The sequence below is a fragment of the Euphorbia lathyris genome, chromosome 8 (assembly GCF_963576675.1).
Source record: "Euphorbia lathyris chromosome 8, ddEupLath1.1, whole genome shotgun sequence".
NCBI classification, from domain to species: Eukaryota; Viridiplantae; Streptophyta; class Magnoliopsida; order Malpighiales; family Euphorbiaceae; genus Euphorbia; species Euphorbia lathyris.
In genome coordinates, this window is record NC_088917.1 from 46,982,341 (window position 1) to 47,054,429 (window position 72,089).

The following is a 72,089-nucleotide window of genomic DNA, read 5'->3' on the forward strand; positions in this document are numbered from 1 at the left end:
TGGATACCATTCGTCACCTAAAGGACCCACGTCCACCCGGTAGACAGGGACACGCCATCCTAGGGTAGATCCGCCCATAAACGTCAGCAAACCGTATCGTAGAAAATGCTACCATTAATAGCATTAAATGGTTCCTTAAAAGCATTAACGGTCAGACATAAAGGATGTAGCATTAAACTACATTAAAAGGCATTAAATGAAGGATTACTCTGATGGTTAAAGAATCGAATATAAATACCCCCCACTACGAGGTATTTTAGGTACATTATTCTAAACCCTACTTCATGATTATAGTTTATTCTTTCTAAGAATATTACTGACTTTGGAATCATAGTGTCCCCAGCCGATCCCAACGACACCTCACAGGGACGTATTCCAGTGAAGGAAAATTTGCAAGATATCAAGAGTGAGTGCGCAGATTGTTTTATCAAAATGGTCTCATTCTCCTAGAGCCATAAGAAGTCAGGTTGATTCTGGCCTTTTACCTTTCAGCATTATATGGAGTATAATCCGATCCTTATGTTGAAACACAATTTCCATAGATGTTTTAATTCTGACAAAAATAACAATTACGAAATTAAATGCATAAAATATTTAATTACAAAATTAAATTAAGTTGTTTTATGCTAATATGTTTGTTAAATGTTATTATAACTTAAAGCATAAATTGAAGAACAACTAAAAAGGCCTCAAATAAATTAAAAGACCAAAATTTTGTAATTAGCCCAGAATCCGGAAGCCCGGAAGACAGAGCAATAGCCCATAAGGTGTCGACATCCTGTCAACATCAAGCCATTCCCAAAATGGCATAAAGGACAAATGCCAGAAGTCTTATCCCCCCAACATCTCTCTACTTGTTACTAGAAATGGAAAAATTGCAGAATGCAAGTCTACCACACCATAAGTCAAACGGATGCGCGATTCAAGAGACAGACGCCCATGCTGCATCAAAGGGTAATCTTTTGGCACAGAAGACTACGACTGATGGTGATAAAAGTAGTTTCCCTCCAAACGGCTAGTTTGAAATTCAAACGGATTCTTCTCTAAAAGCGTCATTATAAAAGCCAAGACTCTACTCATTTCATAACTGATCATCAACGCATATAAAGAAAATCCTCAAGTGAAAAATAGAGCAAAAAGCATTATACACATTCATATTCATATTTATGCAAATTCTTGGATAGATAATACTTCGTCTATGTTCTATATTAGAACCAATCTTCTATTGTAAGTTAGAAGCTCTTTTACTTGCTTCGATTATAAGCGAGTAGTTAGAGAGGATAGATAGCTGAATGTTATTTGTAAAGGAAGGTACTTTATAGAAGCTCTATCTATTGTACAGGTTTGTGTTGTACTGTTAAAGAGTTCATTAGCGGATTAACACTCAAAAGAATGTATTCTGAGGATTGGATGTAGGTAGGAGGCCGAACTAGTATAAATCTACTGTGTAAGTCTTTCTCTAAACTCTACCCTTATTTACTTCTGATATTGATTGCTCTAAAATACTAAGTTTCATATATAAGCTCTAAACTGTGTGCTTCTTAAAATTATCATCAACCTTAACGGGGCGTTTGGTATTCTATTGGGATAGGGATAGGGATAAGGTTGGGATAGGGATAATGATAAATGGTTGGGATAAGGATAAAAATATGATGGTCGAGAATTATTATTCAATGTTTGGTATGTGGGATAGGGATTGGGATAAAATAATACATTTTACTATTTTAACCTTATTTAAACTACATAACATTAATTTGAGGGATAAGATTGACTTTTCCATCCTATTAAAATCGCAGGAGCTTATCCTGCCTCCTTATACCACCCCCTTCCTGGGTATAGGATTTGAGGGATAAAAGACTTATCTCTCATCCGTCTCACTCTCTATCTCCCAAACAAACACGGGATAACTTATCTCGTATTTTTTATCCCTATCCCACCTCCTATATCCCTTCTAACAAACACCCCGTAAGTGTACACAAAAGCTCCACTAGCGAACTATCATTTGAGCGCACAAGTCAGAAGCTGAATCAAACTCCGTTAACTGATTATCTCTGTAAACAGAACTTGTCTCTCATTTTGAAGTTTGCCTCTGTGCTTGCTATTAAACTAATTGTGAGAAAATTATTAAAAGGTTAAAATTATACAATTGTTCCATTCACCCCCCTTTGGAACAAATCTAACCTCACAAGGACCAAGAAGTGGTATTAGAGCCTAAGCTCTATCTAAAAGATAAAACTAACTTGAGCCAAAGTTCCCGCAATGGCATCAAACACCACATGTTTCCTCCCTAAAGGATTGTCTATCACCAGACCCCTCTATTCTTTGGATCAAATTACACGTTCTGGAAGAATAGAATGAAAAATTTTCATCCAAGCGCAAAGCATGAGTGTCTGGTTAGCAATAATCAAAAGCCCTTCTGAACCTACTGAAATAGTAGGAGGGACTCAAGTTTTAAAAAGTGAGGATAAATGGACAGAAGGCGATTTAAAGAAGCTACAAATAAATGTTTCGGCTATCAACATGCTTCACTGTGCTCTAGATACTGCAAAGTACAATAAGATTTTAGGTTGTGAAACAACACAAGACATATGGAACAAGCTGGAAGTTACCTATGAGGGTACTAGGGAAATTAAGGAGTCAAAAGTCAATCAAAATATGAGACTTTATGAGCTGTTCGAGATGAAGGATGGTGAAGGCATATTTGACATGAAGGCCAGATTCACCAACATAATTAATGAGCTCAAGAGGTTGGGAAAAGCCTTCACTAAAGAGGAAAAGCTAAAAAAACCTCAAAAGCATTCCAAAGAGTTGGCAAGCCAAGAAGACGGCTATTGAGGAAGCTCAGAATCTGACAACATACAACGATGAGCTGATTGGATCCTTTCTGACTCATGAAATTTCAATTAAAATTTTTGAAACAAGAGAAAAGCCAGAAGATAAAAAAACAGAAGTCATTAGTGCTAAAAGCTGACTCTATAGAAGAAAGCACTACTAACAATGAAGAAATGGCGATGTTCACTTGAAAGATGAAATGAATGTTCAGGAAGAGTGGTCAATACAACAAGAAGCCATTCAAGAGGCCTGATAAACCCAGACGCGAACAAGGTGATAACAAGTTCTGAAAGGAACTTTCAAAGCCTATAACCTGTTTTGAATGTCATCAGCCAGGACACATCAAGTCAAACTTCCCTGCTGCGAAACAGGAGAAGAAACATGGCAAAAAGGCCATGGTAGCTATATGGAGTGACAACGATGAAACATCATCCTCAGAAAATGAAGCTACTAAGACATCCAACATATGCTTTATGGCTGTGGAGACAGAGGAGCCTCAAGATGCTGAGCCTTCTAATGCTCCTGAAGAGAATGATCATAACATTGAGGCAAGTTCTCTTCCTGTCTTCCTTGAGGAAATGATTAATTTCGTATGTAATATATATTCTGTAATGGAAAAATATAATAAGAAAATTAGGGTATTAAACAAAAGGTGTGATGAGATGGAAGAAATTAAACTTGGAGATATCTAATATCTTATTCAAGACAACAATCATCAAGATGAAAATCTTAAAGGTTGTCACTCAAGTCTACGAGGAGAATAAATCCCTTAGAAAGGTCACCACGTCAATTTAGAGTCACCTAGTGAGTCAAAAGAAGTATATCCACCATCAACATCCCTCTAAAAGCCATGCTACCAGCAGGAACGGATGGAAAACAAAACCAGAAGCTGGTTGTAGCTTTTGTGGAAAAAGAGGCCACATAACTAAGATGTGTTGGCACAAAATGGCTATTATGATCAATGCGATGAAGAACATGCCAGAACTAACGCAAGAGGACCCAAAAAGACTTGGGTACCTAATTACCTTACAGGTTAGCCTGAGATATGCTCAAGAGTAAAAAATATGGTACATTGACAGTGCATGCCCAAGGCGCATGATAGGTGATGAAATCCAATTCATCAGACTTGAACAAAAAAAGGTGGAAATGTTAGTTTGGAGATGACAAGAAAAGAAAGATAGTTGGTTCTTGATCCATCGGAACCAATCCAGCTATTGAAGAAGTCTCCCTAGTCAAAGGTTCGAAGTATAACCTTCTGAGCGTTGCTCAGCTCTGCGACAAAGGTAAAAAGGTCATCTTTGACACCTCTAGATGTCAAATCATAGATAGTAAGACAAACTCTATAATCCTTACTGCCCCTAGGATAGATAATGTTTTCATGCTAAATCTAGAAAACAATTATATTTAGTCTCTAAGGAAGAAAATTACTGGCTATGGCACAAAAGGCTTGGTCATGTAAGCATGGACCTTCTAGCCAAATTAGCAAAAAACGAACTTATTGAAGGACTACCAATACTGAAATTTGAAAAGGATCATTTATGCAAAGATTGTCAATTAAGAAAGCAAACCAGGAAATATTTTAAAAGTAAAAATCTAGTTTAAACTAAACGTCCTCTAGAACTACTACATATAGATCTCTTTGGCACTGTTTATCCTCTAAGATTGGGCGGAAAGAGATACACATTAGTTGTAGTAGATGACTATTCTCGATATACTTGGGTTATCTTGCTCAATAGCAAGGATGAAACATTTGAGACGTTCTCAGCCCTCTGTAATAGGATTGAGAATGAAAAGGACTAAAAAAATAGCTCATGTTAGAAGTGATAATGGTGGATAATTAAGAAATTCAGAAATGAACTGTGTTGATGAATTTTGTGAAACCAACGGCATTTCAAAGTATTTCTGGGGAGAAGTTATTAACACAACATACTACATTCTCAATAGGGCTCTAGTTAGACCCATTCTGAAAAAGACTCCATATGAACTATGGAAAGGACAAAAACCTAAGATAGGTTACTTCCGAGCCTTTGGTTGTAAATGCTTTTTATTAAATACTAAAGACAATCTTAGAAAGTTTGATTCAAAGGCTGGTGAGTCCATTTTCCTTAGTTATTCAACAAACAACAAAGCCTATAGGATTTATAATAAACAAACTCTTGTACTTGAAGAATTAGTACATGTTGAGTTCGATGAGACTAACCATGTAGAGAAGTCTAGCAAAGATTCAGAGAAAGAACCTGCCTCGGCAACTAGTGAAACCATTCAAGCTGTTGAACCAAGTTCAGTGGGACCTTCCGAAGGTACAACTGAATCTGAGATTATATTTGCTAAGGAACATCTACCTACAGGCATTGTTGAAACACCTATAGCAGAAAACATTGATCTTCTCAGAGGAAACTCTGAGGTAAACATTATTGATATTGTCCAGAACAATGTAATAACCAGAGGTCAATTAAGAAGACTTCTAAGAAATGTTGCCTTCGTCTCTATTCTAGAACCCAAGAATTTTCTTGAAGTAGAAAATGACGAATACTGGATGATCGTCATGCAAGAGGAGCTAGATCAATTTCGGTGAAATGATGTATGGGATTTGGTATCCAAACCCAAGGATAAGAAGATTGTCGGAACCAGACGGGTCTTCCAAAACAAGTTAGATGAAGGAGGAAACGTCATCAAAAACAAAGCAAGGATTGTACCCAAGGGTACGACATGTATTAACTACAGAGAAACATTGCTCTGTTAGCACGGTTAGAAGCTATATGAATCCTTTGTGCTTTTTTGCCAGTTATATGAATTTTAAATTATTTCAAATGGATGTCAAAAATGCATTCCTCAATGGGTTCACAAATGAAGAGGTTTATGTAAATCAACCTCAAGGATTTGAATACCCTAAGCTTACAAACCACGTTTATAAGCTTAAGAATGCTCTCTATGGTCTGAAACAAACACAATTTCCATAGATGTTTTGATTCTGACAAAAATAAAAATTATAGAATTAGATCCCTAAAATATTTAATTACAAAATTAAATTAAGTTGTTTTATGCTAATAAATTAAGTTAAAGCATAAATTGAAGAACAACTAAAAAGGCCTCAAATAAATTAAAGGCCCAAAGCCTTGTAATTGGTCTAGAATCTGGAAGCCCAGAAGACAAAGGCGTTGACATTAGGTCAACCTCAAGCCATTCCCAAAATGGCATAAAGGAAAGACGCTAGAAGTCTTGTCCCCCAATATCTCTCTACTTGTTACCAGAAATGGAAAGATTATAGAAGACTGCAAGTCTGCCACATCGAAAGTTAGAAGGACGTGCGACTAAAGATACATAAGCCCATGCTGCATCAAACGGTAACTTTTTGGCACCGAAGACTGAGGCTGATGGTGACAAAAGTCGTTTCTCTCCAAATGGTTAGTTTGAAATTCAAACAGATCCTTCTCCAAAATCTTCACTATAAAAGCCAAGACTTTGCTCATTTCACAGCTGATCATCAACGCACATAAAGAAAATCCTCAAGTGAAAATTAGAGCAAAAATCATTATACACATTCATATTCATATTTGTGTAAATTCATAGAGATATAGTACTTCATCTGTGTTTTATATTAGAACTAATCTTCTATTGTAAATCAGAAGCTCTTTACTTGCTTCGGTTATAAACGAGTAGTTAGAGAGGATAGATAGCTGAGTGTTGTTTGTAATGGAATGTACTTTATAGAAGCTCTATTTATTGTATGGGTTTGTGTTCTACCATTAAAGAGTTTGTTTGTGGATTAACACTCACAAGAAGGTATTCTGAGGTCTGGATATAGGCAAAAGGCCAAACCAGTATAAATAGACTGTGTAACTCTTTCTCTAAACTCTACCCTTATTTACTTTTGATATTGATTGCTCTAAAATATTATGTTTCATATATACGCTCTAAACTGTGTGCTTCATAAAATTATCATCAACCTTAAGTGTACACAGAAGCTCCTCTGAGCAAACTATCATTTGAGCGGACAAGTCAGAAGCTGAATCAAGCTCCGTTAACTGATCATCTCTGTAAATGGAACTTGCCTCTCATTCTGAAGTTTGCCTCGGTGCTTGCTATTGAACTACTTGTGAGAAAAATTATTAAAAGATTAAAATTAACCAATTGTTCCATTCACCCCCATTTGGAACAAATCTACCCTCACAAGGGACCAACACCTTCATCAACTATATCGTTTAATGAATCATAACTATGGAAACTATGAAATTATATACATAGAGACATTTGTTTTACTTGTCCATATAGAATTAACTCTGAATAAAGAAGTTAACCTTATCACATTGCAAGGATTTCAAAGTAATTCTCTACAAGAGGTCATTCCTCTATCGAGAGTGATGAATGCTCAATCTATCACTACTACTATGCAATTACTTCATGGGATACCTGATATAAATATGGAATTGTCATATTTTGTGTAGTAATTTTCAAGTTCATATCGTCGATTGATTGAAACTTACTATTCTCTAATGGATAAAAAGAAAATTAAATTGCTCAATGTTTGTTTTTAGGTTGTATTATAGAGAATCTTTGCTTAGGGACAGATAAAAGTTCAAGTGTGGGGATGTAATATGAACCTAAAAAGTTCATATTTTAAATACCTTAACATCGTCTTTTATTAAATAATCCAAGTATTCATTAATAAATTCAAGTATTATATCTTCATTACGTGTTTTATTTTACCTTTCAGGTACTTAAGATGGATTTAGGATAAAATTGCCCCGAAGAATGCAAAGGAGTCAAGCTTATGAAGAAAGCTGAAATCTAGATTGCGCGAGCCCGCAATTTCCAGATTTTTCATGGATGCTGCAACAAATATTTTCCTTTTCAGATTTAAAGATCGTAACATTCCAGAAACATTCTGGAAGACTTATCTTCTTCCAAAAGTTGCATCTTATCATCCCAAAAGACATGTCCTTCTAAAAAGGTGTCTTGAAAAGACATGTCCCAATGGAGGGATGCTTTCATTTCCTTATTTAAAGAAGCCAAATTCAGAATCAGACAGACAGAAACAGAGAGATTACATCTGAAAATTATTACAGAAGAAACAGAGAACAACTCATCAGTTACAATTGAATTTTGCAAACAGAGATATTAAGGAGAAAGAAGAAGACTACATGTAAAGCATAGAGAGATCATCCTTCCTTTTAACTTCATTCTTTCTTTCTTGAATCTCTAAATTTAAGTTTAGTGTTATGTTGATGTTTATGAATTACAATTTTTCAATCAAATCAATATTCAAATGTTCTTCATTACTACATAAATTCCATTACAGAGTTTCCTTATATGAATGTTTTCAATCTTTTCATATATTGATATTCTTAAGTTAGGAAACACATTGAGAGATTGATCCTAACTAAGATTATAAGGAATTGATCATTCGGTATTCGCTAGAGAGATCAGGTTTATTGAATGATTGCCGTATGTTAACTTGTATACTTGTAATTTCATATGACAGTGAAATTAATTCTCTATGTGAGAATTGAGAATTGATGCTTCATATGAACTTATAAAGGATTCTGATTTATGTCGAGAGAGTAAATTGAAAACTATAATTAACTTAGCCTGTAATGTCAGAATAAATATTTATAAAAACATACTTGATAACATCCGGATATTATCCTAGGGACCTAAATTGTAAATATCCATAAAAGGAAGGACCAAACAGTGTAAAGGACCTTCGCCACCAGTGAAGGTCCACCTAGACAGGCACGTGGCGTATGTTGGTACCCAAATACCAAGCGAGCCAAGGACTTCAAGGATAAGCCTCGGCGACTTTCCTAGTTATTTCAAGACCCGGGATACGCCCTAAAAAGAAGACACGCCTATGGTGTCACCAGACTGTTATCAAAGGAAACCGCCATCATTAATGAACACTAATGACTCCTTAAAGACACTAACGCGCGGCCAGACATAAAGAGGTTAGCATTAAGCTACATTTAAAGGCAATAAAGAGGGATTGTAACAGTTATTATAGAGTCCCATATAAATACCTCCATAATTTGGTGCTTGAGGTACACACATTATTCTAACCCTACTTTGTGACTACTGATTATTCTCTTAAGAATATTACTGACTTAGGCATCGGAGTGCCCCCGGCCGAACACAACGGCGCCTCACAGGGACATAATCCGGTGAAGGAAAATCAACAAGATATCAATTGGTGCGGTGAAGATGGAATTCTAAGATTAATAGAATTTGCACGACAAATATATAATGTCTTCAGAAGGGCTCAATCCTCCCATTGGAGGCACTTCAATTCCGGCAGTTCTTGGTGTAATCCCTATAGAACCGTCTATGGGTGGTGTGTCTGCTGGAAACAACAATGCTAATAACATCGTTAATACGGGGCATGCAGCCGTACCAGAGGATGGTGTGATTCATCCATCACACGAATGATCACTAGAGTCTTTTCTTGAACAAATGGTGGAGTCTGTCCATCGAGAATTAGGAAACGACTGAAAGAGCTCAGACCATATTGCAAGGGAATGATTTAGTTGATCGTGCTAGAAGAATATTTCAAAACCAACCAGTTCACAGCAATATGCCACTGGCGTAGTTCAACCCCCTGGACATGAGGGGCAGTCTCAGGCAACAGGCGCACCTCTGGGAGCGGATGTGGTGAGAGATCCAATTTTGGGCAGCTCAAAGTATCGTCGAGAACAATCCCGTTCCTGTTCAAGGCGATACACCCGTCGTGATAATAATAGAAGAAGGAATGAAGGGTCCCTCTCGCCACAGCGGTTCAATGCAACCATAAAAGCATGTTTTCAGGAAGAATTACGCAGGCAGAATAAAAAAGCGGAGCGGTATGCCCACCAGGTTAATAGGCATTCGCCTTTTACGGTGCGGATCCTAGCCTATCAGATGGATGGGCAATTCAAAGCGCCAAATTTACCATAATATAAGGGGGAAGATAATCCAGAGGCGCACACAAGAAAATATAGGGCGCTGATGGACATTTACGGTGCTAAGGAAGGAATCCTTTGTAGAATGTTCTCAACCACTCTAGGAGGATCAGCGTATGGTTGGTTTCAATCTCTTGCAACAGGAACCATATATAGTTGGGAACAGTTAAGCCAGGAGTTTTGTGCCAAATTCGCGGGTAGCATTCCACCCGTGGTGTCCAACAGAACATTATACGACCTCAAACATAAAGAAGGCAAATCTATAAGGGCGTATATTGATCAATTTAACAAGTTATGTATCAAGATCACTGATATTAATGTCAATACGGCGGTTGAAGCAATAATTAAAAACACCAGGTGCAAGCGATTGCATGAATAATTAGTTATGCATAAACCATGGACCCTAGTGGAATTAATGGAGCGGTGCAAAAGATTTATGGAGATTGATGACATAAATAGAATCACCAATTCCCTTGAACGAAAGGACCAAAGAGGATCTGGTAGAAGAGAGAACAAATGGGCAGACCAAAAAGGGAAACGAGGGTCAAAGAAACAGGTCTACCTACACGCCTCTGAACACCCCAAAAAATGAGATTCTCTTATGGTTGGAAAAAAGAAGATTCAGGTGGGACATTACATATCCCGAACCAAAAAGGGGGGAGCATGTACCAATGGGCAAAAATGCAAAGACGTATTGTCGGTTCCATAGGAGACAAGGCCATGACACTAATAAGTGTTTTGCGTTGGACAAAGAAATTGAAAGATTAATTGAAAGAGGCTCACTTGATAGGTTTGTCCAAAGCAATCAAGGTGAGAGTAAAGAAAAGGAAGACCCCAAGGTGAAGTCAAATGGGATTATTAATGTTATTGCAGGTGAGCCAGGATACCAGCCGTCTGCCAAAAAGGCGAGAACATCCACCATAGATAAATTTTCCCTTAGCAAACCCTTTATGGAAGTAGGTTCTATAAATGGCCCTCACACAGATGCTTTGGTGATCATGATGATCATTGAAGGATGGGAGATGAAGAGTCATGATTGACACGGGTAGCTCTTGCAATGTAATCACCAGAGGAGCATTTGCAAAATTGAAAATAGATCCTATGCAGGTGGAAGCAACCATCATAGACATTCTGGGGGGTAACTAGACATACTGTTTAGACCAAGGGCCAAGTAATGCTAGTATGTGGAATTACAGATGGAGACTAAACTTGGATGGGAGATCTAGAGTTCACTATCCTGAATGGGCGGTTGGCTTATAATGTTATTTTAGGAAGACCTTTCCTTTTGGAGGTGGCCGCCTTAATCTCTATCTTCCACTTAACTATGTATGTGCCAACCGCCAACCGCGGAGTCATGATTAGGGGAAGCTAAAAAACAGCGCAAGAAACATACACTACTTCCTTAACCATTCGTCCGCAGGCCAAAGATGAAGAAGAGGATGAGGAACCAAACACCACCGCTTTGGGCGACACAGAAATGTACCTCATCTCAGAAGGGAAAAATGTGAAAATTGCAAAAGGGCTCCGGCCAGATATCAAGGAAGATATCGTGAAAACATTAAAAGAATACCAAAACGTCTTCGCAGGAGATAACGAGGTATTGACAAGAGTGAGCCCAAATGTTATCACTCATAAACTAAATATTGTGAAGGATGATATACCCATCACCCAGAAGAGGCGGAATCATGGGCCCGAGAGGCAAAGGGCTATCGAGGAGGAGATTGCCAAGCTTAAAAAGGCGGACGCTATTGAAGAAGTGATATACATTGAATGGTTGGCGAATGTGGTCCTCGTTAAGAAAGCTGGCAGATCCTACTGGATGTGTATTGATTTTACAGATTTGAACAAGGCGTGCCCAAAAGCCAATTACCCACTACTGTGCATTGACATCTTGGTGGATGGGACAGCGGGGCATGAGGTTTATTCTTTCACAAACGTAAAAACCAGTTACAATCAGATCCTAATGGATCACAGGGACAGGATCAAAACGTCATTCATTACACACGAAGCCACCTATTGTTTCAAAGTGATGCCTTTTGGGCTAAAAAACGCAGGAGCAACGTACCAACGCATGTTGAACAAGATCTTTGAAGACATGAAGGGAGATAACTTCTCCATATATGTGGACGACATGATTATCAAAAGCACCACCATGGAGAAACATGCAGCTGATATCAAGGAGGTATTAGAGGTACTGAGTAAACATAACATCAAGCTCAATCGGAGAAATGTATGTTTGGAGCAACGTTTGGAAAATTCCTTGGCTATATCATTAACCGCCAAGGAGTTGCAGCCAATCCAGAGAAGGTAAGAGCTGTGTTAGAGATGAAGGCGCTCCAGAATATCAGGGAAGTACAACGCCTAAATGGGCGGATCATAGCCTTGGGAAGATTTATATCCTGTTCCGCTAGGCGGTGCCTCCCCTTCTACGAGGTAATAAAAAAACAAAAACTGTTCGAATGGGATGAGGATTGCCAACAAGCCTTCTAGGGAATTAAGAAATTCTTGACGAAACCGCCCCTGATGAGTAGACATGTCAAATGAGAGGACATATACTTGTATGTATCAGTCACAGAAGAGGCAATATGTACAGAGATTATCCGCGAAGGAGAAGGGCAACAATACCCTATCTATTATGTGAGCAAGGTATTGAAAGATGCAGAAACAAGATATTCAAAATTGGATAAAATGGCTCTTGCGGTTGTGACCACTTCCATCTGCCTAAGACCACATTTTCAAGCTCATGCCATCAGGCAAATTAATGGAGTGGTCCATACGCCTAGGAGAGTTTGATATCCGATACGAGGGGAGAATCGCCCTGAAAAGCTAGGTCCTAGCGGATTTCGTCAATGAATTCACAGAAGAGTTCATTGGTTCGTCAAAAATTCAATTGGAGGAGTGGACCATGTACACAGATGGGGCATCATCTGAGGAATGAGCATGAGCAAGAGTTGTGATCAAGGGCCCAGAGTACGTTAAAATACACTATGCGTCAAAACTAGACTTTCCAGTGACCAATAATGCGGCGGAGTATGAGGCCTTGATCATTGGATTACAATTGCTAAAAGAGATCGTTTCATAACGTGTGGTGATATACAATGATTCGAAATTGATGGTGAATCAAGTGATGAAGAATTTTAATGTAAAGGATGAGATCTTGGTGAAGTATGCGGAGGAGACAAAACGAATCCTACCTATTCTGGAAAGTAAGGAGGTAAAATGGGAGATAGTGCACATTCTGCGGGGATCAAACATGGAGGCTGATCATCTAGCCAAGCTGGCCTCAAGCAAAGATCAATGGGAGAACCTCACCTGTCCCTTCACATAAGGACGAGGCCAGCATTCATCCAGGAGATAGTAGCAGTTATTGGTCTTGCCCAAACTGATTGGCGAACCCCTCTGATTCAATATCTAGAAACAGGAATTTTGCCTGAAGACAAAGACCATGCAAAAAGGGTGGTGAAAAAGGCAGCTTATTATGCGGTTATGAATGACTAGTTATACAGGAAATCGTTTAGTCAGCCTTGGTTGAAGTGCGTCACCACATAGGAAGGACGAGACATCCTATGGAAGATACATGAGGGTATATGTGGAGCTCATGAAGCATCCGCCACTATCTACAAAAAAGCAAAGTTGACAGGTTATTACTGGCCCAATGCAGAACAAGATGTGCGGAAGTTGGGTGAACATGTCACAGTTGCCAAATTCATGCAAATGAAACGCATGTGCCTAAAGCCCTCCAAAGGCCAATTATAGAAGGGTGGCCATTCGCCACATGGGGAATTGACATAGTGGGACCCTTTCCACCCACCAAGAAGCAATGCAAGTTTATGGTGGTAGCTGTCGATCATTTTATGAAATGGGCGGAGGCGGAGGCCGTCTCAGCCATTACAGCAAGGCGGATGATTGATTTTGTCCATGATAATATCATTGGAAGGTTTGGGGTGCCTCACACAATCATTACGGATAATGGGACACAATTCAATTGTGAGGAGTTCAGAAAATATTGCCGGGATTGGGGGATTACCAACAAATTCTCATCTGTCTATTATCCTCAGTCCAATGACATGATCGAAGTTACAAAAAGAACACTTGTCAAAGGCATCAAGAAAAGGCTAGGTGAGAAGAAGAAGTGTTGGGCGGATGAGCTGATGCATGTCTTATGGGTCTATCGAACTACCCCTAAAGTGGGTACTGGAGAGACACCATTTTCCCTCACTTATGGGGTCGAGGCGGTTATCCCAATAGAAATAAAAAATCGAAGTAGCAGGGTGTCATTTTACTATGAACAACAAAATAGTGAAAGGCTCAGGGAAAGTTTGGATGATCTTGAACGAAGAAGAGATAGAGCTTATGCCCGAATAGCCACCTACAAGCAACAAATAGCTGCCTATCATAATCAAAACGCTAAACTGGTGGAACTGAACAAGGGAGACCTAGTTTTGCGGAAGACAGACAAAATTCAATCCGCGGATGGAAAAGGCAAATTGAGTGTAACTTGGACAGGACCATATCGCATAGCAGCTAAAATTGGAACAACCACTTTCAGGTTAGAGGAAATGGATGGGCAGGAAGTACGCGAACCTGGAACATCCAGAATCTCCATAAGTATTTTAAGAAGTAAATGTAAATCAAAGGGCCTTGAGCACTCTTTTTCCTTAAGTAGATTTTTTCCCCATGGGGTTTTCCCACTATAAGGTTTTAATGAGGCTCACGGAAAAGGTCAGTATCTATTGTAATAAAGGCAAAGAACTTTGCCTATTAATAAATTAATCTTTGTTATCAGTTTTATGTGCCATTTTCAGATCATTAGCATACATAAATGTCGTTCTACCAAAGAGGGGAGAACAATAGTGTAAAGTCCATCAAGGGCAGATTCTCTCTCCAGAAAAGAAATCTTAACAAAAGTCCCATCAAGGGCAGATTCTCTTTCCAGAAAAGAGATCTTAATGAAACTTCCATCAAGGGGGGATCCAAGATAAAAAAAAGTCCTATCAAGGACGGATTCACTTCCCAGAGAAAAATCCTAACGTCTTACCAAGGGCGGATTCCTCTTTCCTAAGGAAAGAAACCCTTAAGCTTATCGCAAGCTTCTTGGGGGATGGCTGGCCACCTACCTTAGTGATTTGGAGAAAATCTAAAGGTGAAAATTCCTAAAAACATAAAGCTCAATGTTGGGTAAGCGCGGCATCACAAACCCATACAAAGTTCCTAAAAACACAAAGCTCAAAGTTAAGCAAAAAGTGGAATCATAAATGTACGCACAATTCAAAAAATGGTTAACAGGGTTATAAAATTGTTAAAACTTTACATAGGCATAAAAGCCTTACTAAAGTAAAAAGATAAAATTAAGGAGCATGGGGAGAATCGCCACCCATGTCTTCCTCAACTTGATCAGCCTTGGTTTCACCAGCTGGATTAGCCTTGACCTCGCCGGCATGATCAGCCTTACCTTCCTCAGTAGGGCTTGAGGACTTAGTCGCCTCATTAGGTGCATTGTCCGCTGTGCCATCGTCTTTGGCTTCGGGAGCTCCCTCTCCCTCCTCCAAATCAATAACTTCGTCATTTTTCTCCACGACCTTGGTGGGAGGAGCTAGAACTTCCTGACGAATGACGGCCCTGACATTCTTCAAAGTGGCGCAATGAAAAGCCTCATTGACAGAAGGCACCTCTTGCTCAAGATCATCGATCTCTAAGTCCGGGATGTCTCTTTTAAGGGCCACCAAGATCCGCTCACCGTAATAATACACCTAAAGCCCACATGCCTCCTCAAGGTGCTTCTAATCTCTCTCCCGCTGGACTTGCTCAGCCTTAAGCTCACTAGATAGCTTCATGACTTCTGCCTTTTCCAGCTTAAGGTTAGCCTCCAATTGAAGGACTTTCTGGTTTAGACCTTCCGCCAGGGCACCGCTGCTAGAGCATTGGATTTCACTTTTGATATCTCTCCTTCTAGCTCCTTAACACGGGCCTCATTCGCGGCATCTAGGGCCAAGTCCGCTTCAACAGCATTGACATGGTCAATAATCTGGGAAAAAGAAAGACATTAAAAAGAGTTAAAGTGTTAAAGAGAAGTCATAAGAGGGAAATTGCTTACCGCCAAGGCCCTGCGTTTGACCATCTTTAGATGGGGGAAGACGTATACTTGGCCCTCGTGGGCAGGACGGTGGGGATTTTTCAGTTGCCTCCGCAATATCGTGCATCACAACATTTGATGCAAGAAGCAGCTCCGGACCATGTGTGGCAGCCCAGTAACCCCTAAGGTTTGGTTTTACAGGCTGAAGATAAAAAAAGGTGACCCAGATTAAATGCTTTATAATGGAAAAATAACAAACTCGAAACAGAAAGGAAAGAACCAAACCGGAGTATAAGTGGAACAAGATAGCAAGGAAACATTTGGCGTCTTAGCTGGGGCCGCCAGTTGATTTGATCCGCCAGTCTGAATGACCTTTCCGCCAAAGTACCATCAATCTTTGCCTTTTTCCTCTTCATCTTGTGATCCAAAAATAAATTTACCTTTTTGAACATCAATTATAGTCCTTTTAGTTGCAAAGAATGATCTAATTATAAGAGTTAAATTTATGCAAGGAATGTATAAGATAAAAATTACAATATGAGTTTGTATTGTATACATGTTAAGTTTAAAGAAGATTCACATAATAAAGTTATTTTTTTTAGTTTTACTTATAGATTTAAACTTTTAGGTCAAATGGTTTATGGAATACAAAAAAAAAAATAAAGAAAAAAGGATAAAAATTGTGCATTTGTTTTACATATTTTGGAATAAAGGTGGAGATTATCATGTTCGTCTTGTATTCTTGTCGTGCCAAATATCATGTTAGTGTTGAATGAGTCAACCTTAATCCAACTCAAAAACTTTTGTATCATAATTGTATTATCCCAAGGGTTAGTGTCGATTTGTATCGTGTTTGTGGGTCACATACACTTCTACTGTCTACCTATGCTAATGGGTGGCTTTTGAAAATATAGGAGGATATGATAATATTTCTAAATATTTTATGTCATTATTGGATTAACATGTTAACATTAACGATGCAAAAGTCTGCTAATATCATGTTTGGCTCGTGTAATGTGTTTACAAATCAAATGTGTTTTTACTATTTCTATTTAAGGATGACTTGCATGGATGGTTGAACTCGACCAAATAAATCAAGATGAAGTAGCTCAAATGGTCTGGTGATGGATTACATCTCCTTTAGTTATAAATGAATTTTTGGTTTGCTTGCTTTTTTACATGTGTCATATATATTATCTTTATTAAAATTGATTTTAGGCAAACCTCTTACTAATCCTTTTCTAGACAATTTAGAAATTAATTGCATGATTGCAGGTCTTAATCTTTTATCCCATAGTCAACTAACGTTTTTTTCGAAGCAAAACTGAATCAATTTATAAATGAAGGAACATTAAATCAAAAACAAACGAGCACTTAAAAATCATGCTTTGGATGCCAAATTATAGGCCTGGCCAAGGATCATGCTTCACTAGCTAATGAGTGAGCAATAAGGTTGGCTGACCTTCGATTAAAAATGATAGAAACATCAATACATTCAGTTAATAAACGTCGATATGACTCAATAATAACCTCAAACTCAATCAAATCCTTAGTTCGAGTCAACATTGCCTGTACTACCTCATCTGCATCCATCTTTATTATCATGTTAGACCATCTCTGATCTTGCACTATCCTCAGTACTTGTTGTAGTCCTAGAACTTCTACTATTAGAGGAGTAAAAAAACCTGGTTTCGAATGCACATATATGAAGACAAATGCTCCTAAAATGGTCCCACAACACACCACATAGTCCCATTTTATCCCAATCCAGTTGGCAAGCTGAATCAATATTTAATTTTGTACCTATAGGTGGAGACATTCAGAGCACCTTATTCTGAGTAGATGTAGAACCCGAACAGACCGTCCGAGTGGTATGAATTCCATTGACACTAAATTTACCATAGACCCATACACACTAGATGAAAGTCTTGCAAGCTTCGAGATTGTAGAAATCTCTCAAACCAATCTATGAAGAAGTCTGTGTTTGATATGTGATGATCAAGCCTCAACGCTTGCCAAAATGAACATGCGTATTGCCAATCAAGGAACAAATGAACAACGTGTTCACCCTCTTGCTTACACAACCCGCATAAATTATCTGTACCGACCCCTTCTGTCACACCGGACCCTAAACGACATCGGGTATGAAGAGACAACAATATAATTATCTACGAAGTTGACCCATGAATTCTTAACTTATAAAATTCTCAATTTAATTTTCTAATAGATAAAAATTTATGTGGACTACCTATGTATCTCGAACGTCTTTTAATATTTAAACCGGGAATCAAAGCCACGTAGTTCTACCTATTTTAGGTAGTTCTCTTAACTTTGGTAATTCTCTTAACTTATAAACTCGCTTTAACTTATTGACACGCTAATAATTGTATATAATTTATATATATAAATCGTTTTGAAATAACACCATTTTATCAAACTAACCCATGAACAAATAAACGTTTTATCAAACAAATTCGTAATCAAATAAACTCGTAATCAAATAAATTGCTTTAACAAACCAACTCGTAATCAATCAAACATAAAACAAAATTTGTGTATGTCCATTATCGAATTCCACCCGTGTAGTTTCTCATAACATCAATAATATCAATAATCGAGATATCTCATTCATATCTCGCCTTGCCTAACATTAAGACTACCAGTCGTGCACTCTGGCCATACCGCCATTAGGTATGGTCTTACAACTTACAACTCCTACCCCGGATAATCCTAGATGAACAAAACTATTTTATCTTTCTTTCAAAATATCACAACATAAAAATCATATTTGGACTTCAATCCAAATCACAAAAATAATAACAATAACAACCGCAATATCTTTCTCAATCCAAAAACAATTCGTATAAAATAGTCAAATTCATTTCTCGACCCAATTTTCATAATACCATGATAATAAATAACTATTCTTCAAATCATTAAAATCAAAAGTATATAAATATTTTAAACACTTTAATAAAATGTATTCAAAGCCACTTAAATAATTTAAAACTGAAACTTATTTTTATTTGTCACCGGAATAGCTATTTTAGACCGAATATAACGTTAGACTCGTTATATTGTCATAAGTCTGTTTGTACTAATTTTATATTTAAATTTTTGTACCAATTGTATATTCAATTATATATTTTACTTTATATCAATTCTAATGGGTAAATATCAATACCGACTCTAATTGGTAAATTTAACTTTTGCTTAAAGTATTTTATTCATAAGATTTAAAATAATCAAAATATTCTTATTGAATTATTTTCGATCATTGAGATAGAAATTTTAAACTAACGTAATTATTTTTGACCCATTATACGTTTAAACTCATGACGTTGCTTGATAACATCCACCATGAAACATGGAGGACTAAACTGGAGATATTCCCTCACTAAGAGGACTTGAAGGGAAAAAGGCAAGATCAAGACCCGCCTCCCAGGAGTATATGGCGTACAGATAAAAATACGGTGTCGTCTCATAAGTCCTCCTCACGATCCGCCATACAACGCATAATGGGAAATACGGTGTCGTGCCACGGGTTCTTACAAAGATCCGCTCGGCATGAAGAAGAAGGGATCCGCCTTATATGGCGATCCGCCTTTGGAAGAAACGAATGACTATACAGCGTAACTCACTAGCATTAAACTAGCATTAAAGACATCTCAAAACCTGCCAAAGCTTAGAGGTTAGAGGAGAGAGTTAGACTGCATTAAAGGAGCATTACTCTTCATTAAAAGGGCATTAAGAGAAGGTTATTACAGTTATCACTCAAACCTGTATAAATACCCTTGTAACATGACAAGAGAGATATGCCTTCCACTGCCTATATTATGGGATTCAAAACAGGTGGCCGCTACAAAACCTCCAACTTGCTGCAGTACAAAAAAGCAGAAAACCCTGAAGCACACGTAAGAAAATACAGGGAACTGATGGACCTAGGGGGAGCAAATGAAGGGATCCTTTGCAGAATGTTTTCTACAACACTGAGCGGATCAGCCTATGGATGGTTCGAATCCCTAGCGACTGGATCCATAAATAGCTGGGAAGAATTAAGCCGAGAATTTTGTGCAAAATTTGCAGGTAGTATTCCCTGCAAGGTGTCTAGCAGAACACTATATGATCTAAAGCATAAAGAGGGCGAACCGTTGAGAACCTATATCAATCGATTCAATGACTTGTGCACGGATATAACAAACGTTGATGTAAATACGGCGGTAGAGGCCATAATTAAAAACACAAGGTGTAAACGATTGCAGGAAAAATTGGTTATCCATAAACCAAAAACAATGGTGGAATTAGTTGAACGCTGCAAAAGATTCATGAAGATTGATGACATCAACAGAAACAATGAATCGTCAGGCCATAATTCACTAGAAAGAAGAGATCATGGCGGATCTAGCAGACGCGAAAACAGATGGGCGGATGTCAGACCCAGTAGACGGGATAACAGGTGGACTGATAGCAAATGGACGGATCAAAGGGGCAAACGTCCCTCCAAAGGCGGATCTCATTTCACGCCTCTTAACACTCCTAAAAATGAAGTCTTATTATGGCTAGAGAAGAGTAGATTCAAAAGAGATGTCACATACCCTGATTTCAAAAGAGAGCAGCACATCCCCATGGGAAAAAATGCAAAGGCATATTGCAGGTTCCATAGAAGGCAGGGCCATGACACTAATAGATGCCTTGCGCTCGATAAAGAGATTGAAAAATTAATTGAACATGGGGTGCTTGATATGTTCGTTCAAAACGAACAAAATGAAGGAAAGGAAAAGGAAGGTGGCAAAGGCAAGGGAGTGATCAACGTTATTGCAGGAGGACCAGGATATCAACCACTTGCTAAAAAGGCGAGGATGCAGGATTCTGACAAGGTGGCTCTCAATAAACCTTTCGCTGAAGTTGGATCCACCAATGGTCCCCACACCGATGCATTGGTAATCGTGATGAACATTGAAGGATGGGATATGAGGCGTGTCATGATCGACACCGGAAGTTCGTGTAATGTGATCACAAGGAACACATTCGCCAAGTTGAAAATAGATCCAATGCAGGTTGAAGCTACTATTGTGGACATCCTATGGGTAACTGGACACACCGTCCAAACCAAGGGACAGGTAATGCTGGAATGTGAGATCACGGACGGGAACCAGACCTGGAAGGGAGAACAAGAGTTTACCATCCTGGATGGCCAGCTGGCGTATAACGTTATTTTAGGAAGGCCTTTCCTCTTAGAAGCAGCCACCCTAATATCGGTACACCATTTAACCATGTACGTGCCAACTGAAAAAGGGGGGATAATGAATGGCTCAAGAAACCTATATGGCGTCCCTAACCATATGCCCCCAAGAAGATAACGACGAACAGGAGGAGGAGAATATGAACACAGCCGCCCTAGGAGAAACAGAGACATGCCTTATCTCCGAAGGAAAAAGAGTGAAAATTGCAAAGGGGCTGCACCCAGAGATCAAGGAGGCGATTATACAACGCTCATTGAGTGCTAGGAGGTTTTTGCCGGTGATAATGAAATACTAAGAGGGGTGAGCCCATATCTCATTACTCACAAACTCAATACAATGGATGAAGTTGTACCAGTCACACAAAAAAGAAGGAATCATGGGCCAGAAAGACAGAAGGCAATAGAGGAAGAGATTGCAAAGCTTAAGAAAGCGGATGCAATAGAGGAAGTAATTTATACTGAATGGCTGGCGAATGTGGTTCTAGTTAAAAAAGCTGGTGGAGCATACAGAATGTGTGTTGACTTCACGGATTTAAATAAGGCATGCCCGAAGGATAATTACCCTTTGCCATGTATTGACATTTTGGTGGATGGAACAGCGGGGCATGAAGTCTACTCTTTCACAGATGTGAAATCCAGCTATCATCAAATACCTATGCATCCTGAGGATAGAATCAAGACATCATTTATCACACATCAGGCCACGTATTGTTTTAAGGTGATGCCTTTTGGCTTAAAAAATGCAGGGGCCACATATCAACGCATGATGAACAAAATCTTTGAGGATAAGAAGGGCGATAACGTCTCCATATACATTGATGACATGATCCTCAAAAGCAAAACTATGAAGGAACATGCGGCGGATATTAAAGAGGTACTCGATGTATTAAAAATTCATAATAGTATGCTTAACCTGGAAAAATGTACGTTTGGTGCCACATCTGGCAAATTTCTGGGCTATATCATTAATCGCCAAGGAGTCACGGCCAACCCTGAAAAAGTAAAGGCGATATTAGAAATGAAACCGCCAAAGAACCTTCGAGAGGTGCAGTGCCTGAACGTGTGGATCATTGCTTTGGGAAGATTCATATCATGCTCCGCTAGACGATGCCTCCCCTTCTATGAAGTGATCAAAAAGCAAAAATTATTCGATTGGAATGATGATTGCCAACAAGCCTTCGAAGGATTTAAGGAGTTCTTGTCTAAACCGCCACTGATGAGTAGACCAACTAAAGGTGAGGATCTTTATTTATACGTCTCAGTTACAGAAAAAGCGATATGCACGGTCATAATCAGGGAGGAAGAAGGACAACAATATCATATATATTATGTAAGCAAGGTGTTGAAAGATGCTGAGACAAGATATTCAAAGCTAGACAAAATGTCATTAGCGGTAGTAGTCACTTCCATCCGCCTACGTCCGTATTTTCAAGCACACACTATCATAGTACGAACGAGTATACCGATGAGGAAGGTATTGCAGTGGCCAGAAACATCTGGTAGGTTGATGGATGGTCCATACGGCTAGGCGAGTTTGACATTCGGTACGAGGGAAGGGTAGCGTTGAAAAGCCAGGTTTTGGCGGATTTTGTTAACGATTTCACAGAGGAATTCACAAGCTCGCCAAAATTCAAAAAAGAGGAATGGACAATGCATACAAATGGAGCCTCTTCAGAAGAAGGAGCAGGAGCGGGAGTAGTAATAAAGGGGCCAGAATATGTTCGAGTCTGCTATGCAGCTAAATTAGATTTCTCCGTAACTAACAATGCGGCAGAATACGAAGCCATGATCCTTGGATGACAACTGCTAAAGGAAGTGGTGCCAAATCATGTAGTGATATACAACGATTCAAAGCTGATGGTGAACCAAATAATGAAGAATTTCCATGTCAAAGATGAAACTTTAGCAAAATATGTAGAAGAAGCAAAGCGAATCCTATCTATTTTGGAGGGCAAGGATGTGAAGTGGGAAATAATACATATCCCGCGAGAGTCAAATACGGAGGCGGATCATCTGGCCAAAGCAGCTTCCAGCAAGAGCCAATGGCAAGACCTCACATGTCCATTTGCCATCAAAATGAAACCATCATTTGAAAAAGAAGAAGTGGCGATCGTCCAATTGGCTCAGAATGATTGGAGAACCGCCATAGTAAAGTACCTGGAAGAAGGAATCCTGCCTGAAGACGGGAATCAACCCAAGAAGGTGGTCAAGAAAGCCGCCCACTATCCTATTATGGAAGATCAATTGTACAAAAATTCCTTTAGCCAGCCGTGGTTAAAATGTATAACTACGGAGGAAGGACAAGACGTCCTATGGGAATTACATGAAGGGATATGTGGAGCACATGAGGCACATGCTACGATCTTTAGAAAGACAAGGTTAGCAAGGTATTATTGGCCCACAGCGGAGAAAGATGCCAAGAAAATGGTGGAAGAATGTCACAATTGTCAAATTCACGCAAATGAAACACATGTACACAAGGCGCTTCAAAGGCCAATTGTGGAAGGCTGACCATTCTCCACCTGGGGCATTGATATAGTAGGACCCTTCCCGCCTACCAAGAGACAATACAAGTTCGTAATAGTGGCTGTAGATCATTTCACCAAATGGGCGGAGGCCGAACCTGTTTCAATTATTACTGCTAGGCGAATGATAGATTTCCTCCACGACAACATTATTGGAAGATTTGGCATACCTCATACAATTGTCAAAGATAATGGGACACGGTTTAATTGAGACGAATTCAAGAAATACTGCTCAGATTGGGGAATCACCAACAACTTCACCTCCGTTTATTATCAGCAATCAAACGGGATGACCGAGGTTACAAATCGTACGCTTGTCAATGGGATTAAAAAAAGATTGGGAGAAAAGAAGAAATGCTAGGCGGATGAGTTGATGTCAGTTTTATGGGCGTACCGTACAACCCCCAGGGTGGCGACTGGGGAAACTCCGTTCTCCCTCACTTATGGAGTCGAAGCAGTTCTCCCCATTGAAATCAAGTATCCAAGTGGGCGAGTTTCCTTTTATTGCAAGCAACAGAATGAAGAAAGGCTTAGACAAAGCCTGGATGATCTTGAAATGAAGAGGGAAAAAGCTTCTACCAGAATTGCCGCCTATAAACAGCGAGTCGCCTCCTATCACAACAAAAACGCTCGCCTAATGGAGCTAAATAAAGGGGATTTAATCTTGAAGAAGGCGGACAAAATCCAGTCGGCAGATGGAAAAGGCAAGTTAGGCGTAACCTGGACAGGACCATACCGTGTAGCGGTTAAAATTGGAGCCGCCACCTTCAAGCTTGAGGAGATGGATGGAACAGAGATACCAAGAACTTGGAACATCCAGAATCTCCGCAAATACTTTCAGAAGTAGAAGGAAAAGGGACTTGAGTACTCTTTTTCCTTAGAATAAGATTTTTTCCCAATGGGTTTTTTCTTGTTATAAGGTTTTAATGAGGCTCACAAGAGAGGCTACTCACCATTGTAATAAAGGCAAGCCATTTCTTGCTCAATGAATGAATTGTTATTGAAATTGATTTTTTGCTTGCATGTTTCTTTCTAGCATATAATACATAAATGTCTTCTAACCAAGAGGGAAGGCATAGATTCTCCATTTATGATCACCATTGCATCTCTTGTAAAGAGATTTTAGGCGAAGCCCCTCCATAGGACAAATTCTCCATTAATGTTCTCCATTGTTTCTCCCGTGGTGAGATTTTATACAAAGTCCCTCCACAATAGGGCAGATTCTCTTCCCCGTGAAGGAATCTTTTAAAAGTCCCTTCATAGGGCGGATCCAAATTATAAATGTCCCGCAACGGATAGACACTTCTTTGTAAAGTGGTCATTTAGATATCCTATTAATGGGCGGATACATCCTGCGCAAAGGAGATCCTTAAAAGCTTATCGCAAGCTTACCAGGGGACGGCTGGCCACCTACCCCGGAATATGGTGGAAAAGTTTAAACACTTGAAAGATTAATATGGTGGAAAAGTTTAAACACTTGAAAGATTAATATGGTGGATCAAAAAACATGTGATATGGTGGAACAAGTCTGAAATACTTAAAAGGGGCAGTTCAGAGAATAAGTTTAGACACTTATGTCTCTCCCAAAAAGCATATAACTAAGTGAATGCTTAAAATAAAAAGGCATGCATCCAAAGGCAAAAGCTTCTTGAGAAAAGTAAAGAAATATTAAGAAATGTGCAAAGTGATATTGTAGCATTTTTACATCAAAAAGACCTTAAACAGTAAGGTCATCAACGTTATCATCAAGAGGAGAGGCGCTTGGGTTAGCTTCAATGGGCTTCGGCGTGGACTCAGGAGCAAGGTCATGTTGGCTTTCTATCGGCCCATCCGCCTTGGCAAGATCCTCACTAGGCGCAGCATCGCCATCCCCCAAGGCGTCCTCCGTATCCTGAACAATGCCCTCCAAGTCAATGATCTCTCCACTCTTCTGTGGTATGGTAGGAGGGGCAAAAGCTTCCTTGAAAATAACCGCCCTGGCATCCTCTAAAGAAGCATAGTAAACTGCTTCATTCTCGGAGGGTACTTCCACTTGGGGATCGTCAATGCCAGACTTTGGGAAGTCTTTCAGGAGAGCCGTCAAGATACGTTCGCCATAGTAGTAGGCACAGAGTTCGCATGCCCCCTCCAGACGCTCCCAGTCCTTCTCCCACCTATCTTGCTCCGCCTTCAGCTCCTCAAACAACTTGGCAGCTTCTGTGTCTTCTCCTCTAACTTCTTCTCCAGATCAGCAAGCTTCTCCTTTAAACCATTTGCCAAAGCACTTGCCGCCTGTGCATTGGACCTAGCAAGGGAGGCTTCATCTTTTAGCTCCTTGAGACAGGCTTCATTCACTGCGTTTATAGCGATGTCCGCCTCCACAGCATTACAATGATCAATGGTCTGAAACAGATAGTAAAAGAAAGAGTAAGTTAGAGAAGGAAATTATGAAAGGTACCAGGATCAAGAATATCACATACCGCTAAGACCGCCGCTTGATCATCTTAAGGTGAGTTAGGGTCTTGTACTTGGCCCTCATCTCCAAAACAACAGGAAGCTTGCCGATAGCTTCCTCAATGTCATTCATTATATGATCCGAAGCTAGGACCAACTCAGGGCCATAGGTGGATAACCAATAACCCCCAAGATCAGGCTTTGAAGATTGAAAGTTCATACAAAGAGTGGACTAAGACAAAAGGTAGATCCTAACATTCTTTATAAAGAGCGTATCAAGAGGAAAAAGCATTACCTGGGAGAAGGAGGATGAAAATAATGAAACCTTGGAAGTCTTCGCTGGGATCATCAGTTGACCTGATCCTCCAGCTTGTGAAACTTGCTCCCGAGGAGAACCATCCGCCTTGGCCTTTTTGGAAAGAGGAGGGGATTGAGCATTGGAAGCCACCGGATGCTTCCCGTCCTTCTTGTTAAGCGCAACATTTGCCTTTTCCTAGGCAACCAAAGCGGCTTGAAGTTTCCGCCTCTCTGTAATAACATCCTTGGCGTTAATTCTCCCCCTGCAAGAAGGGGCGAAAGACAAAATAACTTAATAAGGCGAATCGTAAAGATGGAAAATACCTTCAAAAGCTTTGAAAGAATTGTAGCGGATCTCCCCATCCTATAACGTCACTAGGGGTTCGCTAGACTTCATGATAGCCAACGCTTAATCATACGCCCAATAGTCATGCTTAAGGGATCGAAGAATTCGTAGAGTATTCTTCTCCTCTTGGTTAAGGTAAAACTTTTGATTCGCCCTCTCTTTTGGTTTATAGTTCCACCCAACAGGAAAACCCAGAGGTACGTCTTCCGTTATCTTCACAAAGAAAAATCTTTGCTCCCAACGATGGACGTTCGACATCTTACTATGAAAGGGCGAATACCCTTTCAATTTAGAAAAGGTAATATGACTCTCCACTCCGCGCTTGGACATGGTGTGAAGAGTCCGAAAAATGCGAGGGCTTAGAATTAAGCCCAGGTTTGCCACCAAGTAAGTATCCAGTACTAAATCTAACCACCCATTTGGGTGTAATTGGCAAATAGGGATGTAGAAAAATTCAAGAATGTCCCCAATCATTTGGGGGACCGGGTAACTAAAGCCCCTCTCAACATAGCTCTGGTAAACTGCAAAATAACCTTTAGGAGGAGATGCAGGTCTTTGATAAGGGGTAGGAACCAAGCAAGAAGCTGCTCGGAGCTAGGGGTATAAGGATTGAAAGGTTATCAAGAGAGTGAAGTTAAAACTAGAAGAGGTTACCTCCATTTTAGGGGATTTTACCCCTTTCTTTTTAGGAGCAGAAGAACTTGCTTCTTCTGGGCCTTCATAGTCGCGATTGGAATACGAAACGAAGAAGGCACCGAAGAGGAATTTAAGTTCAAACTCGAGGTTCTCTCGGAAGAAGAAGTAGAAGACGAAAGAAGCATTAAATAAACAGAAATTCGAGAAAGAATGAAGAAATTACAACAGAAAGATGAACTTACATGAAAAATCGAGAAGTGAAAAGAGGGGTTAAGCTTCTACAGATAGTTGAGGATAACTATAGACATGAAGATGAAAGAAGTCGAAGAGAAACCTCTTTTACTTAATGAAATGATTAAATAAATTTTGAAATCCGTGGTAAGAACTGCCACCTATAGAAATGTCATTGGCATAAAAAAAAGGTGCCTGTCAGACGCAATAAATGCCATCGGCACGCGAGGAAGCTGAGAAGTCCTAAAGAACTTGAAAGACCATTTAGGGGGGGCTTCTGATAACATCCGCCATGAAACATGGAGGACTAAACTGGAGATATTCCCTCACAAAGAGGACTTAAAGGGAAAAAGGCAAGATCAAGACCCGCCTCCTAGGAGTATATGGCGTACAGATAAAAGTACGGTGTCGTCTCATAAGTCCTCCTCACGATCCGCCATATAGCGCATAATGGAAAATACGGTGTCGTGCCACGGGTTCTTACAAAGATCCGCCCGGTAGGAAGAAGAATGGATCCGCCTCATATGGCGATCCGCCTTTGGAAGAAACGAATGACTATACGGCGTAACTCACTAGCATTAAACTAGCATTAAAGATATCTCAAAACCTGCCAAAGCTTGGAGGTTAGAGGAGAGAGTTAAACTGCATTAAAGGAGCATTACTCTTCATTAAAAGGGCATTAAGAGAAGGTTATTATAGTTATCACTCAAACCTGTATAAATACCCTTGTAACATGACAACAGAGGTACACTTACACACTCTTCTTAGCTTTGCTTTGTCATTACAGTTTATTCACTTAAAGAAGTTTACTGACTTAAGGATTGGAGTGCCCTCGGCCGATCCCAACGGCGCTTCACAGGGATGCTTTACGGTGTTGCTAAATCTACACAATATCACTGCTAAAAGCCTATTAATACCGAATTAAATTTCACTCAATAAATCTAAAGGAAAACTGTCTAAATTTTATATTTTTGTATTTTTATTAGTAACCTATAAACAATAAATTATTAATCGTAAATTATTTTAACAAAACTATCGGAACCAAACTTTCTCAAAATCATACCTATGACATTTTAAAAATAATTTTGACCTAAAACCGAAATGTCGTCGTCGGTCACCGAGGATTCATGGATGTGATCCGTTGGCAGCTACTCTTCATCGTCGGTCACCGAAAATTTATCGTTGTGATCCGTTGACAACTACTTTCTATATCTGAGGCATAATTTTCTTCCTTTTCTTCTTCTTTTGTTTAAATATCGGTCTCTTTTTTTCTATCTCTCTTTTTAATCACTTTGAAATTCAAAGTTAAGTCTCTCCTCCCTCACATATGTTATTATGCAAATAAATAGGCTTTATATATATATATATATATATATATATATATATATATATAAAATGTTGTATTATTATTATTTTAAATCACCAAACCATGCGATCAAATGTTCAAGATGTCATTAAGTTTGATATAAATCTAACAAGTGTTATTCTTAATTTACCAAAACATCCACATCATATTAAAGGTGTCATTAACACAAAACAACTGATTTTCAACTTGACAAATCATATGTTAGTCATACACAAATAAAATGGTATATAATTATTTAGTTTTAAGTCATACACAAAATACCATATGTTAGTTTAAAGTGTGTTGATAAAAATTGCTAAGAATAGAATTCTATAAATATTTCTTTTGTTATATTTGACTAGGTTCAACATTGCATTTTTATTATATTTGGCACTAAAGTCAACATTGTATGTGTTTTTGTTTTGTTTGTTTTTTTAAATAATATATTTAAATTGTGTCTATTACTCTGATTTAAATTTCAATTATATCATTATAATACCTGATTAATTATGATTCCAATTATATATATACGGGGGAAAGTCCTCAATGGTTTCAACTCATCCCATGGAACCAAAAAAATATAGCCCCTCAATAAATGTAAATCATATTTCTCTCTCTTCAATTAATTCTTGGACTTTCTCTCTCCTTTACCTTTACAATTCGCCATTTTTAAAGAAAATGGGATGTAAGGTTTTCAGATTCCGGTGCTAGGTTCTAGATTCCGGCAACAAGTTTCCAGATTCCGGCCACCGCGATATAATTTTCCGGCCACTGCGAAAAAAATTCCGATATGTTTGGAAAATTTTATTTAATTTTTCGTTGAGGGCACTTTTCCGTTGATTCCAAAAACTCAATTTATGTATTCTGGGCAATCGTTTTTATCGTCTAGGGACAAGTTTTAATATAACCAAAGAAGAATACATTTCCATTAGACTATTAATTGGACTATAGAAAAATTTTCAAGGAAGAATGATATTGGCAATTTATTCGGTTTTTCGTTGAGGGACAGTTTTACGTTGAGACAAAAACCTCAATTACGTCTCCTGGGCAATCATTTTTATCGTTCAGGGACAAGTTTTAATGTAACCAAACAATAAGACGTTTCCATTTGACTATTAATTGGACTATAGAAAAATTTTCAAGGAAGAATGATATTGGCAATTTATTCGGTTTTTCAATGAGGGACAGTTTTCCGTTGAGACCAAAACCTCAATTACGTCTCCTGGGCAATAATTTTTATCGTTTACGAGCTTGTTTTAATGTAACCAAACAATAAGCCGTTTTCATATGACTATTAATTGGACTATAGCAAAGGACACGTTCAATTCATGTAATCAATCAATAGATTCTGCAGAAGACAGCTGGTTGCTGCATTTACCACAAAATCATTCATCCACAGAATTATATATAGTAGGCTTTTGGTACGGTGTAATGTAATGCAATGAAATGTAATAAATGTTGTAATGCAATCGTGACTCGTCAAGCGAACCGAATCGTAAAATGCAGTTAAACTTTATGATATTATAAAAAAATTATAGATTCGGATCGAAATAAAGCTGAATTGAATCCAATAGTAATATTCAAATCTAGAACCAAAAGATTATAATTTTAGTGGTTATTGTTCATACACAAACCGGATAATGAAGTAAAAAGTTAAAAAGTAACATGAGAATTTTCTTAAATATACTTCTATTCATAAATTATTTCCCTAATTCGATCAAGTTCGGCATAAACCATGTTGTACCTTTCTTTGATTTCAGTTTTCTTTCGATCGTATATTGTCCATCGGTCTGTACTTCCTTGTTCTAATCCTCCTATCAAATTAGATAAGTGTCTCTTCCTCCCCTTTAATTCAGCATAATTGTAGTCCATAATCTCAACTTTTTTTTCCCAACTGAGAAAGTTCAGACATCTTAGTGCAGCCTTTTCCATTGCCACACTTTCAGAAACACAACTTTTACCGGTGTATGTAAACTGAAATGGGGCTTCATTTAAGAAGAGAACTGTGTTACATATGAACTTCTGTGGGAAATCTTCATCCTCTGTATCCTCGTGAGTGAATTCGTGTATTGGCTCTTAGAAAGACAGTTGTTGAACTGCCTCCTTCAATATATCAGAATTTTTGAATGTAATGGTATTCATCTAAGAAATCGGTTATAAAACCAAAAAAAAGGTCGAATATTAATATAAGAAATAAGGTAAATATAAGGAGAACAAAAAAATATGATTTATATAGTAAACACATACATCAAACAACAACTTACTATATTGTCAGAAAAAATAAGGAAAAGGGGAAAACGCCCTAGTACATATCTATTCATGTGAATCCATTAAAGCAATGTGGATTCGGTCTACTAGACCAAAGACATTTTTGTTTCCCTTAAGTACAACCCTATTTAATTTTTTATCCACTTCCTAATCTCGCCTGTCTTTAGACACTTGCATTGCAAAAACAGCATCACCATAGGATTTAATCTTCTCTATTTCTTTGTGGCTGTAGTCTTCAAAGATCAATTGGTGTTTGCCCTTAAGAAAGTGCATTGCTTTCTTTCAAGCATCCCATCGAGCTTCAGGTTCAGATGCTGATGGCTCACTGACGACAGTATGATAGCATGCAAGCTCATTTTCTATTCTTTTGTACATGAAAGAGACAGTCACTATGAAATTTTGGTTTTCGATTGAGGTTCTTGAAACGAAATCTGGTAATTGAAGTGTATCTAGGGTTTGCGTTAAAAATCTGTCAAGAGGAACTCTAACAGTAGACATGGCTGGAGATTTATTTTGGGGTTCAAACATAACATTGTATGAGGATTCAGTAGTAAATATATAATTTGCAAAGAGTAAAAACACAAAATAAAAAACAATTGGATAAGGAATGATTACCATGAACGCTTTTGGATCGATTTTCCACGCGCGTCCTACAATGGGTATACAAATTTCAGCCACACTTATGAACTTAAGTAGAAATCTTATGAAAAACAATACGAATCATTCAAATTCATTAAGAAATCATGTGAAGGATATGCATCTTGGGCAAGAGTAAGCCAGAGTGAACTGTGAATTTGAAACTGTGAAAGGTATTCATCTTCGGCAAGAGTAATCCAGACTTCATTTGTTAGCAAGACTACTATGAAAAAAGTAAAAACTATAAAGTAATTTGCCATAAATTAATTTGAAATTGTTCAAACACAAACCGGAGAATGAAGTTAAAAGTTAAAAACTAACATGAGAATTTGTTTAACTGTACTTCTACTCATACAATATTTCCCTAATTCGATCAAGTTCGGTAAAAGCCCTACTAAAACATGCTCTGATTTCAGTTTTCTTTGCATTGCATACTGCCATATGGTCCGTACTTGATCCTTCTAATCCTCTTTTCAAATGAGCTAAGTTACTCTTCTTATGCTCATATTCAGTATAATTGTAGTCCATAATCTCAACTCCCTTATGAAAACGAAGATATTTCAGACATTCTATAGCAGCCTTCTCTATTGCTACGCTCTGCGAAATACAGCTTTCACTGGTGAATCTAAGCTGAGTTGGGTATACATCGAAGAAGAGGGTTGTTCCACATATGTGCTTATGTGGAAAATCAAAATCCTCAGTATTCACGATAGCGTGATCGTTTACTGGCTCTCTCAAAGATAGTTGCTGAACTGCCTCCTTTAATATATCCGATTTACTGAATCTAACAATGGTATTCATCTAAAAAAATGGTTATAAAACAAACCAAAAGGTCAAATATTAATCTAAGGAATAAAGTGAACATAAAGAGAACAAGAAAAGGAGATGATTTATATTAATGGTAAAAATGGTAAACACATACACCAAACAACCTATTAGTAAATAGAAAAAACAAGGAAAAGGGCAAAACGACCCAGTACATATCTATTCAATTAAATCCTTTGAAGCACTGTGGATTTGGTCGACCAGACTAAGGACAGCTTTGTTTTTCCTAATTACAAACTTTGATAAAAAAAAATTTGCTTCCAAATCAATCCTTTCTTCATACATTTGCATTGCAAAGAATGGATCATTAACGCTATCCAACCTCTCCAATTCAATGTGGATGTAGTCTTCAAAGATCAATTGGTACTCTAACTTAAGAAAGTCCATTGCTTTCTTACAAGCATCAAAAGAGGGCTTCAGGTTCGGATGCTGAAAAGATCACTTACAACGATATGATAGCATGCAAGATCAGTGTCTACTAGTCTCATGTACATGAAATTGACAGCCTTTATGAAATTTCCATTTCTGACAGTAGAACGTGAAAGTAAATTTGGTAACTCAAGTGTTTCTAGTGTTTGAGTTAAAAATCTGTCAAGCGGAACCCTAACATCAGTCATGGCAGGAGATCTATTTTGGGGGTTGAAACATAACATTTCATGGGGATTCAGTATAAAATATATTGCAAAGAGTAAAAACACAAATTAAAAAATATATGGATAAGGAATTATTACTAGGAATGCTTTGGGATGAAAAACTTTTTCTACTTCGTTTGAAACATAGAGAACGTATTCGAACAGAGAGTGATTTTGTGGATTGTGAAGGACATTCAGTGATGTGCTCTAAATTTATAATGGAGGACTCTAGTTACAAGAAACCTTTCGAATATCAAAGGTCCATTAACAAAATTCGTAATGACTCCCTCAAGATCTTCTAAATCCACTAGAATCAATGAAAGAACAGATAGGGGTATTTTCGATGTACAGTCATAATTTCGTTCGTTTTTCAACGCGAGTCCTACATGTTAGAGGGGTCAATCAATGGATTTACACAATCCACTGCATTTATGTCCACCTAATATGATAACTTAAAATTAAACGGGAAAATAAAACGTTTTGTTATGCCATTTAGGTACCTCAAGGATTACAAGGGGATTACTTGTAGACTAATGGAGGATTAGTCCTAAACTAATCGGGGATTAGTCGGAGACTAATCGGGGTTTAAAGAATCGAGGCATCTCTGTCCACTAATATAAATAAATTAAAATTAAACTGGAAAATGAAACGTGTTCTTATCGCATATATATGTTTCTAAATTAAAAAAAACGTATTTTCTATTTATGTACCTCAAGCCACGGTCGTAAAAAATGATAGGCGCTAGTCAGGCGGACGGGGCCCTCAAGGATTAATTGGGGATTAGTCGCTGATTAATCGGGGATTAGTCGCTGATTAATAGGGGATTAGTCGGTGACTGGTCGAGGTTTAATCGGACACTGATCGGGGTTTAATCGGATTTGTATTTTTGTATTTTTTGTTTATTAATCAACAAATTATTAAATAAATTCAATTAAAATAGGGTAAGTAATTTATTAGTCCGCTAGTTTTTTACCTAACACACTTTATAGTCCTCCTATATTGACAAAAGTTAGGGACCTTAAAATGTGTTTTTCAAAATAGGAGGACAAAATCAACAGATATGGGTAACCTATATCTTTGAAATTGTGCAAACATCAACACTCATCAACAACATTATCTTTGAAATGAAGTATTAGTGAATTAAAGCAAAAGAAAAAAAATAGGGTAAGTAAAAAAAATAAGCTAGTGATTAGAAGATGTTAGGCTGAGACAAGACTACCCGTGTAGGACTTGTAATAGGATTATTATAAGGTATCTAATTTAAAGTCACTAATCCAAATTACTTCAACTTTGCTAAAACCATAATAATTTAGTATATAAGATTTAAGAGCAATAGTATGTGTTATCTTAATAATGAATAGAACCAAGTATATATACATAAGAGTGGAACCGAAAAAACCCCTTTGCTTGGCTAACCCATGTCTAACTGTAGGACTCGTAAATGATGCATATTGTAACTATACGATTGTCAATTTGTTTGACGAATCAAGTTACCAAGCGCACAGGCAACCATGCATTGTCTATACATTCTGCGATCCCGTGAAATTGCACTTTCTCTAAAGTGATTCTCTTGAATGAACGCAGCAACGTCATCAGCAATCACAAGTGCCTTCAGGTATCTTACAAAAGGTCCGTATGTATCTGCGAATTTTCGTGTTACATCAGTTGATTAATTACATTTTGGTTGTATACTGAAGATTATTACAAATCTAATTGACATAAACTTCCTAGGAAATTGTCATTTGGTTCCTTTCCCGTATATGTCTGTGGAAATAGGAAATTGTATTCATGCACATTGATTCAGAAAGAAAAATTTAAATCATCAACAATCCCAGTTAACTGTACTATGATGGATAACTTACAGAATTCAGGAATGCTTTATAGGGACTATCATCAATTAACATCATATTTGAGGCATTATATTCTGGATATTCTGCCCAAACAGCTCGCAAGTCCTTAAACATTATTGGTTTTTTTGAGTATGGGTTAGTGTTGACATTCGTTACTATGCATTTCGTCTGATCCTGCAAAGTAAAAAACATTTTATGCAACGGTTGTGAAAAGAAATGATCCTGAAAATAAACGATAATAATTAGAATGAATGATGTCTAACCCAAATAAACTTGAGTTTTATGTGGATATCTCCGACTGGTTTGAAAGCTCCGAGTACTTTATCGATATTGTGCCTTGAAAAAACGTTGAACAAACAAAAAATCAGATGAATGAATGGATACTATGCATAAAAAAGATAAAATGCATAGAGCAATCCGATCATCACACCTCATTTTTGACGACCAAATTGCCACGTCAAAATGTTCAAAGCATAATTTTAAAAATGGTATGGAGTGTGGCCGCAGAAGATGGATTGTAGAACCGAAAAGCAGTCCATTCAAATCCATTATAAGCAGTTTCTTGATTGAATGAGTGGATGAAGGCGACTCCTCACATACTCTACATTCCTCAACCACCTGCTCTAACCGGGTCTCTTTCTCTACTTGGTCATTCTCACAAGGCAATTCCTTTTCCACATCGTGTTGATAATTATGACCATCATCTGATGGCTGGTCAGATCCTCCAACGTCACCAACACCATCATCTGATGGCTGGTCAGATCCTCCAACGTCACCAACACCATCATCAACATCAGATCCAACAAAATGATCATCCATATCCTCATCTCTCCCATCATATTCCTCATTTTCTACATCATTTAACAATGTGTTTTTGTCACAAAGCACTACATCAGTTCCTACATTGATAAATTTCAACAAAATCCATCCTCTCCTTTCGATCAAGTTAGCTAAACGTAGCCAGTATCTTGCATTGATAGTATGCATGCTCTGGGACACTTTGTCGTTCACTGTCATAGGAACTTTGAAGTGCTTAAAAATCAGTTAGCAAATTACCATGCGGGAGACGGACATCTTTCTTTCGTTCTTTTTTTCCTGCCCTATGCCCATTCAAGATGTTGTAAATTATTTGTTGTGCAAAATTCATAGGCTCCTTGTTGAACAAATGCCACATAACTATCCTCTCAGCAATGCTACAGTTATACCGGCTACTATGTTTAGGCAACAAGTTTTTTTTAATTACTATATGCTTAAATTTGGCAGAAGATGTCAAATTTCCCCTACAAAACCGTTTAGCATCTTTCTCTAAAATACTTGCTTTGAAAGAGCTATCATCGTACCCATCCCACTCAATAGCCTTGTCAGACGTGTTTTTTACACAAAAAGCATTGGCATCATCTTTCAAACCAAACAATGTTCCTAGCAATGTACAATCAACTTTAATTTTCACATCCCTAACACTTGAATGCAACTCAGTAGAATTCTTATTTCGTCTTATGTTCTTATAAAACTCCCTAACCAATTTATCATAAGTAGGTTCTTTGACAGTCAATAACTTCCTCAGTTGCAATGCATCAATCCAGTCAGAAACATCAAAATTAATCTTCTTTAGAGACTCCAAATCAACATACATACCTTTTAGAGTTGGCATGCTATCAAGTTTAGCCGTATTAAACTTTAGATACCCAGCTTTCACATCGCGTTTAACTTTCATCTTCTTATTGCGTCGTGTTCCACTGTTACGTCATGGTCTCTTGCTCACCATTTGTAAGATTAACGAGTTGTACTGTAAATTCGTTGAAGGAGAATAATGAGGGAGAACTAACAGGAAGGAAAGAAGGACAGAATGATCGAATCGAAGGCTGAAATTTGCACAAATTTTGAAGAGTTTAGGGTTTGTAGCGGGAAAACAAACGTTCTGAAAGGGGGGAATGTTCTCGAGTCCTTGAATGTCTAAACGCAAAATAGATACGCGTTTAGACATTCAATCCCTGTATTTTATTTATTTCACACATTGGCACACAATTGAATATATATTTTAAAAGATAAGAACAATATGCATAAGAAAACAAATTCGAATGCAAAAACTTCAAATTGTAATATAAGTTAAGATTTAAAAAAGTACAAACGATCCCAAAAAAAAATAAAAGTACAAACGATCTAAAGGAAAATGCGTAATCTATCAGCAGGGGATGTTATGTTACTTCATCATCAATTCCTTCACTTACTTGATTGCAATCCCTGCATGAGCTTATCCCACTCTTCCTCATCACCCAAAATTATATTTTCATCATTGTTTAACTTGCCCAACTGATCATCATCAACCACCTTCTTATTCCCATCCTCTAGCATTTTTTCACGATCTTCCAATTTGGTTTTCTGGGCGTTAAAGTAGTTTACCATTGAAATTTGCATCAGATATACTGATTGAGCAAGAGCACGCATTGTGTTCACAATGCTCTTCGTATCATCACCATTGTGTAGCATTTTCTCCGCTATTCTAACGGTTGCATGATACTTAGAACCAGAATATCGCTTATACGCTTCAGAATCCCCATAGTTGTCGAAAAAAGCTTCTTCGATGGACAATCGAAATTATCTTCACTGAAATCGTCCACCTTTCTCTTTCCCAGATGAGTTCCTGCTACTTCATTATCCTTCTTATCCGTCTTTAGCTTCGTTTCCGGTGACGTAACCTCTTCATCTTTGAAAAGAAATGGAGAAAAACTATCGCTGTCTATGGATTTCTCGATTGTAGTTTGATCATTTGAAGAGGTTATGTTAATGATTCTCATCTTTATCGTTAGGGAGAAAAAAATACAGTTGCATTTTGAACAATGAATACTATTTATAGAAAAATAAAGTGGTCTTTATGACCCGGACCAGGTTCGATTCGCGGGAGCAACATATTTTTAAATATATAAGTTTTCCCGTTACGATCTACTTTTATATTTTATTATTCGATTTTGAATTCAAAACTGTGCATTAAACGTTTTTATATTTGGAAATTCGAATTATTTTTTTTCTTTTTTTAATGTTTTGTGTTGTAATTTATTACCTCAAAGATACATAGGACTTTTATGGAAATCAGTCACATTGATTCAGAAGGAATCATTACTGTCCGGATCTTTGGGAGCTACGATTCTTAGTTGGAATAAAACGATGTCCGGGTGAATGCTTCATGTATCAAAGTTGAGTTGCTTCGTACACAAGCAATGTCTTGTGTTGAAATTTATTACCTCAAAGATACGTAGGACTTTTATGGAAATAGGTCACATTGATTCAGAAGGAATCCTTACTGACCGGATCTTTGGGAGATACGATTCTTAGTTGGAATAAAACGATGTCCGGGTGAATGTTTCATGTATCAAAGTTGAGTTGCTTCGTACACAAGCAATCTCTTGTGTTGTAATTTATTACCTCAAAGATACGTAGGACTTTTATGGAAATAGGTCACATTGATTCAGAAGGAATCCTTACTGTTCGGATCTTTGGGAGCTACGATTCTTAGCTGGAATAAAACGATGTCCGGGTGAATGCTTCATGTATCAAAGTTGAGTTGCTTCGTACACAAGCAATGTCTTGTTTTGTAATTTATTACCTCAAAGATACGCAGGACTTTTATGGAAATAGGTCACATTGATTCAGAAGGAATCCTTACTATCCGGATCTTTGAGAGCTACGATTCTTAGCTGGAATAAAACGATGTCTGGGTGAATGCTTCATGTATCAAAGTTGAGTTGCTTCGTACACAAGCAATGTCTTGTGTTGTAATTTATTACCTCAAATATACGTAGGACTTTTATGGAAATATGTCACATTGATTCAGAAGGAATCCTTACTGTCCGGATCTTTGGGAGCTACGATTGTTAGCTGGAATAAAACGATGTCCGGGTGAATGCTTCATGTATCAAAGTTGAGTTGCTTCGTACACAAGAAATGTCTTGTGTTGTAATTTATTACCTCAAAGATACGTAGGACTTTTATGGAAATAGGTCACATTGATTCAGAAGGAATCCTTACTGTCCGGATCTTTGGGAGCTACGATTCTTAGTTGGAATAAAACGATGTCCGGGTGAATGCTTCATGTATCATAGTTGAGTTGCTTCGTACACAAGAAATGTCTTGTGTTGTAATTTATTACCTCAAAGATACGTAGGACTTTTATGGAAATAGGTCACATTGATTCAGAAGGAATCCTTATTATCCGGATCTTTAGGAGTTACGATTCTTAGCTGGAATAAAACGATGTCTGGGTGAATGCTTCATGTATCAAAGTTGAGTTGCTTCGTACACAAGCAATGTCTTGTTTTATAATTTATTACCTCAAAGATACGTAGGACTTTTATGGAAATAGGTCACATTGATTCAGAAGGAATCCTTACTGTCCGGTTTTTTGGGAGCTACGATAACAATGGGAACTGAACAATCGACAATAGAATTTTTTGGCATGTGTAATTTATATCCTTCCTATGTCTTAATTTTCCAAATAACAAATGAACCACATACATCTTATAAAATGAAAAATATTAGAATGCTTCATACGCTTAGCATTATTTGAAATAAAACCTCACTATGTTTTTATATTTTGACTATTTATTTATAGCTAAAAATAGAATACTAGTATGCTTTTGTTAAAACATGATTTAGTAGTGATGTAAGAATATAATTATCAATAAAATAGATTTTTTTTAATCCTCGAAAAAAAAACAAAATAGATTTTTTTTCATTTTAAAAAAAAATCACACAAATGGTAATTTGGATGGAAAAATTATTTTCATTCCTTTTGAAAAGCTTTAGGACAATTGTAGATCCCAACATACATCAAATTTTATGAAAAATGAATAAAAGAAGTAATTTATTAGGTGCAATAAATGCATGTGTTGGGGAAAAAAAAGCAAGAAAAAAGGAGAATGAGAAAGATACAAATTGGATTGTGGAGGGGCAATCCGCACTCTATGTGTGGAAAGGAAGTATTTCGTTGCTCTCTTAAAATATACGATTGAGAGGAACAACAGGTAGACCTGGCAATTATCGTGTTCGAGTCGTGTTCGTGTCGTGTCATTTCGGGTTCGTGTCAAAAAGAGTAAATCCAAACCCAACCCAAAAACTTTCGTGTCAAAGTCGTGTTAACCTATTCGGGTTAGTGTCGATTTCGTGTCGTGTTTTCGGGTTACATGTAATTTTGTTATGCATATATATTAATAATAACTCTTAAAAATATAAGAAGATATGGTACTGTTTTTAAACATTTTATATCATTTTTAGATTAGTATGTTAACAATAATTATCGAAAAGTTCGATAATATCATGTTAGAGGGTCATGTAATGTGTTTATAACAATTTAAGAAATTCAAATCAATATTTGCAATTAATAATTATAATTTTATTATCTTTATTAATAAAGTGACATAAAAAACACGAGAGAATATAACAATAATTTTCAATATCCGTGTCATTTCGTGTCGTTTTCGGGTTCACATATCAACACTAACCCAACCCAAAAATTAGCGTGTCAGTTTCGTGTCAACCCAAAAATGACCCATTACCTATTAAGCTCAACACTAACACTAAAAATTCGTGTCGTGTAATCGGGTCGTGTGTCATTTTGCCACCTCTAACAACAGGAGATGGTTGTAGTTTAGTGGTAAGGTACGGAGTGGTCTTTATGACTTGGACCAGGTTCGATCCGTGGGAGCTACATATTTTTAGATATATAATTTTTCCCATTATATCGAAACGATCTACTTTTATATTTTATTATTCAATTTTGAATTCAAAACTGTGCATTAAACGTTTTTATATTTGGAAATTCGAATTATTTTTTTTCTTTTTTTAATGTCTTGTGTTGTAATTTATTACCTCAAAGATACGTAGGACTTTTATGGAAATCGGTCACATTGATTCAGAAGGAATCCTTACTGTCCGGATTTTTTGGGAGCTACGATAACAATGGGAATAAAACGATGTCCGGGTGAATGCTTCATGTATCAAAGGGTAATTTGGGTAGTTTACTTTTTTTAGTATAATTTGACCATTTACTTAAAGAGTTGATAAAAACAAAAAACGATGGACTATATAATCATTTCTAAAAAGACAGGGACTAACTAGTGTATTACGTAAAAACACAAGGACTTTATAATTATTTACCCTAATTTAAATGGAATAAAAATTTAAAAAATGCCAGTAGAAAAACGATTTATTCATTGAAAAGATAAATAGAAACTCAAGAGTCACTTCCAATACCACTAGTACTTAGGAAATTGTAAACCGTTTGTTCGTGTATTTTTTGGGATTCAAGGCATTAATTGTGGTGCCTTTGAATTCATTACTGTGAAGTAAACGTTTTGTATTCCCCATTTCTTTTTTGACTTCTTACTAATCCCAACTGTAAAACTTGAGCAATAAATTTATTATTTTACAGCCTTTATTTTTTATATTTTTTTCAAATTACAGTAACGGTAATATTATGTACAATCTCTATATATATCACTCACACCATGTATCTATGATCTTGTATGAACCCTAAATTGTCATCAGTCTCCCCCATACCTCTTATTCTGCGTTATCGAGGATTTTGTTGTTATCTCTGCACAAAATCAAATTGTTGATTGACACGTGGACGTAAGAAAATGTTACTGCGGTGAGAAGGCAATAATAAAAGCTTCATGGAGTAGGCCCAACCCAGGGAGAAGATTCTATGGTTGTGTTAAGTACGAGGTAAGTTATTGTTGAGGGTAATGCAAATTGAAGTTCATGTTATGTAGTATGCAATATAAAATTCTTCTCACAAGATTTGTATTTTATTTTCAGGGGAATGAGATAGAGTGTGGATATTTTGACTAGTTTGATGGCGAGTTGAGTGATCATTATCGCAATGTTATTTGGGGGGTACTGAACAAGAAGAACAAGAGATGTGATGTCTGTTATGTGGATGACAAAGCTAATGTTGCAATGAGGAAGGAAAGCTACTCATGGAAGAAATACACTGTTATTTTCTTGTTTGGGTTAATTTGTGGGATTTTCTGATGTAGGATTGTTTATAGTTGTATTGTCATTTATTTGTAGTGGCTTAATTGGAATGAAATAAATTTGTGTTAGTTGGTGGAATATTCTTCGTGATGTGTATGGTTCATTAAATACAGTCAAGCAATAATTAAATTGTAATTGACTAAAACACTCCAAATGCAATGAGTAGATGAAAGGGTGTGATTAAATTGAAGAAGACTACAGCTATAAATACTAGTAGTCCTTAAGACGATCCATTCATTCTCTCACAATTCCCCTACATTAAGATAAAAAAAGATCATTCTCTCACAATAATCATGGCCGGCAACCTAATGGTAGATTCTGAAGATGAACACCAGAAACCTGTTCGACTTCGAGCATTGGCTGATGGAAGAGGTTTTTTCTAGTTTAATTCTTTGTAACTAATTAAAATGTTATCATTCAATTGCTAACATATTTTCTTCTTCGTTGAAGTTTTTCAAAAAACTAAACGCGTGCAACTATCCCGGTTCCAACCTCGTCCTTGTCATCCAACATTCGAGAAAGAGCTTCTGAACCAGGATTGGAAGTACAAGCTCGTAAGTTTAGCTCATCCTATATTTTGGCTATAAACCACCATTATAATTCATTCAAACAAGAAGGATAATCTTATTATGTTTATGCAGACGATTCCTATTGTATTTGTGAATGAATGCCTCCAGCATGTGAGAAGTAAGAGGGTACCATTCTGACATGCGTGTTTGAGAAACGTAAACCTTTAGACACCATGGATTACGTTCCTCGAATAAAGAAGTCATCAGGAAAGATAGACATGGTACGGTTCGAGAAATATTGGCTGGATTGTGTCAATAGACGCAATCTTCGCAAGGGTATGAAGTTGGTGATAAGATTGACTCACACAGACGATGAAAATGAACGCCTGTATTTTCACATAGATATAATCAGTTTCTTTGATCCCTCATATCATTCAATAGGAGTATTCAGTTTCCCTTTATTTCCTTGTTTTGGAGATGTAGTCCTTTTTTTCTTTTTTGTTAGTTTTAACACAGTGTAGTCCTTTTTTTCATTATTAATTACAAGAAATTATGCCAATTGATTCAATGTTGTCCTGCAAACTATAACTTATAAAATAATACCATATTATCCAGTTGTAAAAGGGATAAACAATTTAACAGTTGAACCAAGATACCATCATAAAAAAAAAATTATAATAACAACAGCGAATATGAAAACATTTATTTCGCGTCCATAGGGAAAAAAGAAAACCAACAGTCACTCTAAAAGATTATACTTAGGAAATTGTGCATATGAAAACGGATAACTATTTGCAACTTAAATAAATACCAGTCATTTACCACAACCACTCCACTTCTACTTCCTTCCTTTCTGTTTCATCTTTATTCATATAATATTGTCAAATCCAATATGGATGGGTTTTCACATGTTCTTATGCTGAATGAAAGAGAAATGAATTTGTTGAGGAAACAGGTACAGGACTTGCAAAACGACCTTCGTAACATAAGAAACAATGAAGCAGCTATGAATGAGTTGAATACAAAAGCATTGATATTGGCTATGAACTTCGTAATAACAACACAAAAATTGAAGAAGAAGTTAAACAGTTGAGATTACAAGTACAATTACAAAACTTACAGATCGAACTTCTTAGCAAAAGAAAAGTTAACGACCATGTGGAAGAGTTTCAGCAACAATTAAAGGACTTGAAGACCGAGCTTCAAAACAAAGTAAGCATTGAAGAGGTGAACGAGTTGAAGAAACAATTAAACATCTTGGAGATTGAGCTTCATAACAGAAGAGGCATTGGAGTAGAAGTGAAAGGCTTGAAGAAACAGAAACAAGAATTGTCGCATGTGAAGGAGGGGAAAATTACTTTTAAATCAGCCAAAATACAGAATCAAACTCTGGAATTTCGTGGAACAGCATCACATACATCAGTTACTTCTACAAAACAAGTCTTCGAAGATGAAAAAGGACAGCTTTCTACAAAAAGTAATGTTAAAGTCCCGTTGTTTGGAGATTTTAAACTTGTAAAACATATTACACCTCTTGATAAAGCAGTTCTAAAGTACATTTTCTCGGGTGCTAATCAAAGGTATCTTTTGTTTTCTAAGCTTACATTTCTTTTCCAGATAGTTATTTTTTACATGCGATTTGAACTCCCTTCTTTTTTCCCTCCAGTGAAGTTTTATTTGATAATGGTTTTACTTATCTAACATGGTCCGACTTCCGTTATCTTGGACCTAAAGAGTGGTTGGAAACCCAGGTAATTAGTTAAATCTCCTAAAAATACCTGGAAAATTCCATACAAAAATACCATGTTCATCCTTTTTTTCCATCCATGCAGTTTGTTACAGTGGTTTCCACATTATTGACTGCCAATGAGAGGTCAGATAAAGGAAACAATAGTAAAATTAATTGGTATTTTCCTGCTAGACTATTGGTGAGTTTTTATACATATATTTTTTTTGTAACACTTCGTATGTCATAGTCAGTACATGTCATTTAAAAAAAATGAAAAAAACGCAGAAAGATCAAATGCCTTCACATCCTGAAAATTTAGGACAAGTGTGGAAAAAAAGCAACTACTATGATGAATATATGGGCGAACTCGACAAATGCAATGAGGTGTGTATTTAGTTTTAGTTAAGCTGAAATTTTTTCAAATATGTATTATATTTAATCTAACGTCCATTACAACTTCAGATTTTTATTCCTGTTCTGGAAAACAAACACTACATTTTGTGCCGGGTTAGGATAACAAATAAAACCGTACAAGTTTGGGATTCAAATGCTAAAAATGATGATCCAATCATGTATAAAAATAAGATTATCGATATAGTAAGTTTTACTATATATTTTATTACGTTAGTTGTTTCAAATTATTTTTATTTGATTTTTAAAATTTTAATGCCCCAAAACATGACTTAAATGTAGTTGCGCGCTCTATACTTTGTATTGGACGACCAAATCAAATCGACAAAAAGCTTTGGTTCATTCAACATTATGCGTGCGGGGAATGTTCCAAGACAGCCAAACACGTTCGACTGCGGAATCTTCGTAATATTATTTATGATGAGTGCTTGTGATGAGAACAAATGGATTGATGTTATGGTAAATAGTTATGTATAACATTTTAGCTTTAGTTGTACAACAAAACATTTTTTATTTATTTGTATTTTTCTTTGTTATTGTAGTTTAATTTTGACGATGAAAGGTGCACCATAGCCTTGTGGATTGTCAAATCTAAACATAGCAGCAAAAGTTCAGAACTAATTAGTGCAATAAAGCCACATTGATCCCGATTTCATTACTATGTTTTTTTAATTATTTATTTATTAATAATTTTCTATTAAAGAGTGTCTCTCATTATTTATACTACTAGTCTAGAAGTCTCTTGGAGATGCTCTAATTTTAGAGATTTTTCACACAAATTAAGAAATACAATTAATGTAGAGACAAATTAATGAATTTACATTTGTTAACTTTTGGGGTAATACACAATTTATAGGTTATGTTTTACAATTGGACAAGTTTAAGGGGTAACTTATTACATTTGAAAGTTGGAGGGGGCAGTTGCAACATTTGAACAAGTTGAGGGGGTTGTTTGTGTATTAGGCCATAATAATATGAAGCAAACTGGAAGTTGGTCTTGCCCAAGACTAAGTGATCTCAGAACATCTGATTCATGAGGATGTGCACATCCGTCTCATTTGACTGGTAAAACGAAAAAAATGTGTGGAAGGATCCGAACCACTGTAGCATTTGTGGTCGGACTGGTCATGCTTCCAGGAATTGTCCTCAAGAGAAGAATAATATTGCACAAAATGTAAAATATTAACAATTAGTATTGGTTCATAATGTTTTGATATTGTTCCTTTTTATAAACTACTATTGTTATTTCTGATGTTTCTTATCATTTCAATCGTGCATTAAAAATTCTTATAATCACAACATACTCTGAAAAAGCCTATTAGAAGCCCAAAATGCAAAACCAATCCACATTTAACGCATCGATTGTCTTAAGCCCAATCCCAAAACACTGTGTTTTTTCTCACCAGTTTGCACTTCTACTTAAATAAAAAAGACTTCTAATAAACTTTCTAGACATTATAGATCGTTAAAACAATACAAAGAAGAAAACGATGTCTTCTGATTTATGTGAAATAATAATGTGAAACAATCTTTTTTCGATTTCAGAACAACATTCAAACACGTTGAATGAATCTTCAGGAGGTTGATTTCAATCCTCTTAAATTTCTTATTAAAAATCAATAACACTTTACAATCTATCAATATATACAAATCACAACTAACTCAATGGAAGCTTTAACACTTGCTGATAATGGATGTTGAAACTCCAACAGTACCACAGTTAATTAAAACTTAACAAATAGATCCATTATGAAGTAAAGAGGAACACAAACATCAATTCAGAATTTAACTGAGTAATATTAGAAAAATCGAAACCAAGATGTTAGTCGAAATCAGCAAGAAAATTCGATTAACGATGATGAATTTTCCAGCCACCGCGATTTTATTCCGGCCGTCATGATGATATTTCCGATGAATAATCCGATGTGTTCTCTTACTATTCGTATTGAAGATGAATGCTAATGAAGAAGAAGGAGTAATTACAAAGAGAGAGAAAAATGCAATTTACAAGGTAAGTCATTTATTATGATATTAATACATTAAATTATCACACCATTGGATCAAAATCAATGGCTGAGATTTTGCATCCATTTAGGGGTCTGGATGGTTACTGATACCATTAAGAACACACCTATATATATATATATATATATATATATCGGGTACAAAAATTGAAACTTTTGGACACAGACGTGACATCTTCCCCCATCAATGCATCCTTTAGCGGTAGAAAATTGTTAGTAAACCCGCCAAATAAACATATTAAACCGTGGGGGATAAGATATGACTAAACCCGAGACCATAGATGCCTCGTAGGTGTTGAAACACCTTTCCACATGATTTTGATTTGACAAAATTATTTAAGTAAAATTAAATATATTCTAAACACACTAAGTTTAAATGCTTTGATTTATTACACTAATGTGTTTGTTCAATGTTGAGTTAAATTGTTTATAAGACATAAAGACTAAAAGGCTTAAAGCCCATACGGAAGTCAAAGCCCAAGTCAAACAGATCAAGACCACTCAGCCCGCGTGTGCAAAACGCTGTCGTTATGAACAAAACGCAGCTCAGCGAAGAGAAGGATCTAGAAGACCTTCGCTGAACAACTTCGGAATGAAGCTGCTGAGTTGAATCGACAAAGAGTACAAGACAGCAGCTGAGCAAGAACAACTTCCAGACAAAGTGTTTCCACTTTGGGTAAAGTTCAGAAGACACAGGACGTTGTCTAGTTGACCTTACCATAAATGGAGAGACATTCTACCGAACTGACTAAAAGCTGACCGAGGACAGAAGATACTCAAATCTGATTGGCCGAGAGCTCTGAGCAAGACTGAGTGACAACGACAGGAAGCTGTTTCCCTCCAACGGTTATTTCGAAATTCGAAATGACTGATGGCTCAGACGTCTCTATGAATAGAGCCCTTCAGTTGCTTCATTTTTATATACAGAACTTGATCAAGCCATTACGCTGACCAAAAATCTACTCAAAGTTCTGTGAAGAAAAGCAAAGCAAATTCTTACACCAAATTATATATCTTTCGTGTAAAAATCTAGAGTGATTATTCAATCATCTAAGGTGTCTTAGCAATTGTTGGTTAGGACAAATCTTTATCATTTCTAGAGATTAAAAAGGAGAGGCTGAGTACTCGGTTATAGTACTCAGTGAGAGATTAGGAGTGAGTAGAGGTATAGAGGAAGGTACTCTTGTTATACTCAGCTTCTAAGTTGTAAAAGGTTTGATACTCTACCGTTAAAGAGCTCAATAGAGAATTCGAAAGCTCAGAACGTGTTCCGGGGACAGGACGTAGGCTTAGAGGCCGAACCTGGATAAATCTGCTGAGTAACATCTTTCTAACCTTAAACTCCTTAATATATATATTGCTTGCTTAAACAAAACTGACCAAGTAAAGAGGTCACGCTGAGTTGTGTTGAATTGAGTATCTGAGTTCAGGAATAGACTTAAGTGCTATCTCCTAACTCAAAGAAAGAAGCTGACTTAGTCACCAGTTGACTAATCTAGTGTCTTAATTTACTCAGCGCGCTGTGTAATCCTTTTTCAAAGAAAAAGAAGTCAGCCTTAACGTATTAAAATTTAAAGTAGTTCTTATCCCCCCCTTGGAACTAACTTGTTACGTTATAAGGGACCAACAAGTGGTATCAGAGCTTAAAAGCTCACTGTTAAAGGTTTAACTACCTTGAGCTGATCCGCACTATGGCTGAAAACAGCACTCGGTTTCTCCCAGGAAACCAGACAACTCAGATCTTACCTGAGGGGCTGTCCATTACTCGGCCTCCCCTATTCTTCGGGTCTAACTACACCTTCTGGAAGAATAGGATGAAAAACTTTATTCAGGCAACAAACATGAGTGCATGGCTTTCAATAGTCCAAGGCCCGTTTGTTCTTGTTGAAGTTGTGGCTGGCCAAACAGTTGTCAAAGCTGAGGCCAAATGGACAGAGGATGATCTCAAGAAGCTACAAAATCACGCTTCAACTATAAATATGCTTCACTGTGCGCTTGATGCTGCAGAGTATAATAAGATATCAGGTTGTGAGTCAGCGTAAGAGATCTGGAAGAAGCTGGAGGTCACCTACGAAGGAACCAACAAAGTAAAGGAGTCCAAGGTGAACCAGCAGATGAGACTATACGAGCTGTTCGAGATGAACGATGATGAGGGAATCTCTGACATGAATGCAAGGTTTACAAACATCATCAACGAGCTCAAGAGACTTGGAAAGATCTTCACTGAGGAAGAACAAGTCAAGAAGATTCACAGGAGCCTTCCTAAAAACTGGCAAGCAAAGAAGACTGCTGTTGAGGAAGCTCAAGACTTAACCACCTACAAATATGATGAACTCATCGGCTCACTGCTGACCCATGAGATCTCAATGAAGAATTTCGAGGTGAAGGAAAAGTCTGAAGACAAGAAGCAAAAATCTCTTGTCATGAAAGCTGACTCCACTGATGGGAGCTCAACAGATGATGAGGAGATGGCTATGTTCACCAGGAAGATGAAAAGGCTGTTCAGAAAGAATGACAAATATTCTAAGAAGCCTTACATAAAGTTTGATAAGTATAAAGCTGAGTCCAGCGACAGCAAATACAAGAAGGACAACTCAAAGCCCATTACATGCTTTGAATGTCATCAAACTGGCCATATCAAGTCAAGCTGCCCCACGCTGAGGAAAGAAAGGAAGAACGGCAAAAAGGCAATGGTGGCAACATGGAGCGACAGTGATGAGTCTTCATCATTAGAAGCTGATGCCACTGAGTCAGCAAAGATCTGTTTTATGGCTGACGAACTTGCTGAGCCGTGCATCTCTGAGCATGTTGACCCCTCCATCGCATCTGATGACGAGGAGCAATCAAATGAGGTAATATCACTACCCCAGCTCAGAAATGAAATGGTTAATGCCCTGAGTGATCTCTACACACTTGTCAAAAAGTGTAACAAGAAAGTTAGAGCACTCAGCATGCGCTGTGACGAGGTTGAAGAGGTCAAGCTGAGTGACCTCAGATTCCTTCTTCAGGACAACTCAACTTTGCATGATAACATGGAGATCATACATAAGTCTGTCTCTGAAATCCAATCAGTTTCTAAGAAACTGAGAAAGGACGTCACAACTATCCAGAACCAACTAAAGGTTCCAAACAAAAGAAATATTCCTCTGAATACTCAGTACCGAGGTACTGGTCAGCAGAGATGGAATCCTCAGCGGAAAGTCCGGTGTGACTTCTGTGGGAAGAAAGGACACACCACAAAGGTGTGCTGGCACGCTCAGCACTAGGGTGCTGACCAGTCAGTGAGAAATCCTAAACGGAAAGTCAGCTGTGACTTCTGTGGAAAGAATGGCCATACTGTTCAAGTATGTCGCCATAAAATAAAATATGATGCTTTACCTGTTGAAGCTAACAAGCAAGGACCCAAAAAGAATTGGGTACCTAAGAGTAACTAGTTACATTGCAGGTAAGCCTGAGATGTGCTGAGAAGTCAAAGATGTGGTATATTGACAGCGCATGCTCGAGGCATATGACGGGTGATGAAACTCAGTTCATCACATTTGAGCGTAAACGAGGAGGAAGCGTAAGTTTTGGAGACAACAAAAAGGGTAAGATAGTAGGGTCAGGAACCGTTGGAGGTAATCCTACTATTGAGTCAGTCTCCCTAGTCAGCAGACTCAAATATAACTTACTCAGCGTAGCTCAGCTATGTGACAATGGGAGAAAAGTTATATTTGATGACACTGGATGTAAAATATACGAGGGTAAAACTAATGAGTTAATTTTAACTACCCCTCGCATTGATAATGTCTTCATGCTGAACTTGGAGAAAAAGTTTTCAAAAACTGTATGCTTAGTTTCAAAGGAAGAAAATTCCTGGCTATGGCACAAGAGACTTGGTCATGTAAGCATGGACCTCCTGGCCAAATTAGCAAGAAAGAAATTGGTTGAGGGACTGCCAGAACTTAAATTTGAAAAAGATCAACTATGCCACGCTTGCCAAGCGGGAAAACAAACCAAATAATCTTTTCATAGTAAAAATATTGTCTCAACTAAGCGTCCGTTAGAGTTACTACACTTGGATCTCTTCGGTCCAGTCCAGCCGCTGAGTCTGGGTGGAAGAAGATTTTCCTTGGTCATTGTAGATGACTTCTCTCGGTACACGTGGATCATCTTGCTGATTAGCAAGGATGAAACCTTTAAGACATTTTCAAATTTGGTTAGAAAACTTGAAAACGATAAAGACCTAAAACTGGCTCACATCCGAAGTGATAATGGTGGAGAATTCAAAAACCAACAGTTTGTTGAATTCTGTGAAGCCAGCGGCATTAACCATAATTTTTCTGCTCCTAGGACGCCTCAACAAAATGGGGTTGTAGAAAGGAAGAACAGAACCTTGGTTGAAATAGCCAGGACAATACTGAGTGAGCATAGGCTTCCAAAGTATTTTTGGGGAGAAGCTGTTAACACAGCGTGCTATATTCTTAATAGGGCTCTTGTTAGACCTATACTAAAGAAGACCCCCTACGAACTTTGGAAATGACGAAAGCCCAATATTGGATACTTTCGTGCCTTTGGCTGTAGATGTTTTATTTTAAACACCAAAGATAGCCTAGCTAAGTTTGACTCAAAAGCTGATGAAGCTATCTTTTTAGGCTACTCAACAAACAGCAAAGCATACAGAGTTTTCAATAAACGAACTCAAGTTTTAGAAGAGTCAGTACATGTTAAGTTCGACGAAACTAACCCTGCAGGAAGATATCAGCCGCTGACCGAGGATGATCCACACTCAGTATCCGCTGATCAAGATACAGCCGCTGAGTCATTCCCTCAAGGGCTGACCCAAGGTAAAAGTGAACCTCAAATTGTTTTCACTGACCAGTCTACACCTGCAGAGATTGTTGAAACACAAACAGCACAAGACATCAATCTACCAAAGGAGATAAGGATACCAAGAGGACACTCAGAGAGTGTTATTCTTGATGCCGCTGAGAATACCCTGATGACAAGAAACCAACTCAGGAGATACCTCAGCAACGTAGCCTTCGTCTCAGTTCAGGAACCAAAGAACTTCGCTGATGCTGAGGAAGATGAATTCTGGATGAGCGCAATGCAAGAGGAACTTGACCAATTCAGAAGAAACGATGTATGGGAGTTAGTGCCACATCCAAGGAGTCAGAAGACCATTGGAACAAGATGGGTCTTCCGCAACAAGCTGGATGAGTAAGGAAATGTAGTCAGGAACAAAGCAAGGCTTGTAGCTCAGGGCTACAGTCAGTAAGAAGGTATTGACTACGGTGAGACCTTTGCCCCAGTGGCAAGGCTAGAGGCTATTAGAATTTTGTGCGCTTATGCAAGTTATATGAACTTTAAACTGTTTCAAATGGATGTTAAAAGTGCATTCCTTAATGGAGTTATAAACGAGGAAGTTTATGTTAATCAACCTCCAGGGTTTGAGGATCCTAAATTCCCAAACCACGTTTATAAACTCAAAAAGGCTTTGTACGGCCTCAAGCAAGCACCACGTGCTTGGTATGAGAGGCTGACCAGTTTCCTGCTGACTAGAAACTATGTCAGGGGCAAAGCTGATACAACCTTATTCATTAAGAGAAAGGGTAAAGATACCCTGCTGGCTCAAATATATGTGGATGATATTATTTTCGGTGCTACTAATGAGTCAATGTGCAAGGAATTTAGCAAGCAAATGCAGACTGAGTTTGAAATGTCAATGATGGGAGAACTCAATTTCTTCCTTGGACTTCAAATCAAACAAGGGAAAAATGGCATCTTCATCAGTCAAGCTAAATATGCCAAGGAGATATTGAAGAAATATGATCTTGAAAATTGCAAGCCAATATCTACTCCTATGGGCACTGACACTGTCCTCTGCGCTGACGAGAATGGTAAGTCGGTAGACAGCAAATTGTATCGAGGTATGATAGGCTCTCTACTTTACTTAACAGCAAGTAGACCGGACATTCAGTTCTTAGTATGCTACTGTGCTAGATATCAATCTAACCCTAAGGAATCTCATTACATAGCTGTAAAAAGAATCCTTAGATATTTGCAAAGCTCAGTGAATGCAGGTTTATGGTATCCCAACACTCATGGTTTTACACTCGTTGGATACACTGACGCTGACTATGGACGAGACAAGCTAGAATGGAAAAGCACCTCTAGAGGATGTCATTTCTTAGGAAGCTGTCTTGTATCCTGGTTCAGCAAGAAGCAGGCGTCAGTAGCCTTATCTACCACTGAAGCTGAGTACATTGCTGCTGGACACTGTGTTGCTCAAGTCCTATGGATTAAGCAACAACTTGAAGACTATGGTGTTCAAACAAAGACAATTGAGGTCAAATGTGACAACAAAAATGCAATTGATCTATCCAAGAACCCAATTCAACACAGCAGGATGAAGCATGTCAGCAAAGACATCACTTCATTAGAGACCATGTACTCAAGGGTGAGATAAAGCTGACTTACGTCCCAATGGATGAGCAGCTTGCGGATATCTTCACAAAGCCACTGGCTCGTGAGCAGTTCAGCATACTGAGAGAAGCCATTGGTATGTTTAATCCTCTTCAGTAAATTCCAGCTCTTAATATATATTCATGCTGAGTGAATTAACATGCTGAGTGATCTATTATTTGCTGAGTGAATAGATGTATGCTGAGTGATTAATGCTGAATGAATGAATATCACATACTGAGCAAACATTGGCACCGAGTAGTTATTTCAAACTAAGAAATCATCTGTTTGCATAAAACTGACCACTCAGAATATAAAACGCTTAGTATTCGAAACGCTGAGTATAAGATTCGTTGCATTTAATGCTAGAGCACGCGAATAGCCACCTAGGATGACGTATGCGCTGAATGTGTCATAAAATCCAGGATCATTGTCGGTTGACAATCCCAAGGCAAAACTGACACATGGATTCGATAAGATCCACTTTTCACCGCTATAAATAATGGGCAAATACCCATTGTTATCTCTTTACACTTACCAAATCCTCTGGCATAAGCATTCTCTCTCTAAAAACTCTCAAATCTCCCTAATCTCTCTCTGAAGCTATGACTAAGGTTTCCGTGAACATCTCCGGTGCCGGTCACCCTAAGACCAGTTCCGATGAACCATCCAGGCAAACCACTCTGCCTGAAACAACTAAGGTCACCACAACGAGCAAAGGCAAAGCTGGCCAAGCCACTTCCTCCAAAGGAAAGATGACCAAAGTAAGAACCTATACTAAGGTTTTCGAGGACGTCAGAGAGTGGAAGATAGACTTCTCAAGATGGTTCTCTGAGGCCTTCGTAACAACCGAGCAACCATTCTGTGAATGGATATCGAAGAATGGCGAGCTGTTTTCAATTAGAGATTCCACTTACCCTGACCTAGTAAGGGAATTTTATCACAATCTGCGGGTTGCTGACGACAACCAGGACTTCCTAGTAACTGTGGTAAAAGAGAAAACCATCTTTGTCAACCCTACTTATCTTGCCAATTTGCTGAAATTGAAGAATGAGGGAACAAAGCTGAGGAGAACTGGTGATCATGAAGGAACTGGGTACGAAGCCACTTTCTGCAAACCCCCTGGCCATTCTGGAGAAATCTCAAGTTCATCAATGGGCCAGCACCAAAAGATGGTACACTATCTGCTGACCAATTACATCTACCCCAAGATTAACTGCACCAGCTCAGCGACAAATTTCGAGCAATGCTTCATATGGCATATGCTGACCTACAAGCCCATCAACATGCTAGTTTTCTTAATAGCCGACTTCCAGAGGAGCACTGGAACTTTAAGGCTGGGCTCACTCATAACCAGAATCCTCAAAGACCATCAAATTGATCTCTTCGAGGAAACTGAGGCCCAAGGCTCTGAGATCACAGCTGCTGCACTGCGTGCCTTGAAGTATAACCAAGTGATTAAGAAAGGCAAAAATGCTGATGAGGAGACAACTGTCTCAAAGAAAGGGAAAAGGACAAAGGCTCTAGCTGCCCGAAAAAGGAAAGCTGTTGGGACTCCTTCAAAGAAGGCTGAGCCTCAGGCCAAGAAGCTAAAGTCAGCTGCTCAAAAAGGTCAGGAGAGACCTAAGTCAGCTGAGAAGAGAAGCAGGTAAGATGAGCCTGATACTGAGGAAAGACTGGAAGCTGAGCAACCTCTGAAGAAGAAGAAGTCTTCAGAGCTGACCCCAATTGATGCTATCCCCACTGACATCATTGTTCCTGGTGATTCTCACTTCACACAGTGTCAAGGAACTGAAGCTAAACATCAAGAAGATGATGTGGAACTGGATGATCACTTCATCACTCAGGTGGAAGAAGAATTAGATAACGAAGATCAGGATGATGAGGAAGAAGAAGAAGAGGAAGAAGACAACGATCAGGATGACGCTGAGGAAACAGCGAGTGAAGAGGAAGCTGCTGAGCCAACTAATACTGGGTTGGTTGGAGATAAAGAACAAGAACAAACTGACCAGCTCAATGCTGATCAAGAAGAAACTTCTCCCTCTCACTCAGGAGAATCTATTCAAGCTGACCCTACTCCTCCTCGCAGAAGAAGATTAGTAAAGGCAACTCAGAAAACGGTCATTGACCTCCCTGTTCAAAAGCCGACTAAAGATCCTTCTTCTCTGAAGCTGAAGTTTTTCAGTAAGCAAACCCCTTCTTCTCAACAAGCTTCTCTTGAAAAGCAAGCCTCTGTTTCTTCACAAAAGGAACAAGCCGACTTAAATGCTTCCGCTAACTCTACAAGCCAAATCGAGCAAGTTCTCGTCAATATTGCTACTCCAAGCACTGTGCTGACTCAGAACATTCCTGCCCCCGTCAGCACTGAATCTATTAGGGTTACTACTTCACCAACCATAATTCCTACCGATCAACCATCTCTTCCCGAACACCAAGTGCAGACTGAAAACTCCTTTCCAGTCACTGACCACGTCATAACTCTGACTCCTCCACAAACTGGTCATACTGAGGAAACTAGGCAACATGATAAAGGATCCCTCAGCTATCTGCATGCCACCGAGTCTGGTAGAAAACTCATCAACTCGGTGCAGTCATTAATTAAGGACATTCATCAAACTGCTGAACCTACTGCTGGGTCAAGTGGCAATGCATCAACTCAGCTGTCCCAAGTCACTCAGCTCTTAAATGAGGTTAAAGGACTGAAGGATCTGCTAAGTGATATGATCTCAATTCAATCACATCAGCCCAAGTAGGACTCAATAACTAAGCTGGCTGAGCTCCAACTGACAACTGTTCAACATCTTAACACGCTTCAAGGCCAATTCCAGACCTTGTCAGCTGCGAATACTCAGTATGCAACTTCTGATGAAGTTAAGATGCTCTTTGCCCAGCTTCACACTGAGCAAATTAAGACCAACAATCAGCTGGCCTCCTACTCTCAATGCTCGGTGGAGCAAATAAGCGAAGCAGTTCGTCTGCTGAACTTAAATAAACAAGAGATGGACACTGATCAGATGAAGCAGAATGAGATTCTGGTCACTACCCAAAGGACCTTCACACATGTGCGTCATAATAATATCCAGCGCCAATACTATGACTCAGCCCTGCTGAAGACGTTTCATCAAGTGTTTGCTGCTCTGTCAGATACAATTACTTGGGTAGGTAAGTCTCAAGCTTACATACTGAGCTTACTCAGCGCCGCTGAACTAGGTATACCTAAAGATGTCTTGGATGAAGGCATTATTGTTTTCGACGGCATCAATGAAAGTGCCGATAAACTTAAGGAGCTGTCCGGCATACTGACCGCCGCAGTCTTAACCGACTCCTTCAGAATTTCGCTCCTCCTGATGCTGACAAAACGGGGGAGAAAGAACCAGCTAGGACTCAGCAGGAAGCTCCTAGAAGCAGTCAGTCTAAGCAAAAGAAAAAGAAGTAGAAATGGACTAGCTTAGTTTTTGTACTTAGTCTGTAGTCTCTATGTTCTTTTATGCTCATCTTTTGCTATGTATGCTGACTACTTTACTTCAATACGATACTTGCATCTTTTATCCTAACTTGAGTTATTTCATACGATGCTGAGTATTATGTTGTTATGTATCTTCAAATACATCAACTATGTTTAATGCTTATAATACTTGTTGATTGTATCCTATGCTGATTAAATGTTTGACATTGTCTTGTATGTTTATAAAACACTGTCTCATAAGACCCATTGAACAAAATGATTACTCAGTGCACTCTGAATGTTAAACCTTCCGCTTAATACTGAGTAAAATAGAATATGTTCCATGAGCTGACCTATATCTGAAAACTGACCTTAGACTCACTCAATTAAACCTTAAAATGTTTAGAGTAAAACTAAGTCAGTAGCTCAACCCTGATGGGGGAGTTTGCTAAGTAGTAATAGGTCAACTATCATGGGGGAGCTTAACACTGAGTTCCTCGCTGAATAGTTTTGCCAACATCAAAATGGGGGAGTTTGTTGAAACACCTTTCCACATGATTTTGATTTGACAAAATTATTTAAGTAAAATTAAATATATTCTAAACACACTAAGTTTAAATGCTTTGATTTATTACACTAATGTGTTTGTTCAATGTTGAGTTAAATTGTTTATAAGACATAAAGACTAAAAGGCTTAAAGCCCATACGAAAGTCAAAGCCCAAGTCAAACAGATCAAGACCACTCGGCCCGCGTGTGCAAAACGATGTCGTTATGAACAAAACGCAGCTCAGCGAAGAGAAGGATCTAGAAGACCTTCGTTGAACAACTTCGGAATGAAGCTACTGAGTTGAATCGACAAAGAGTACAAGACAGCAGCTGAGCAAGAACAACTTCCAGACAAAGTGTTTCCACTTTGGGTAAAGTTCAGAAGACACAGGACGCTGTCTAGTTGACCTTACCATAAATGGAGAGACATTCTGCTGAATTGACTAAAAGCTGGCCGAGGACAGAAGATACTCAAATCTGATTGGCCGAGAGCTCTGAGCAAGACTGAGTGACAACGACAGGAAGCTGTTTCCTTCCAACGGTTATTTCGAAATTCGAAATGACTGATGTCTCAGACGTCTCTATAAATAGAGCCCTTCAGTTGCTTCATTTTTATATACAGAACTTGATCAAGCCATTACGCTGACCAAAAATCTACTCAAAGTTCTGTGAAGAAAAGCAAAGCAAATTCTTACACCAAATTATATATCTTTTGTGTAAAAGTCTAGAGTGATTATTCAATCATCTAAGGTGTCTTAGCAATTGTTGTTTAGGACAAATCTTTATCATTTCTAGAGATTAGAAAGGAGAGGCTGAGTACTCAGCGAGAGATTAGGAGTGAGTAGAGGTATAGAGGAAGGTACTCTTGTTATACTCAGCTTCTAAGTTGTAAAAGGTTTGATGCTCTACCGTTAAAGAGCTCAGTAGAGAATTCGAAAGCTCGGAACGTGTTCCGGGGACAGGACGTAGGCTTAGAGGCCGAACCTGGATAAATCTGCTGAGTAACATCTTTCTAACCTTAAACTCCTTAATATATATATTGATTGCTTAAACAAAACTGACCAAGTAAAGAGGCCACGCTGAGTTGTGTTGAATTGAGTATCTGAGTTCAGGAATAGACTTAAGTGTTATCTCCTGACTCAAAGAAAGAAGCTGACTTAGTCACCAATTGACTAAGCTAGTGTCTTAATTTACTCAGCGCGCTGTGTAATCCTTTTTCAAAGAAAAAGAAGTCAGCCTTAACGTATTAAATTAAAGTAGTTCCTATCCCCCCCCCCTTGGAACTAACTTGTTACGTTATAAGGGACCAACAGTAATACTAAAATATGGGGATAAAGATTAAACTTGACCCAAACGTTTACAGAAAAATATAGAATTGATTCTATTATACGAAATAATACATATTTATCTTTAACGATTCTAAGCAATATTCCTTTTACTCTTTGATAACAACCCAAATTATTCTTGAATAAGGAATAAGGGAAAATTAATATAAATAATGGCAAACCATTATTCCTTCTAAAAAAGATATTTATGCATGATTAATGTGGAATTAATGATAATTAATGCAGGATTAATGCAGGGGCGAATATGCAAATAATGAGGAAAAGGAAGGAGTCTCTAGCATTATGCCACACCACGTGGACCATGGCGAGATACGCCATAACGAGATACGCCCGATGAGAGTGAGTAGTGGAGACCCGCCATAGCTCTCAATGAGAGCGTACATACGCCTTGACAGATCTAAGAATACCAAAAGGCACCTTTATTACCATCCATGAATGGGAATAAATACAATTAAATGGCAATTAATAGCCATTAAAGGAGAATAAAGACTTGACTGTTCGAATACCTCAACTCTGAGGGTTTCGATGCTAAATGCTGGGATAAATGGAGAATTGATAGCAATTAAAGATGAGTAATGACATGACTCTTCACCTGCTTCCCCATTAATGCTGAAGGTTACAGAAACCTATATAAATACCCCAGCTTCCTAGGATCAAAGGTACACTTACTGATTCTCTACTTTTGTGCTTACAGTTTATTCTCAGAAATATTACTGCCTTTGGCATCAGAGTGTCCCCGGCCGATCCCAACGGCGCCTCACAAGAAAGTGCTCCGATCAAGGATTTTTCCACAAGTTATCAATTGGTGCGGTGATCGTGGATCTCTAACAAACAGAAGATCACAAAATCTTGATTGTATAGAGTTTCACAAAGAACAAAATAATGAAGTCAACGGAATAAAAATCTCAATCTCAAACCTTGGCTCAATCAGTACAAACAAATCTATCCAAATATAGGCTTCTCTATAGATTGGTGAGAAAGAGTTTTCTACATTAAATCTGGAGTTTTATGATAAATAAGATAAGTTTCCTACCCTTTCTTATTCCATTTTTAATTAAAGAAAATTGAAGTTTCTTACCTTTATCAAGTTGCTATGAATATCGTTACATGTTATTATGATAAATCTAATAAACTGTGAAAGATGAAGTCATAGACACAAATCTTTCATTAAATCTTGCATGCTTACTATGCCCTCATATTTTTATGCATGACAAGTGTAATATGATATTATCATTGAATTAGTACAAACGCATGTATAAGACCCGTAATCTTGGGATTTACAAAAAAAATTCATCCATTCAATGTGATTTTGTCATTTGATATTAAAATATCATAAAAGGGCTCATGTAATTACAAATGATTTAGATCTGGTCGGTCTTTTGGATGAACATGCATATAACTATTAGAAAAAATTACAAAAAAAATCATATTTGGTTTTTCCTTGTACAATTCACCATCTATATATGGCTTTTCTCCTATATAGTACTTTTAATATCAGAAATTCATATTTTTGAATATTGTTTTGTCAAACAGTTATTTCATTCCTTTTTTTACAAGGACGTGTCTATTCATATAAAAACTGTTTATTTGACATTGTTAGAATTTCTGTTACCAACACAAGAGACTTGAAAATATTGAGTCTATTTGTAATTATCCTGTAATTGTCCCTAATTATTAAGGCCATTATGGGCTGATGAATTACCAAATTGGATAAACAAAACTTTCATGTCCTGAGCTAACTACAAAATAGTGCAAGTGTCGGTTTCGGATCAGAACATTAATTTATGCAAAATTCTTAGGATATACATGAGAATTCCTTAAAGATTGGAGGATTGTATGTGAAGGTAGGTGAGAGTGGATTTTGAGTAATTTTCCTTACACTTCAAATTGGAAGAGAATCATGGTACATGTATTTTTCTTCCAAAATTACCCTTTCTCTTTTATTTTATTCGTACAAATGAAATGATATAAGAGTAATTTTATATATAACTATATTATTAAATCATCACTTACCTTTCTTTAATTACACCTCATTCAAATGAGGCTTTAATGATCTCTGAATGCCATTAATGTATGGATGCACAATATTAATTGCAAGTAAATAGCAACTATGTAAGATATCTTACCCAATATAGAATGTCATAACTTTTATGACGTTTAAAATAAATATGCTATCTTGGATATTAATGCGCATTGAAATACAAAAGGACATTATTCTTAAACCATTCTCATTATGGTTATTTATTAAGAATTCATTATGATATTCATGTGCAATAGCAATCTTTATGGTTATGACCGTTATACATGATATTATTATTAAAACAAGCACAATTAAAATTCTATTATGAATTTGTTTGACATATAATATTTACTCGGTTTTATCCTTTGACTAAGTTCATTCTAGAGTCAGGGACCAACGTGAAGGAATTATTAAGTTGATTCCAAGATGAACTAAAAATTCCATAAAGAGACATTGCATTATACATGATATTTGCCAACAAGGCCAATGCAAACAGTCTTTTTCTATGAAGTATGTTCCATGGATCAAGCCATTGATCCCCAAGGTAAGTGAATATAGCTTTTATGCCTTACCACAATCTTTTAATAATGGACAGGGTATGCCCCACTTCTGGAGTTCTTTCAGTGCTAACCCACAGGTACAAGGGAATTGCTAATAATGCAACAAGTGGCAAATACTAGCATGAAAAATAAAGCTCAATCCAGAGAAGTGTATATTCAGAGTCACTTCAGAAAAATTCCTTGACTATGTCATTAGCAAAAAAGGAGTTAGAGCAAACCCAGATAAAATAAAAGCCATGCGAGGAAAAAGGTGAAAAGAGCGCCTAAATGAAAGCCCCACTATGGGTGAGAAAGATCCAGAGGTTGAACGGGAGGATCATCGTACTAGAAAGATTGTCAACAAGCATATCAAGGTATAAAACAATTCCTAGCAGAACCACCCTTGATGAGCAGACCAATCTGAAGGGGAGACCTGCATTTGTATCAATCTGTCATGGATAAAGCTATGTGCACCGTGGTTATTCAAGAAGAAGAAGGTCAGCAGTTCTCCATCTATTATGTTAGCAAAATGTTGAAAGATGCGGAGACAAGATATTCGAAGCTAGATAAAATGGCTCCCACGGTTGTGACAACATCCATCCGCGTTAAACCATAGCTCCAAGCATAACCTCAACATGATCGAGATCAAGATCAAGAGTCGGCTTCACCATCATGATTCAACATTGAACACACGAATGATGAGATTGAAAGGCGAGTGCATGCCGCTTTGGATAGACAAGAGAACAATGCAGAAAGATACGCCATCCAGTTAACAGGAATTCTCCATTCACAGCGCGAATCATGGGGTACGAAGCGGAAAAATTGATTAAAGCTTCCAACTTGTCACAATATAAAAGAAAAGAATCAATATAAGCGGGACATTACATATCCCGAACCCAAAGGAGGGGAGCATGTAACCGTTGAAAGAAACGCCAAAGCGTACTACAGGTTGGCCACCACACTGAAGCTTGCTGGGAGCTGGCAAACTAGATAGCTTTGTCCAGAATAACAAATAACAAGACGACAAGCAGAAGACAGATCCCAAAAAGAAATTCAAAAGTGTCATTAATGTCATAGCAGATGGACCAGTGTATCAACCACCCGTGGAAAAAGCAAAAATATTCGTTCTGGATAAAACATCCCTCAATTGCCCCTTTTGCAGAAACAGGTCCAGTAATCTCTCCACATACAGATGCGTTGACAATTGAAGGATGTGAGATGAAATAAAGCGAGTAATGGTAGACACGGGCAGTTCTTGCAATGTCATCACCATAGGTGCATTCGCCAAACTAAAGGTTTGTCCGATCCAAATAGAAACAACCATTGTTGACATCATGTGAGTGACAGGTCACACTATCCGGACCAAGGGCCAGGTAACTTTGGAATGCAAGTTGGCGGATGATGATCAAGCGTGGATTGGTGATCTTGAGTTTTCTATTATGGATGGACAATTAGCTTATAACATCATTCTTGAGCGGCTGTTCATCTCAGAGGTTGTAGCCCTAATTTCCACCCGCCGTCTGGCAATGTACATTCCCACCAGCAAAGGAGGAGTAATGATTAGCGGGAACCAAAAGGTGGCTCAAGAGACCTACTCGGTATCACTATCGATCCGCCCACAATCTAAAGATGACGAAGGTGAGGAAGATGAACTTGTCACTACAGCTTTGGGCGACACAGAAACGCTCCTTATTGCTGATGGAAAGCGGGTGCGGATCGCCAAAGGATTAAAACCTGAGATCAAGGAGGATGTTACGAGAGTTCTCATTGAGTCTGAAAGCCTATTTGCATAGGAGAATGAGATCCCCACAGGAGTAAGCCCGGATGTGATTACTCATAAGTTAAACATCATTGAGGATGCGGTTCTAGTTGCTCAGAAAAGACGGAACCATAGGCCTAAAAATCAGTATTTTTACGTATTCGTATATGTGCATTAAACTGTTATGGTATCCTATATTTTATAATTTATTATTTCTTACCATACTTCTTATATTCATTTGCCTAGTTTTGTTCTATATCTTTCCAAATTCTATAGAAGAAGAAATAGCAAAGCTGAAGAAGGCAGATGCAATCAAAGAGGTGATATACGCCCAGTGGCTGGCGAATGAAAAGTTCCACAAGCGGATCAATTACCTCAAAGATAAGACAATTGATCCCCATCACGGGCGGATCCCCTTTCCACAAAGATAAGAAACACAGACCCTCAAAAGCTTTCAAATGAGCTCAACTTTCTCCTCAAAGACAGGAAAAATATTGGTCACCATCAAAAGCGGGTTAAAATTATCTCAAACATGAGAAAATTACACCCTAAACTTTCTCCTCAAAGATAGGAGAACAATAATCTCAGCGGCGGATCGATCTACCTCAAAGATAGGAAACGATTGATCATCGTCAGAGACAGAGTTAAAACATTTCTCAGACGTGAGAACTTTACACTCTCAAATTCTCTTCCCAAAGAAGAGTCTCAAGACCTGGCGGCGGATCGATTCACCTCAAAGATAGGAAGCAAATCGATCGCCTAAGGCAGCTTAACTTCCTCACTAGGAATAAAAGCTTCTAACATTCACAAAGGTTCACACATTGGGGTACGGCTGGCCACCTACCCTAAACAATCGGAGAAATCCTAAACCAGATTCTAAAAAGTTACTTGCTAAAAGATATAATGCATTAGTAAAAATAGTTCTGGAAAGAAAAGGGTTCATCCAAGATAATGAAGCCTCGTCTTCATCTCCAAATAATGAAGGCTCGTCTTCATCTCTAAATAATGAAGCCTCGTCTTCATCAAAGTAATGAAGCCTCGTCTTCATCTCCAAATAATGAAGCCTCGTCTTCATCTCTAAATAATGAAGCCTCGTCTTCATCCAACAATGAAGCCTCGTCTTCATCAAAGTAATGAAGCCTCGTCTTCATCTCCAAATAATGAAGCCTCATCTTCATCTCTAAATAATGAAGCCTCGTCTTCATCCAAGATAATGAAGCATCGTCTTCATCTCCAAATAATGAAGCCTCGTCTTCATCTCTAAATAATGAAGCCTCGTCTTCATCCAAGATAATGAAGCCTCGTCTTCATCCAAATAAAGAAGCCTCATCTTCATCCATGCAATGAAGCCTCGTCTTCATCAAAGCAATGAAGCCTCGTCTTCATCAAAAGCAATGAAGTCTCATCTTCACAAATGCAAAGTAAAAACACTTTGGAAAATGAGTAAAGGCTAAAAAGGAAAATGCCTAGAGTGTCCATACCCCTCACAAAATGCGCAAAAGTCCCTAAATGGTTGATCATTCTTAATGATCCCTAAGGGTGGGTCATTCTCCTCAATATGGCAGAACTGAAGAAAAGAAGTCCCTAAGGCGAATCATAATCATATGCGATAGGAACAAATGGTCCTATAAAAGGCGGGTTATTCCCTTTCTAAAAGAAATATAACTCTCAAAAAGCCCCTAGAGGCTAACAATGGATACGGTTGGCCACCTATCCATGAAGAAGCAAAATCCCCTAAAAGCGTATCATATCCATATGTGATCCCCCATGTAGGGTGGGTCCACTTTCCTCCAAGATAGAAAAATGAAACACCATTTAAACAGCCCTAAAGAGCTTTTTATACCTTTAGGTAGGGGTGAGCATGGTCCGGTTCGGTTCAAAAACCGAACCAAACCAAATAAAACCGAACCAAATAAATATAATTTTTATAAACCGAACTGAACCAAACTATAATTCGGTTCGGTTCAAACCGAACCGAATTATTTCGGTTTGGTTCTATTCCAAACCAAATTAGAGATAATTAACTAAATAGTGTTCCTGATACTTTTTCTATATATAATTTTAAAATGTTTTACATATTTCCCTCCATTTTACTTTGTTTATAAATCATAACAAAATTTTCAAATAATGTTTCTGGAATTTGTTCCTGGAACTTTTTCTTTTATAATTATAAATGAATTCATTTAAAATAAAAATCTTATAGTAATGAATGGAATAAGTTGGTGTTGGGTATATATGTGAGTTGTATTCCTCTTTTCGACTTTCTCTATAAACTTAAAATGTTTTTAATTTTTTTTAATAATCAAATAATATAATAATAGTTTGATTGCATTTACAAGGGCTGGGCAGATTAGTAGTAACCACATAATTATAATAGTTTGATTTGTAGTGTACTGGGTTATTTAATAACCAAATAATAATTTAATTCGGTTTTTCGGTTTGTACCCAAACCAAATCGAACCAAACCGAAAACCAAAGTTGCATAAAAATAAGAACCGAACCGATCCGAACTACAATTTGGTTCGGTTTGGTTCGGTTTTTTCGGTTTGGTTTTTTCGGTTTTTGATTTTTGGTTCGGTTTTGCTCACCCCTACCTTTAGGGGGGCTTCTGATAACAACCCAAATTATTCTTGAATAAGGAATAAGGGAAAATTAATATAAATAATGGCAAACCATTATTCCTTCTAAAAAAATATTTATGCATGATTAATGTGGAATTAATGATAATTAATGCAGGATTAATGCAGGGGCGAATATGCAAATAATGAGGAAAAGGAAGGAGTCTCTAGCATTATGCCACACCACCTGGACCATGGCGAGATACGCCATAACGAGATACGCCGGATGAGAGCGAGTAGTGGAGACCCGCCATAGCTCTCAAGGAGAGCGTACATACGCCTTGACAGATCTAAGAATACCAAAAGACGCCTTTATTACCATCCATGAATGGGAATAAATACAATTAAATGGCAATTAATAGCCATTAAAGGGGAATAAAGACTTTACTGTTCGAATACCTCAACTCTGAGGGTTTCGATGCTAAATGCTGTGATTAATGGAGAATTGATAGCAATTAAAGATGAGTAATGACATGACTATTCACCTGCTTCCCCATTAATGTTGAAGGTTACAGAAACCTATATAAATACCCCAGCTTCCTAGGATCAAAGGTACACTTACTGATTCTCTACTTTTGTGCTTATAGTTTATTCTCAGAAATATTACTGACTTTGGCATCGGAGTGTCCCCGGCCGATCCCAACGGCGCCTCACAGGGAAGTGCTCCGATCAAGGATTTTTCTACAAGTTATCACTCTTACATTACTAAAAAATTGAACATCCTGGTTTGACAGCTATTTAAATGTTACATCGAACCTTCTAAACTTTAATTATATCTATGATATATAGTGTGTTACAACCATAACTATAAAAAAACTTGTTAAAATTTTAATAACTAAGTTTGTTACATATAACCAATTAAAGTTGACTTGAGTGGTTAAAGCCTCAAGTAGGGGTGTTCAACGGTCGGTTCGGTCTGAAAACCGAACCGAACCGAAATAACCGAATACCGAATAGCACCCAAAATTAAAACCGAACCGAACAATATTAATAAACCGAACCTAACCGAATCGAATATTTCGGTTCGGTTCGGTGCTCGGTTTTATCCTTTATTAAAATAAATTATTTCTTATTTCTTATTTCTTATTTTATATTATATTATTATAAAATGTATATTAAAAAAAGCCATGAATGTTGAATGTATACATAATATTATTCATATTGAAACAATATTTAATTTTTATATATAACTAAAATATCAATATTTAAGAAGCATATGTTAATTACATTTGCTGTGCAGTAACTATTGTATATTAGGAATTAATTTAAAAAAACAGTACAAACAAGTTAATTATTGGAAATACTTAACATAATAAACTTAAATCCATTAAACACTCGTCTATTATATATAAGTAAATCTTATAAACTAATATATAAGTTAAAATGATGACTGCAAATAAACTATTATATAATTAATCCCTATTTCAGTCGGTTCGGTTAATTCGGTTATTTTATCATAAAAACTGAACCAGCCGATATTACCGATATATTTAAATATCATGGTTTTGAGAACCGAACCGAACTGGCCGGTTCAATCCGGTTCGACTGGAACCGGTCATCATTCCGGACCGGATGTGGTTCGGTTTTTAAATGCTTAAAACCCGGCCAGAACCGTCTAACCCGGTCGGTTGAACCGTGACCCGTCTGAACCAAACGCGGTTAACCGGACTGGTCGGGTTACATTTTATACTCAATAAAAAAAAATTTGCTTTTCCAGAGATTCGAACATAAGACCTCTGAATAAGAAATGACTGCTTAACCACTAGACCACTTATTAACTTGTGTTTAATCTTAACAATATAGATATATATAATTATTATAAAAAGTAAATATTTAAAATATTATTTATTTATTTTTTATATTTCTTTTTATTTATCAAATTTTTTATATTTCTATAAATGGTGCCCGCTATGGTTACTTTGTTTTTTACAAAGTACCGTTACTTGGTGTGGTTTTCACCATTCCAATGGTGAAAACCACACCAAGTAACGGTACTTTGTAAAAAACAAAGTAACCATAGCGAACACCCTTCTATAAATATTATACGAACATTATTTTATCATTTCAATACTCATACTATTTTATTAATATTTAAATATTTCATAAAATAAAATTTAAAATTGTATAATAACTATTTTATTATACTTATATGTTATGTTAATAATAATACTAATTATTTAGTTTTAAAAAATATGTAATTTATATTTTTTAATCTTTTTATAAATTGAATTTTTATTATATTTTTAATTTATGATTGGATTTATAAATTCAATATTTTTTATTTTATTTATATAATTTTTATAAGTTAAAATACGGATAAAATATTATTTTTTACATAATTTTTTTAATGGTTAAACATGTTCAACCCCGATTGAACCTCTAACCATTGACCCTTTGTCCTTTCCGGTTCTTTGACCGGTCCGGTTTTGATAACCATGTTAAATATTTAAGACCGAAACCGAACCTAATAGACCAAAAAAACCCGAAATTTATCGGTTCGGTTGGTTATTTCGGTCCGTTTCGGTTTTTGAACACCCCTAGTCTCAAGTAGAGAAAGAAGCACCTAAAAAAAGTTAGGAATTGAAAGTAATACAATTTGTAGTCTTTAGTTGCAACGTAATAAAAAGAGTCTCTTAGTTTTTTTCAAAACTCTCTTTAATTAAGCCAACATTGTTTTTTTTTTAATCAAGCCAACATTGTTTTTTTATCCATTTAAAATTTTAAACATAATTTTTAATGGAGTACATGAATCGACATAATCGGTGGATTCACCCGATTAACCACGGATTCAGGTATGCCTTTTTTAAAAAATTTAAATGAGATAAATAAAAAAACAAAGTGAGAATATATAGAATTATATGGGTTGAGTGGGTTAGACGGGTTATTGAGATGGGTTATGATAAACCATCAAATATAAGGTTTATAACTCATTCAACCCATCTAACCCATTATAACCCACTTAACACTACTTTTCATGAGTTGGATTGGTTGAAATTTGGTGGGTTATAATAACCCAACCAATTTTGAACACCCCTATTCTAGGGGACACGCCAAACATTTATCTATTGTCCATTCCTTATTCATCATCCTAGCCCTTTGACAAGCACATCCCTCGAACTCTAGATATTCCTTCATATCATACTCGGATTAGAACTTAATCAAGATGACAAAAATCTCCTCTAGAAAAATATTTAGCTTTGAGAATCCTATAAAATAAAATATTTGGTCTAGTAACAATGATCCATAAATGTTTAGCTAGCATGGCAAAATTGGAAACCCGTAGTTGACGAAAACCAAGACCATCATGTTCCTTTCGTGCACATAACTTATATCATGAAACCTAACGAATTTGCTTTTTTCCTGTTGGATTGGAACCCCGCCAAAAGGAATTCATCATTTTTAGAGCTCATCACATAATTATATTAATAACATAAAAATGCTCATACAAAAAATAGAAATAACCTGAACAACTGACTTCAAAAAATCTCCTAACATCATTTTGTTATGATATCATAAGTAATTGAGTTTAGGTCAAACATGTAACATTTTGTGTTATAATAAGAAGGGTAAAAAGTTTATCAAAAAAACAAAAAAAGAAGGGTAAAAAGTACTCCCAATTCTTACTTGAACTTTTCCGAGCATAGATAATTTATTTTTATGTTCAATCATATGTCTTGAACATAACTATTTACATATCGGCATATCGTATCTTGATTTCAAGCAAACCTGTATGAAGTTCATGTAGACATACATCCCCAATGTGATTTGGGTCCTTATAGATTAGCATGAGACAAAATAATCTTTTCGTACCCATATTAGGTTAAATATTTATTTATTTATTGTGTTATTTTTTAGTCGGTATGTCAATTCTAATCTGATAAAAAAAAAATTACCCTTTAATTTCGTATGAATTCAAATTACACACTACATAGTAAAATAAATTCAATGACTAAAACCACTTATCAATCTGGTATCGCGTATTGGCATCGTGTCGTGCTTTGCCACCCAACAATTTTAGATACACAGTTGGAATCGTATATCTAACATAAGGTAAAGAGTAGGTGGTGTAGTAGAGAGAGTGTAAAAAAAAAAAAAATAATAAAAAACAATATAAGTGAAAGAGGCTGATAATTGAGACAATGATGGGGCTCTGACCTCTACAATAGACTATGGTACGAAGCATTCAGAAGAGAGAGAGAGAGAGATTGACAGCTCTGCCCCTCTCTCTCTGCCGCCATAAGAAAAGTCCAAGTTGGAGTTTGAGAGAAAAAACAGAATGAGATGAGAGTCTTTCTTTGTTTGCATTGAATTCAAAATCCTCTTCACACGCTTCCAAGCACGCGTTATACTGATCAGAATATTGCGTCACTCTTTGGCATACTGATCATTTTCTTTTTATTTGGCAGAGATGAAAGGACTGTGTCTCTGTGTATGAATTAGAAATTTACACAGACAGAGGCAGATAGCATGGTTTGTGATATGGGACTCTCTCTCTCTCTCTAGTTTTCTTTATATTATTATTATTATCTTACTTCTCTTCTGCTGCTTCTGATGTCACTCTCAACCCTATCTATGTTGCCCAACAAGTACTCTACGTTGCAAATTACGAAATGGGCAGTTGATGAAATGTAAATTACGTCAACCAATGGTGCCGCGTTGGTCGCACGCGCACGAACTTCTCGGCTGGAAAAGAAAGGGCGGCAGAGGTTTGGATGAAGGAAGGATCAGGAGGGCGGCGGAAGTTGTGATGATCGAAAAATTAGGTTACACAATATAGAAGATGAAGGCTTTATCTTATTAATTATTTTTTATGTTTTAATTTAAGGAGTCTCAAGTGAAACGGTGAGTTTAAAGTCAAATGGTGAATTTTAATCATTGCTCTCAACTTTTTCAGATTCTCACCCCTACCCTTAATAAAATTCTTCCTATTTACATAAAAGAAAAACTTATTTTTAATTCTTTTCCACTACAATAAACTCCATATATTTAAATTGTTTGATTTTTTTTTTAATAAACTATAATTAATCTATGCACTCTCATGTATCCAAAATCCTTGTTATATATATAAAAAAACAGTTAATATATATATATATATATATTATTTAAGATTTAAAATTATGTAATATTAATTGTATAATTTCCATATAATTATTAGATTTATAAGTGTAGATATAATTTTTTTAGACTAGTATTTAAAGTTAAATATGGTTAATATTTTATTTTTTATAATATTTTGAATTTGATCCGAATCTTACGATTCGATTCGATTCACGAGTCCCGATTCATAAAATGAGATTTCGAGTCACGAGTCGAATCTCGATTTAACAACTATGTATATAACTACTCAGTGTTCGATGCTGGTGCAGAGAGAGATCTAGTATAGGTTGGCATGATATGGCATGCAAATGTACTTATCGATGATCTGATCTTATGGTGGTTTTCTGCATGCATGCCATTCCCCCATAGTAGAGCCATGCAATGCAGCCAGCCAACCCACCAAAATTGGCTTACAACAAGTCGAGTGGGACTAATAAATTTTTTACACATTATAAATAATATACAATGTAATACTTTCTTACTTTCGGGTTATATATTTACCCAATTAATAATTTTTACTAAAAGATATTTTATTCAATACTTATATAAATTTTATAAAAATATTTATCCAATAAAATAATTAATTCAATATTTGATTATGTATTTTTAATGTAATTTTTAAACTTTAATGTATTTTTAATGTAATGTATTCTTAATGTAATGTATTTTTAATGTAATTTTTAATATAATGTATTTGAAGTTATAAATTTTAATTTCATTCGATATTTTAATTTACAGTAAAACCTCGATAAATGAATCTCGATTAAATGATAATTTTCTTCGGTCCTGACTTGGACCAATGACATAAAATAATAATCTCGTTAAATGCATAAGATAATAATTTTAAAAAAATATCTTTTATGCCTGCTGAAAATATAAAATAATAATTCATACGTATGAAAATTACATATATAATTAATTAAATAAAGCACTTACTAAACAATTTTTATTTCAAATTTTATGTTTTCCTAAAATGTGTATCTATAATCAAATTGTTTCTTCTTTTTCATGCGAACTGATCTCAATTTCATCTTTAACTTTTTGAAGGGCATAAACTACATTCGACACATTTTTTTCTTTTTGAAACAAATAATTTTTCAAAATCTCTACGACAATGAGAACTTCTTTTAGAGAAACATGTGGTATAACATTACTATATCATTTGGATCTTGATTGTCATCATTTTCCACAATCATTACTCCTTGAATGATTTCTTCGTCCATGGGCGATTCCATTAAAGCTTCATTTTCACTAGGATAATTCAGAAGCAACTCTACATTAATTACATTTCTATAATATAGATTAGAAATAACTTTCTCTAATCTTTGAATACCTTCAACACCACTAGTTTCTTCTTCTAGAAGCATATCTTTCTCGGGTCAAATTTTGCAATGTCGAAAACAATTTGCGACAGTTTTGGCCTTATCAATATTCCAAGCATCATTCATAAAATTGATAGCATC